Here is a 58533-nt window from a genome sequence, read left to right on the forward strand (position 1 = left end):
TCAAGATCAGACAATAAACGTTTTACATTTTCCTCCTTCAAAGTTTTATTTCTGTAGTCTTTGTCCTTTATATTCCACAATAAAGGATATTCACGGTAAAGTACAAGAAACTTAGCAATATCACTGCCATTCCACTTCATTTTCACACAAACACGTGTCACAACAACTCCGCAACTAGTTAGAGAGTGAGCGAGTGAGCGACTGGCGCTAGCTACGTGAAATCGACCACTAGCGCAATCGCCGACTCGCTGGCTTTTTACTAGCCCCGTGTAATCGAGGCTTAAGATTCAAGTCGACGGTTTGGCATTTCTCTTAATGATTAAATGTTTATATGTTGCGCATTTACGGCGAAACGCGGTAATAGATTTTTCATGAAATTTGACTGGTATGCTCCTTTTTTAATTGTGCGACGACGTATAATAATAATAATAATTTTTATTTGTTCAATACAGTACAGTCATTATGAATCTCAACTATACAATTGAACATTGTCATGTACAAAGAAAATCTCTCCAATATTTAACATAATAAAAATATATATAGCCTATATGATATTACACATAATTGTCACATAAAAATTCATTCACATTATAAAAACTTTTTTCAACAAGGAACTTATGAAGATCTTTTTTGAAAGTCATGCTCTTAAAATCTATATTACCAGGCAACTTGTTTAGAAATTTTGTCCCTATGTAGCTAGTTTTATTCTCAAAAAGAGTTAGCCTGTGAGGCTGAACGATAAAGTTGTTCCTGTTTCTTGTGAAGTGTGAATGTATCTGTGCATTGGTCGTTAAACTGCCCATATTCTTAATCACATATAATAAAGTTTTAAAAATAAAAATACAAGGTACAGTGAGTATGCACAGCCTTTTAAAATAATCTCGACAAGGATGATTGAACCCCAATCCCACTAAACACCTAATAGCCCGCTTTTGCAGAATGAATATCTTATTTATGTTCTGCAGAGACGTGTTACCCCACAGCTCAATTCCATATGCAATATGTGAATGAATGAGTGCGAAATATAACGTTTTTCCTGTCTCAGGGGGCACACACTTGACTATGTTTCGCAGAACAAATAAACTGCTACTGATTCTGTTCGCCAGTCTGTCAGTATGGGCATTCCATGAGAGATCCTTATCCACAAGGTTTTTGGAAATTTTGCATTTCATGGATAATATAAAAGGAAAAAGGAGCCTTCTTCATACGCCAATATTAGAGTAAAAATCAGACTATAGAATTATTTATCATAAATCAGCTGACAAGTGATTACACAGATGTGTGGAGAAGCCAGTCTATTGCTGTATTTCCGTAAGGTTCATAGTTTCAATCAGGTAGCCGCCATCTTGAATTGCATTTCATCGAAATTTTTTGTGTCAGATCCTTATATTGTAAGGACCTCTAGTTCCGAATTTCAAGTCATTCCGTTAATTGGGAGATGATATTTAGTGTACACAGACTCACATACACTCATACATACACACACACACATACAGACCAATACCCAAAAAAACAACTTTCTTGGACTCAGGGGACCTTGAAACGTATAGAAATTTGGCTACCTTAATTTTTTTCGGAAAGCAATACTTTCCTTTCCTATGTAATAGGGCAAGGAAAGTAAAAATTATGGCATCTGAAATACTTTGTCTAGTGATGAGCTATCGATTCTGTTCTTCGTGGAATATAATAGCAGGGCTTGTGTACTACATATTGGCTCATTTAGTTTTTGAGAAATTCAATCATGGCAAGGCTAGAAAAGTGTTTTCGTGTGTGGTGATAGGCGAGGGGGTGGGTGAAAGCTTACAATCCCCTATAACTCCGTTAGGGTTGACGTAGAAAATAGGTTGAAAATCTTGGCATAGTTGGTTTGTTTAAATTCAAATGTGGCCAGGCCAGCGACATGCAGGTGACCTTTACATATTTTTGCCAATATCTCCGTTATGAGTGATTAGATTTCAGTTTGATTTGAGGTATATAATAGTAGGAAATAAGAATAGTTTGTTGGTGGAATAGTTTATTGGCATAGCTTGTTTGGTGAAATTCAAAGATGGCCGGGCTGAGAGGTCATTGACCTTTTTATATTTTTGCTTATATCTCTGTTATCCTTGAGGTAGAAAATCGGTTATTGGAGGTATAAAATAGTAGAAAATAGGTAGTAAATCTTGGCATAGTTTGTTTGGTCACAGAGAAGAATTCCTTCTACTTTGTGGTTTGGTGAAATTCGAATGTGGCCTGGCCAGCGACATGAACATCTACTTAATTTAAAGTTAATGGTTATAAACCTATGTCAATTCCTTAAAGATGTAATGAATACTCATTGTAGTGTTGTATAAGTATGAATGAAGGAATATGATTCCAGTAGATCAAGTTATCAGATTGTCTGGTTTCAAATTTGGCCCTTGCTGAGCACGGGATAACTTTCACCTTCAATGGACATGACTTTACACTAATAGTCATGTCTTCCAAAAACATAGATTGAGAAAATATATTCCTCAGAAACATCAATTGATATCTTATAATTGAGAATGGGATGGATCATCATAGAATGTTCACACAAAACTCTGGCGAGAGTTACGCAGGAAAATGCAATTCCAAGTCATTTTTCTCAATAATTATCGACCTTTTCACCTCTAAATGAGTGGAAAATACGTTTCATCAACAGTTAATGGATGCAAAACATCGATAAATTGCCAATTATATTGATAAATTGGTGAAAAATCGACTATTTAATTATTACAAGTTTGAGCTGGGAGAGCTTACACGATTGGCTAACAGATAGCGTTGGTAACAGCTCAGTGTGAACTGCAAGCTGGTGTCATATATATATATATATATATATAGCTGTTATCCGTATATAGTAGTACAGATCAATAATAATATTATTACTCTACTATAGTGAGGTCCACGTTATAATGGCAGTGAGGAAAGGTGGCAGAACAATGTTGCCGATCCTTTGTCTTGTGAATGCCTTCTATATACGGTAGCTCATACAGGTTTATTGATGGTTTATTCTCTTTTAAAATGATCATTTATATTTTATTAAGCTAGAAATGTTATTTTTCAATAATTTCATAATGATTTTCAAAATGAAGATGGCATATTTTGTTGATACTATTCAACGCCCTTCAATCTCCCTTGCAAAATATTACAAATAACCTTAGACCAGTTATAGAATAGACACGCCTCATTGTATATTCATACTGAAAGTCGATGAAGCCAACATCTACTGCCATATCGCCCCATCGTGACGTCAGGTTTATAATATAATATATAATTAATTAATATATAAGTTCTTAATTATATAATTTCAGTTCTTTAATAATTTACTTCCATCTGAAATTGACACAATCTGCTATGGAAAACAACGTGAACAGACTACAAAAAAGTTTTCTATCCGATGCTGACGTCACGATGGGGCGATATGGCAGTAGATGTTGGCTTCATCGACTTTCAGTATGGGGCGTGTCTTTTCTATAACTGGTCTAAGCAAATAACACAATCATCATGTTGTTTACTCTATAATGATAACAGCTGATAAATTTGAAAATTGGTGAACTAGACTAGAACCCCACAAAATGGCGATTTTGCAATGCATCACGGGATCGTGTTACATGATACATGACCTGTATTTATAGACCTTGCAGTGTGGCAGGGTCTTGACACGATCCCCTGATGCATTGCAAATCGCCACTTTGTGTTATTCTAGTTCACCAATTTTCAAATTTGTTAATTAGCTTTTATCATTGACCGAAGCGAAGCTGTGGTCTTAGTTTCAACTCGATCGGCTTTTGTCTGTTTGTTTGTTTGTACCGCAGTTACAGACGCAGTTATTGTCCAATTTAGATGAAATTTGGTATACATGTTCTTTAAAACAAGGCGCAGATCGTAAGTGTGACGATTTTCAATAAGACCTCCGGATTTTTTGTAATTTGAAAAACCGCAGACCAAACTCCTCCCAGAAAGTTACTTTATCGTATCTAGCGCCGTTATTTTGCAAGATACAGCAACTTTTATTCTGTTCAAGATGGAAGATCATTTCAGTTACAATATGTTAAGAGTGAATCTTGCCCAAAATAAATATAGGTAAAAAAAATGGCTCTCATTTTTTATAATTGAACTTGTGCCGCTCTAAAATGTGCTGTATTCATTAATTGTAGAAAACGTCCCACTTTACTGCACAATTTTTTCCCTTTTCAACACGAAATTTCCCTGTTTCATAGACAAACAGTTTCTGGAAGAAAACTATTAGCTTTTGTCTTTCCTTTTAGTATGAGATCGGAAACGGAAACCGAGTTGTGAGCATTTAACAAGCCATAACATTAAAACCACTTTTCATTAAAACCATCATTAGCAACCTCCTGTCATTGACACCAACAAGCCCATCTTATTTAGAATCATTTTCTGTCTCACTATCGCGTGTGAGACCATTCATCGTCTAAAAAATTGCCCACTTCATATTCCATTTTTAAATTATTAAAAAAGTTGTAATATAGGTTAATATTGTAAATATGGAGACGATGTGAAGGTACTTCCTCGAAAGACATTATTATAAGTCCGGTGTCCCTGGAAATAATGTCACTAGCATTTTCATTAGAGAAATAATAGATGACATTGCTAAATCTTCACAATATACTGTACTTTCATAATGGTCCTTCTCATGAATTTGAAAGTTGTATTCATGAGCGAGGCCTACTGTTCGCAGAACTACCAGTTGTAGATTAAACAATATAACACGATCATTTTTTTTAATAAGATATTGCTTGTCTGGGAATTGTGTAATAAATTCTTCTGACAGAATAATGGTATTTAGATTCCAACTAGTAACTGAATTGTTGATTCATTTGACCAGGAACTTTGAACTCTTTTTGAGGTTATCCTCGCTATTTTAAAATATCCAAGATTCCAATAGGTCAAGTTTTCAGTTTGGTTATAGGCCTAGATGGGCAAAGCGCACACCGGTTAGACAAGACAAGACATGATCAGACACGTTCAGTCACAATACTTCACTTAGTTGCTTATGGAGACATGTCTAATTGCAATGACTAATCAGTGTGTGTTGCGTCATAAGCAGCAATGTGAAGTATTGTGACTAATCGTGTCTGATCATGTCTTGTCTTGACCAACTGGTGTGCGCCTTGTCTTAGGCATTATTATTGATCGAACGTAGTGAGGTCTATGTGTTAACTCGGATTTGCTTTTGTCTGCCTCTCTATAACGCGATTACGGCCAAATGCGTTGATAGAACTCTATGGCCCGGTTGCACAGCAGCCGGTTAAATTTTAACCGTGATTAATTCCACGAGAACCAATCATAGAAGGCCTTTCTGATAAGACGGCTTCTCTGATTGGTTCTCGAGGAATTAATCACGGTTAAAATATAACCGGCTGCTGTGCAACCGGCACTATGAGATTTGGCAGGAATATTCCTTTTTCAACTGCGCATCGATGTATACACAAGGTTTTTTGAAATTTTGCATTTTAAGGATAATATGGAAAGAATCATTATAATTGTTAATTTCCCAGTGTTTTATACAATGCTATTTATTTATTTATTTATTCATTCATAGACAATAGATACAATCCAGGGGTTAACAACAGGCATTTGCCCAACAAACGACTTTCAACATCCATTTATGATATTATAATAAAGGGAAGAATCGGCTTCTACATTCAATTTATGGGATAGGAAATTCACGAATGACGCATCGTCACCTCTCAAATACTCAACTGATTAATAACTACGAATAATAACTACACATTTTGCATATTTGAAATTTGAAATTTGAAATTTATTTGCCAAAAAATTCATACATTACAAAAATTTTAAATAGACAAGTCTAACAAAAACATAATATCTTAAACTAAGAAATAACATAGAATAGAACTTGACTAATCATGAAAACCTAAGATAAAAGTAGAATTTTTTAGGCGCCACCAGCAAAAGAAAAAACATGTTGCCCGCTGGTGGATTCCTGATATAGATTCCTGATTTACCGAGGATGATTATAGGCCTATTTTAAATCCTTAAAGATGCTTTAAGGCTAATCGGTACACTTTTTTATTTTAATTGGATAATTTTATTCAATATAATTGTTAAGATCATTAAAAGAGTGAGAAAAAGTGGCAACTGACATTTTTAAGTGGTCTAATGAGCGAGTTATGGGTAGTTGAAGTGCTTACTCCGTTTTCTTTCAAGATCATAAACTGTTTCGACTACATTAACAGAACTACTCTTGAAAATTAAAAAAATTTATCTTTCCAAACTTAAACATTTTATTCCCCATATCGTTCATAAATAAAAACGAAACATTTTTTGTAAATTCGATTACTTGCTTATTTTGGCATTAATCGCGAAAAAACGCATTTTAGAACAAAGCCAATGATGTACTGAATGTATTAAAAAAAACTCCAATGGAAAATTCGAAAGCGTTTTCAAACTGAAAAGACACCTGGAATCACATAGGGTGGACTGCAATGTGAGTGTTTAAAGTGCACATATGCGAAGGGGCTAGCAAGCGCATACACACACACACTCAACCTCTCCCTATCACTGCCAACCCTCTCTCGGCGACAGCTACCCAGACTAATGGGTAGTTGAGAGATAATGGAAGAAAGTTCTTATCCTTTCTCTAGCTCACCGTTGTACATACAAACTCTGTGGCCTCAGAGAAAGCATCAGGGATTTCAACCGCCGTGAAGCTGGCCCCAACATATAAATTAACTAGTAGTTCTGTGAACAGTAGACCTCACGCAGTATTCTCATCCACAAGTACCTGATGTCAACTGTTTTAAATGTTAACAAAATCAGTCCACGTTTGAATTTGTATTCCATATTTTATTAATATTTTATTAATTTAAACAATGAATAGAATATATTTGTATTTCAGAATTTATATAATATTCATCCAGTTCCGTGATAATCTTTCCATGAAAATTAACTTTTTTCAATCAAAAATATTATAATTTTTTCAGCATTATTTAGTTCATTTGATTATTTTTAATCACATATTAAATTAGTTTTTTTCGAATGTGAGAATATTGATACCGATGGATACGCATAATAATACCATGACTGCAAAACAAAATATTGAAATCAAATAGGTACCTTAAAGCTGCGATTAGACCACAGAGGAACAAATTTAGACCAAAGATTAGACCAAAGTTATTAACAAAATGTTAATAACTCAATCCTTATAGATTATATTAGATTGAACATAACTTATCATACACATGATGAACATGTGTGTTTGTCAACTTGTGTTCAATCTAATAGAATCTATAAGGCTTAAGTTATTAACATTTTGTTAATAGCTTTGTTGTAAACCCAGCTTAAATATGCATACCTCTTCATGGTCTTTGATTGAAACTATAGACCTTTTACAAATACAGTAATAGACTGGCTTCTCCACACATCTGTGTAATTACTTGTCAGCTGATTTATGATGAATAATAATTCTATAGTCTGATTTTTACTAATATTGGCGTATGGAGGAGGCTCCTTTTTCCTTTTATATTATCCTTGAAATGCAAAATTTCCAAAAACCTTGTATATACGTCGACGCGCAATTAAAAAAGGAACATACCAGTAAAATTTCATGAAAATCTATTACCGCGTTTCGCCGTAAATGCGCAACATATAAACATTAAGAGAAATGCCAAACCGTCGACTTGAATCTTAGACCTCACTTCGTTCGGTCAATAAATTACTCTAAATTTAATAAATAAATTTAACTAAACCGTTCATCAGTTCATCAACTGAGGTAAACCTCATTGTTTTTACCCAACAACTGGGGTACACTTTTTTTCTTGTTTATAGGAAAGCTGACAGTTAATTGAACGGTCGCGGCAATGAAGGAGACCGATTGATCCGAATCAGTAAAGTGATCCGAACTTCCAATCCTAAATTAATGCTCAATCAAGGTTTAGGCCCGCCGCAAAGTAGACCCACGCTAATCCACGAAATGCAACCCACGCCGTGGGATGTTTTGTAATCATTGCTAGGCTTCTCCAGACATCTGTGTAATACATGCAATGAATAATCCACTTGGCAGCTGATTGATTATGGATAATTCTATAGCAATGGTTTACAAAACATCCCACAGCGTGGGTTGCTTTTCGTGGATTAGCGTGGGTCTACTTTGTGGCAGGCCTAATCAGTGGGAGTAGGGACGTTCCGATACTTTCGATACTTACTGGTATCGATACTTTGCTTTCGATACCGGTGGTATCGGTATCGAATGATTCGATACTTTTACTGGTATCGATACGCAAGTTGGGGTATCGAAACGGTATCGAATGGCGAAATGGGTAAAAAAGAAGTTCACTTCAATTAATGACATAATCATAAATAAATTTGTATATAAATTTTAGAAGATTATAAGGATTAATATAGATGAAAATTATAGTACTGATTCAATAAGAAAAAAGTATTGAAGGATGATCGTTGTTATGAAGTGAAAATTATAGGCTACAAGGAACAAGTGAGTCACAAATTACTCCACTTCCGACACCACGCCGCTATGCTAGTAATTTCTATTTCTAGTTTTGTTTTTGTTTTGTTGGAAATTGGAAATAACATTGAGATTGAGAATGAGAAGTTCAAGTCCCTGAAGTTGAGAGTTTTGAAATAGTTTGTTGGTTATTAGAAACCTGGAAATACCGATACCTGAATTCACAATCTTTTAATTTGTGAGCAATTTTTTGGTGAGGTTAAAGTTTCCTAGCTTTGAATTTATGCTGTTTAGTTGTTCAGTGACATCATAGCTTCTTAAGTATACCAAACATATTTTGTATTTGCCCAGTGTAGCAGTTACCAGACATTATGACATCACTAATAACAAACAGTACATAACTGACTCAAGCTCAGTCAATATTGGTTCAAAAATTATCAATTTCATCTACTATTAAGACCACATTTATAATTCTTGAACAAATATTCCTACAATTGAAATCAAATTGATGATTTTTGAACCAATATTGACTGAGCTTGAGTCATTTACCCATCTTTAGGGACGTTCCAGTTCCGATACCACCATTTGATACTTGGTATCGAAAGGAGGGTATCGATATTAGTAAAGTATCGAAAGAAACGTATTGATACCCTTATTGATCAAGCTGGAGTCATTTTCCCATCTTGCCAGAGGGTCTTCTTTGTTTCGACAGACTATTGAGACTATACTTGATAGATTGCAGTTACTAGATAAGTATTTTAGTTGGTAATTCCGATACTTAATGCTCACTCGATGCTTGTGGTATCGGTATCGATACTTTTCTTTCGATATTTGTGGTATCGATACTTTTCTTTCGATGTTTCGATACTCTACTAATATCGATACCCTCCTTTCGATATCGATTCGATACCAAGTATCGAATGAATGGCGGTATCGGAACGTCCCTAAGTGGGAGTAGACAGTAGAGACATTAATGATGAAGTTATGGAATCATCATGAAAGTAATTCAATGAATTACTCCAAATCAGATGATTCTCCAAAAAATTAAAGTAATTAATCATGGTAAAACTATCAGTCAGTGTATTCTCTTCAAGTGGAGGGCGTTCCCATACAAAACTCTGGCGAGAGGCAGCACATATAAAGTCAGTTACAGAGATATATTCTGTACCAATTGCATTGAAATTCATTTTGTGAACTCTTCACGCATCAAAGAAGGATTCTTGATGGTATTTTTTTTCAAATTCATCCCCAAATTTAATGAAAAGCAGTGATCAAAGTTGCACCGACGGAAAATCGAGTAGAGAAAAGCTTAATGTAGTTGTACAATGTGACGCTAGATAGCGCTGGCAGCGAACATGATACAAACAACCGTGATACTGTATCATTCGACATGCAACAGAATGCAACACGGGAGCACCGAAAAAATCTGGTGTGGCGCACTCACACAACTTTTCTTGCCGTAATGAAAATTGATCACCTGACGCTAGTGTTCTATGGGCTTCTACATTATTTTAGGGAATAGGAAATTCACGAGTAAGGCTAGCTTCACACGCTTTCGGTTTCATTCGGTTCGGTTCGTTTTCGGTTCGGTTCGGCTCGTTACCGAAAACGAATGAGGCTTTCATACATGTCAGGTTTTAATTCGTACGGTTCTAACTAGATATTTTCTTCTCAAACACAGCTGTGTTTGGATTTTCACTGTTAATGCTGGTATATTTAAATATAACAGTTGGTGTCAAATTGTAAGATGTTATTTCTTGAACAACAAAATTTTAAAGTTAATTAAAAATTGTGAATTATTTAAATAGTTCCTTTTTGATTATGTTAATTTGGGAAGTTCAGAGAGATTATTTTTTTAATTGAAAATTTGTTCCTTGTTTTTACACATAGTATAAAAAACTTCATCTCTTCTCTCCATAGATGAAATCATGTAATATTCGTGGAAAAATAAAAATAAATAAAAAAAAAGATTCTCACTAAGTTTTAATTTATATCTTTCATATTTTTATAGCAAACTAAGAAAAAATGTTTCTGAGAACTAACAGAAATGAATTGACCATATGATTTTGACTTGGAAAATTTTGAAACAGATAATCACAATATCAGGTTGAAATAAAAACGAAAAGGCAAGCGTGTGTAAAAGACTTTGTTTTTCCTGTTTCCCCAGCAACGAATTCGAATATAATGAAACCTATTCGTGTCGAGGGGGCGTTCGGTGTTATACGGTTGCTATTGAATTCGGTACCGAATTTAAACCGAATTACCGTTTCACACTTATCGGAATTTGTCGAAAACGAAACGAACCGAATGAGTGTGAAACTAGCCTGACGCATCGTCACTTCTTAACTACTCAACTGATTAACTTCAAATTTTGCATATGGATTCCTGATTAACCGAGGACGAGGATGGTTATCACGCCTAATCCTTCAAGATGCTTTAAATCTTCAAAGTACTCTTTCATTAGATTCACTATAGTGGAACTATCCAATGGAAGTAGCCAATACTATCAACCCCTTCCGGAGTACAAGATACCTTTCAGTTCTAAGGGATATGACTTTGGAATCATAGTCATGTCTTCCAAAACATGGTGTCCTCACATGGAGAAATTTTTGATTACGAGTGAGAATGGGATGGATTACCTAATCATAAAATATTCACACAAAACTCTGGCGAGAGTAACGTAGGAGAATGCGATTTCAACTCATTTTTCTCAATAATAATCAACCTTCTCACTTTTAAATGAGTGGGAAATACGTTTCATCATCAGTCAATAAACAACATGATGTGTTATTTTGTAATATTGTTCAAGGGATATTGCTTCGCTTTGAATTGTAAAATACATTTTCCCGACAGAATAATAACATTTAGATTCCAACTAGGAACTGAATTGTTGATTTTTAGATTTAATTGATCGGGAACTGGAAACTCTTTTTGAAATTCTCCTCGCATATTTCTGTCTTGTGCCAATGCCTTTTGAACCATAATCCTTGATTTACAAGAATAAGAACAATTTAAAAAAATGAATAACTAAAGCATTTATTATTGGAATTTCTTTATTAAAAAATTAAAAACCTGAATTTACATATTATCTGACCTTGTTATGATTCATAAGGCATTGGGACAAAAGGCAAACCTCAAAAAGAGTTTTGAGTTCCCAATCTAAAAATCAACAATTCAGTTCCTAGTTGGAATCTAAATATTAGATTATTCTGTGGGAAGAATTTAATCTTCAATTCAAAGCCAAGCCAAGTTCAAGTTCCTTGAACAAAGTGATACATCATGTTGTTCAATCTATAATGATAACAGCTGATAAATTTGAAAATTGGTGAGCAGATTGGAATATTTCAAATGTACCGCCATAAAGACCACACATAATGTCGATTTTTCAATGCATCACGGGACTGTGTCATGACCTGTATTACTTATAGACCTTGGTGTGCACTACAAGCTGGTGTCCATATACATATATACGTATATATAGCTGTTGTCCGTATAGATATAGTAGTACAGATCAATAATAACACTAAAGTGGGAGAGAAATTACTTTTAACACGGCTCTTTCTCGAAGACGGAGAGGCCCGATGCTCTATCCTCCACTAATCACTCCCACTACCTAGCAGCATTCTCCTTCTTTTGTGTCTGTGTGAGAGAGCTTTGCAACGCGACGCACCAACACTCCCCTCCAGCTATTGCTAGCAATGTTCCAAGATGTTTCCATCACAAGAACATGAAGCAAAATGACACGGCGCATCCAATTGTGTGCAGGATGTCTGTCTGTGTCTATGCTACAAACTGTGGAGGGAGAAATGAGTTTCTCCTCTTTATGTTAAAAGTAATAATATATCACAGACTTTAGTAGTTCTATGAACAGTAGACCTCACGCAGTTTTCTTATCCACAAGTAGCTGATGTAACCTGTTCTAGTTGATTCAGTTGAATTACAATTCACAGTTGAATCATAATTTACTGTTAAACTGTTATTTGTTTTCTCCAAGATCAAAAACTCACTCATGTTAATAAACTCGGTTCACGTTTGAATTTGTATCCCATATGATTTATCCAGTTTCGTGATAATCTTTCCATCTGATAAAAATATTTCTCAACTATTTCAAAATTAATTTTTTTCAAAAATTTGTTTCCTGATGATCATGTCTATTGCACTGTGTGCTTAATGACAATAAAGAATTCTATTCTATTCAATCAAGAATATTATAATTTCTTCAGCATTATTCAGTTCTTTTATTCATTTTTTATTTTATCTTCAATCACCTATCAAATTTGTTTATCAAATGTCAGAATATTGATACTGAAGGGCAAGCATCATAGAAAATATTGAAACCCTATCATATAGAAATAGACACGGCCAGACATCTGTGTAATGCATGCAATGAATAATCCACTTGTCAGCTGATTGATTATGAATAATTCTATAGTCGTCTGATTGATACTATCTTCAAAGTAGATGATATATATAGTGATATCAGAGTATGGAGGAATTCCTTTTCTTTTCATATTATCCTTAAAATGTAAAATTTCAAAAAGCCTTGTGTATACATCGACGCGCAGTTGAAAAAGGAATATTCCTGCCAAATCTCATCGAATTCTATCAACGCATTTGGCCGTAATCGCATTACATACAATAGCAAATCGAGTTGAAACATAGACCTCGCTACGTTTGGTCAATTATTTACTCTACTGTAGTGAGGTCCATGTTATAATGGCAGTGGAGAAGGATAGGAGAAAAACGTTGCCGATCCTTTGTCTTGTAAATGCCTTCTATATACGGTAGCTGATACAGGTTTATTCATGTAATATTAACTGTTCATTCTCGTTTAAAATAATTATTTACATTTTATTAAGAAATAAATTATATTTTTCAATAATTTCTCAATAGTTTACATAATTAAGATGGAATATTGTTTTGATTAATTATCAATATTCTACATTGTTGAAGGACGATCTGGCAGCATAGAAACGCGAGAAAGAGATAGCGCTATCCTATCCGCTTTGTTAAATGATAGTCAAGGATAGCTACCATTGCTAATCAAATACTGCCATTATAACGTGGACCTCACTATAGTATATAATAAAACCAACACTCCAATAAATTTTTTTCCAAATTTTATTTTCTGAAATTTCTAGTCTTGCAGCATTGCCAATTCTCCTTGCCTTCGTCGTTCGTTGGAAACCAGCTTTGCAAGAATAAATGTGATGAAAATAATCACTAAAACGGATATAAAAGGAAGGGGAAGCATAAAACAGATAGGAAAAAGACACAAAAGTAGCACAAACATGATTTAAATTGTCTCGTTAAATTCTTTCATTTTCAAAAAAAAATTAAGATTTTTTCATCAATGCTTAAAACCGTTTCCGTAGGTCGAATTAGAAACTAAGTTTTGATTATATTTTGTTAATCTGTTTTTGTTCATCCTTAATTTTCAACTTCTTTTGGTAGAAACTGAGTTTTTGTATGATTTGTTTATATATTTTGTGTAAAACCTAAATTTTCAAAGATTTTCACAAAATTTTCATCAGAATAAATTAGAAACTGATATTTGATGCATAGCTCGTCGATTCACACTGTGGTTATTCTCAAACTTATAATGCAATTCAAATTCATCTGAGAATTGATATTAAAAATGTAAAGTTCTCAAGAGTAAACTCACCTTTTTTTGCAAATTTTCATAAAGTTTCTTCATAGTGGATCAAAAATTAATGTAGATTTTTGAAGCAAATTCACTTGATTCCAAAAAAATTGACACAGTTCCTTAATATGTTTTAAAGTTTGATACAGTTCCTTAATATGTTTCAATTTCTTGATATGTTTTGAATTTGATAGATTTTACACTTTTGACACAGTTTCACATTTTTATACAGTTCCTCTAAAATTATGGGTCCTGTTACTTGTTTATTTAGAATATCATCAAAAAGTTTCCACTACTATGATTTTTGTTTGATATTTTGTTTAATATCAGGCCTATGATATTCCGTGTAATATCATGATATTTCACAGTATGGAATCATTTTCGAAACGTTGATATTTCTCAACTCAATTTTTGAAAAATGACAAAACTTGCAGTTTTTGTTTTGGAAATGAAATTAATAACTGTCTGTAAATTTTACTTAGTTCATCTAGAGGGGTTATAACATTTTTTCACCAAAATTTGGAACGATTTATTTACAATACTTCCCTTTAAGCTCCTTCAATTTTCCCTTAATGAACTTGGAGCTTCTGATTCAGACTCAGAGCATCTCTATTTTACAAGAGTTTAACACTTTCAAATGTACAACAAATTTTGATCATTATATGGATAAACAACGAATTTCACTGTCAACACATCTTACACAAAACTTGAAAAAATTCACAAATACAAAACTAACCCATGTTGTATGTTTATATTATTGAATTTAGATGATAACTGCGTAAATTTGATTTTGACTTTCAGTAGAATTATTAAACTGCACCTGTTGTAATGATCATATGTTTGAAATGATCGATCTAAAATTCATGAAAATCACTGAGTTGTTTTTTACTTTCCTTGCCCTATTACTATAGGTAAGGAAAGTATTGCTTTCCGAAAAAAATTAAGGTACCCCAATTTGTAAATTTCTATACGTTTCAAGGTCCCCTGAATCCAAAAAAGTGGTTTTTGGGTATTGGTCTGTGTGTGTGTGTGTATGTGTGTTTGTGTGTGTGTGCGTGTGTGTGTGTGTGAATGAGTGTATGTGCGTCTGTGTACACGATATCACATCTCCCAATGAACGGAATGACTTGAAATTTGGAACGTGAGGTCCTTACACTATAAGGATTCGACACGAACAATTTCGATCAAATGCAATTAAAGATGGCGGCTGAAATGGCGAAAATGTTGTCAAAAACAGGGTTTTTCGCGATTTTCTCGAAAACGGCTCCAACGATTTTGATCAAATTCATACCAAAATTAGTCATTGATAAGCTCTATCAACTGCCGTAAGTCCAATATCTGTAAAAATTTCAGGAGCTCCGCCCCATCTATGCAAAGTTTGATTTTAGATTCCCAATTATCAGGCTTCAGATACAATTTGAACACAAAATTTTGAGTGAAAAAGATTGAGCATGAGAATCTCTACAATTAATACTCAGTAACATTTTTACCTAAAATTGAAAATAAGCTGGAAATTCGAGAAAATTTGATTATTTCAATTGCAAACTGTTGGCAACTGTTGATTCTATTAAATCATTCACTATGAAGAGATAGCAGACTCCGTGTGTCTGGAGCGCTATTGTCCTGTCACCAGCTGTCTCAGATCTTAGAATAGTAGATTTGAGATGCGCGGGAACACTAGCGTCAGGTGATCAATTCTCATAACGGCAAGGAAAGTTGTGTGAGTGCGCCACACCAGATTTTTAAAAGTAGGTACCTAGTTTAAGCTGGATCCCCACACAAAATTTAACAGTGTAAATATGATCCCATGAGCTCTAATGAGATTATTTTCATTTAAATACAAATATCGGGGCACCGAGCTTTGCTCGTTATTTATTTATTGACTTTTGATAGACCGAACACAATTCTTTAAAATGATTGGGGAAGGACAAACAGGCACAGCCCAAAACTGTTTCTCTCCCAAATTTTGATTTATACACTATGAATAATCCAGAAAGTAGCTTATGTTCCATACACTTGAATTCAGGCTCAATTCTCTGTTCAAACATTTGAAAACAAAAAAATATATAGTTTAGATTATATACAAACCAAATTAAATATTAAAATAACACTCACTAATCACTTGAAATTGTCAAATAATTATAAACTTTGATAATTATGATATACACTCTAGTTTAGGATAATTATCATTTCATGTCAACAAATCAGATTATAATTATTATATAACGAAAATCCTAAATAAATGCTGCAAATCACCCCGAAGACCTCTGTTAATGCAGGCATTGACAAACAGGGTTAACAGCTAGATGGAAATTCGATGAGAACTACTATCCAAAAATTAGTTGCCAGCCCGGGAATCGAACCCGGTAGCTCCCAATTGCTAGTCAGGTATGCTTGCCCTTACACCAAACTGACAATCTCTGGATAGCAGCGCTCATTTTATACAAAGCCACAGCAGTTACAGATGGAATTAAATAGAGAATGCATTTATTCAAATGCTAATTAATATATAATTATTATTTAACGAAAATCCTAAATAAATGCTGCAAATATATAGCATACCTGACTAGCAATTGGGAGGTACCGGGTTAGATTCCCGGGCTGGCAACTAATTTTTGGATAGTAGTTCTCATCGAATTTCCATCTAGCTGTTAACCCTGTTGTCAATGTCTGCAGTAGCAGAGGTCTTCGGGGTGATTTGCAGCATTTATTTAGGATTTTCGTTAAATAATAATTATATATATTATATATTCCTCTTTCCTTTAAGCTTATTATTTTTTGAGAAATGATTCCATGTCTAGAATCAAAAGGTTTTAAACTATTTAATCTTTACATCCTTTTCAATTTCAAAATAGTTTTGTACCAACTAAACCTTTTTCAAAAGTGGTTCAGAGTGATATTTTTCCAACCCTTTTATAACCCTCCTTTCAATAATAATTTTTCGAACCCTTTTAATAACCCTTCGAAGGCTAATCGTTTGAAATCTATTTTTTACTTCGATTCTTCGCTACCCCTTCTTAAAGCTCATTCAGAGGTAATCTGTGGCCATTCGTGGTATTGAATAAGGGCTGGAATAAATTAAAGGAATCTAGTAGGTGACAAATTAATCTAAAGGAGGGTTGGGAATGTGTCTTCTACTTTTTCCACTTCTTCTTCTTCTTTTTCTTCTTCTTCTTCTTCTTCTTCTTCTTCTTCTTCTTCTTCTTCTTCTTCTTCTTCTTTTTCTTCTTCTTCTTCGTCTTCTTCATCACCTCTCTCTTGAAGAAGATTGGAAATGTAAGCTCACGGAATAGAGTTGGAACCTAAAAAGTAAATCGGTTAGTCTATTTTGTAGCCTTTTGTGATAGAGGAGAACTACCTAGGTATAGTACTCTGACTCCCTCACTATCACTCTCTCTCTATCCTCATAACTTTCTCTTTATCTCTTCCTATCTATCTATCTAATATTTCGAATACTTTCATGATAAGTTCCATTCCACATGGATGCAAATAACAACTTTTCTTTCCTCCAGTATAGCTAATGTGATCTAGTATAATGTTGATGGCTTAATATACTATATTATTTTCTTTGATATTTGTAATTGATCAATACTAGTGCAGAACTGTTAAATAATTATTATTTATCTCTTAAGTTTGATTTAATTTTATTGTCAATCTTTGTAAATGTTACCATAGGCAACAGCCTAGTAACAATTATCAATAAATATATCTATCTATCTATCAATCAATCAATATTTCTCCATCAGTCTCTCTCTCTCTTTTCAGGATTGAGAGGCAGAGAGGACCTGGATTCCTAACTCCGCCCTAATAAAGGCAAATAATTAATCAATCAATCTCCTTCTCATACCGTTCCATATTGAAACATTACAAATAGAGAGATAGAGAGATTGATTGATTGATTGATTGATTGAGTACTTTATTTATGTAGATTACAATATATACTGGCTTATACACTTATATACAATAGCTTACAATACAGCAAAGTTATAGATGAATTTACATAATATAGACTAAGAAAATAACTATTGAACTGTATATGACATGAAAAAGCAATTTGTAATATAATAACTATAGATAATAATCATATTGTTATGCATCTACATAAATTGGCGGAGCTTTGGACATATCAATGTCCATTCTTTGGGAAGAATATTAAAAATATCCTCCCCACTAACTCTCTACCAAAACGTTAATTTCGTTATTTAAACTAAGGATTTATTTGTTAATGGAAATATTGTAAAAGTTTTAATCAATATGAATATTGAAGAGAAAAAAACAGAAAATTGATAAAGTAAAATAATTATATAGGTAGATAAGATCAAATAATTGATTAATAAAATGAAGTAGGCTGAAAGTAGATCAGGGTTATCAAATTTCAGTAATATACAGCAGTATGCAGTGGATAATTGAAATAACATGAGTTCATATAATATATATATACACAATTCGTTCTATAACATGGTTTAAAGGTTTATATTGGTGGAATGGGTGAGGTTGTCATGTGATCGTTCTAGGGCCGGACAGTTTCAGTCATTTGTTCCAAAATATGTTTTTTTAAAGTCAGGTTGAAGCTCGCTCGGCTCTCGATAGACCTGATAGAAACAGGAAGTGTATTCCATGCACGACAGGCACTGACTAAGAAGGATTTTGTGAAAATAGTAGTTCGATGATTGGGTATCCTTAAAGTACTTTCTCCGGTTCTAGTATGTGAAGCATCTATCCTCCTACCTTCAGAGACAAATTTGAAATCATCTTTAAAATAGTTCGGATTACCGTATTTCAAGATATCTCTAACAAGCTTGACTATTCGAAAAAGCCTCTGATCGGGAAGCTTCAATGTTGAACTAGCAATGTGGGCTGGGGTGATATGATCATGGCGTTGGAGAGAGTAGACGAAACGTAGACAATAATTTTGGCAACGCTGTAGTTTATCATTCAGAGTGACTTGCATATCATTAAGAACAGAATTACAATACATTAAATGTGGGAAGATGAGAGATTGAACCAATAATAATTTAATGTTTCTAGGGAGGATATCGTGCATTTTCTTCAATGCATGCATGGCTGAGAATACCTTTTTACAAGTTTTGTTCACTTGTTCTGACCAGTCAAGAGTATTATTCATAATAATGCCTAAATTTTTAACTGAGCTACAGTAAGGAATGTCATTACCGTCTACACTAATTTTGTGAATCGATTCAAGGTCAATATTGTTTATAAGACGAGAATATCCAATTATAATGGGTTGTGTTTTGATGGGATTAAGCTTAAGGCCATTTTTCTTTGTCCATTCCACTATCGAATTGATATCCTGATTCATTATTCCAACTGTTTCATTAATTTTTGTTATGGGACAGCTTAAATAGATTTGAAGGTCGTCTGCATAAGTATGGAAACTGGAGAATTTGATAATGGAAGAAAGGTCATTAGCATACAAAGTGAAGAGGAGAGGGCCTAAAATTGAACCTTGTGGTACTCCATGCATAACGTTTTTCCAAGTTGACTTTTTGTCACCGACAGATACACATTGTTTCCTACCTAATAGATAGGATTTAAACCAAACTAACGAGTTGTGACTGAAACCAAGAATAGCCAACTTATTCAGAAGGACTGTATGATCAACAGTATCGAATGCTTTAGAAAAATCAAATAGGGTGAGGATGGTGCATTTTCTTTGGTCCATAGCTAACCTTATATCATCAGTGACACGAAGCAGAGCTGTCTCAGTTGAATGGAATTTTCTAAAGCCTGATTGAAAGTTATGAAGCTTACTATTGTTGTCTAGAAATTTTACAACTTGAGCATGAATGAGTCTTTCTAGCACTTTGGACAATGCAGGTAAAATACTGATTGGTCTAAAATCCTCAACTTTATTGGGTGATGGAACTTTATTCAGAGGGCGAACCAGAGCAAACTTCCAGTTTTCAGGGAAAATGCCTTCTTCAAGTGACTTGTTGAAAATGTATGTAATGGTTGGTAAAACAGCAAATAACATCTTCTTGATAAATTTAATAGGAATTTTGTCTACACCCGTAGCATTACTATGAATGCGTTGAATTGCTCTGAAAGTGTCTTCTTCAGAGATTGGATGGAAATTAAATTGATCAGTGATTGGTAAATCTAAGTTTGTAACCTGCTCTTCAAGATCATCTATATGATTAGCAATGACAACTTCGTCGCGTTGGTTAGAGTGTGAAACGAAATGGTCATTTATATTATTCAATGGTAAGTCAATTTGTGGATTCGATTTCTGTTTGCCAAGCCCGAATTCTTTTATTCCCTGCCAAAGTGATTTAGAGTCTTGTCTATTGTTTGTCATAAACGAATTCAAGTACCTAATCTTTGAGTTCCGTAATTCCTGTTTAACCCTATTTCTAAGGCTCCTATACTCTATCAAACACCATGTAATCTATTAAAGTACTTGTTCAATCAATCTCTCTCTCTCTCCTTCTCACTCCTTCTCGCTTACTCTTAATATATCTCTCTCTCTCTTTCACTCACTCGCTCTGACGCTATCACACTCACTCACTCTCACTCGCTCGCTCAGTACCTCTCACTCACTTGCTCCACTCGCTCGCTCACTACCTCTCACTCACTTGATCTCACGCTCTCTCACTGTCTCTATCGATCCATCCCTCTCCCATTCTATCTCACTCTCTCTTTATCTATCCCTCACTCATTCTCTTTCACTCTCTCTCACACACACACACACTCTCTATCTATCTACCCTACTCCCTTTCGCTCTCACTCACTCTCTCTATCTATCTATCCCACTCCCATTCGCTCTCACACTCTCACTCTCTCTCACTCGCTATCACACTCTCTCACTCTAAGTCAGTCTCTGACTATCAACTGGCCACAAAGTAATAAAATTATTCAATTGGGAATAACAACCCTGACTGATAAGATATGATAACCTCTGTTCTAATCTTTTGAATTCTTTTCAGTTTGATGATTCGTCAAATCATGATGATACTTTGAGGTTAGGAATCATTTCTTTATGTTGTGAATGTCAATTTTTATTGTGGTTTTAATTTAGTTTGAACTAACTAGTGAAGAAAAAGGATCCTCTACAACGGTAGGGAGTGTTATTTTTCAAGAAGTGACTGTAAATCTGATTTTTTTTCAATATATTGTTTGAAAAAATGTCCAAGTTGGTGAGTATTATCATAGAGTAACAATAGCATAAGTAGATATCCCATGGTATAGGGCGTTTATGTCGCAACTTTTACTGTTATCTCAAGCTGACAGTCCACGTAATTCTTTCCTGTGAAGCTTTATGACGCTGGTAGTCTCTCATATTGTGCCGTTCATACACTCTTACCCTGTCAAAACAGTAAAAATCGACAATAATCGACAGTAATCAGCTTGAGATAACAATAGAAGTTGCGACATAAACGCCCTATACCATGGGATATCTACTTACGCTATTATTTCTCTATGGTGTTATAGAATAACCTTCCGGTAGTCGCGCCTTACTCAATCACACGAGCAGTCACGTGTTGTATTTTGTACAACATCCAATTTTATCTATTTATTTATTCAATCATTCAGAATTACACAACTTACAGAAAAGTACGACAGGCTTATAAGCTCAAAACGGTTCCAATTCTAATTTATACAACAGTCCAAATGTAGTTAGGTTATATATCACTTCAAAATTCTTCAATTTACAATATTCAAAACACATCATTCATTTTCCAAGTGTTATGTACTCTGTTTACTGTCAAACATATTAATTGATTGTATAATTACTTTTCACTTCTTTTTGGATTATTTTTCGCCTATGAACATTTGGATGATTACCTTTTCATAGCCCAATAAGGTACCTTACCGTACATCAATTCTGTGTTATTGGTTCGTTTACAGTCTTTTCCTATCTTATGCACTGTCGCGACTAAATGGCACCTAAAGACTGAACCATTGCTCGGTTGATACTGCAACTCAGTGGAGTGATGAGGGAAAAGTTTTGAAATGTATAGGTAACTCATTCACTGACACCACCCCATTCAATAGTTTTGTGAAGCAAAAAACTGACTCTGTTGTACTTTTTGCAACAGCGCGACTGCCGGAAGGTTAATCGATAAACTACTTAGATTACTAATTATTCATAAATTACTCGGATGTCGGACAATTAATCGTATTAACTTTAATTTGTTAATATCAATAATTGATATTAACAAATTATTACAAATTACTTCAAACCTCTATCGTAGACTAGACATATCTTCGATAGTAGGTGACTCGATAGATAGAGAACTTTGTCTTTTTTCTTTAGGGCTACTTTTAATATAAATAAAAAATATAAATTCCAGTACCCTTTTAAATTATTTTGTCAGAACATGTTTCAAATCAAAATGGTTTGACTTGAAAATGGCATGAATGTCGAAAACATGTTGTGATAAAATAACTTAAAAGGGTACTGGAATTTATATTTTTTTTACTTTCCTTACCCCATTACCATAGGTAAGGGAAGTATTGCTTTCCGAAAAAAATCAAGGTACCCAAATTTCTATACGTTTCAAGGTCCCCTGAGTCCAAAAAAGTGGTTTTTGGTTATTGGTCTGTAAGTGTGTGTGTATGAGTGCATGTGTGTCTGTGTACACGATATCTCATCTCTCAATATTAACGGAATTACTTAATTTGGAACTAAAGGTCCTTACACTATAAGGATCCAACACTAACAATTTCGATCAAATGCGATTCAAGATGGCGGATAAAATGGCGAAAATGTTGTCAAAAACAGGGTTTTTCGCGATTTTCTCGAAAACGGCTTCAATGATTTCGACCAAATTTAAACCTAAAATGGTCGTTGATAAGCTCTATCAAGTCCCATAATATCTGTGAAAATTTCAGGAGCTCCGTCCCATCTATGCAAAGTTTGATTTTAGACTCCCAATTATCAGGCTTCAGATACAATTTAATGAGAAATTCGAGTGGAGAATATTAAGCATGAAAATCTCTACAATTAATGTTCAGTAACATTTTCACCTAAAATTGGAAATAAGCTTGAAATTCGAGAGAATGTGACTATTCAATATTACAAAATGATTGCAACTGTTGATTCTATTAAATCATTCACTTTGAAGAGATAGCAGACCTAATATGTCTCCAGCGTTATTGTCCTGTAACCAGCTGGCTCAGATCTTTGAATAGTAGACTTGAGATGCGCGTGACTAGTGATCACGTCAGGTGATCAATTTTCATAATGGCAAGGAAAGTTGTGTGAGTGCGCCACACCAGATTTTTATTTATAGAGAACTTTGATAATTATTATGTTCTCCAATTACTGACTCCTCAATCACCATACCGTTCCAGATATGTTCAGAAAGAATCAACATTCTTTTAGCAAGTTGAGACGCTAGAGACGCATTCAATTCAAGCATAGCGTGAAATAATTTTTTTATAATATTACAAATTCAAGAGAGAGAGAATAAAAATCTGGTGTGGCGCTCACACAACTTTCCTTGCCGTTATTGAAATTGATCACATGACGCTAGTGCTCACGCGCATGTGTACTATCTCAAGTCTACTATTCAAAGATCTGAGCCAGGTCAATAACGAGATATCGTGTACACAGACGCACATACACTCATACACACACACACACACACACACACACACACACACACACACACACACACACACCACACACACACACACACACACACACACACACCACACACACACACCACACACACACACACACACACACACACACACACACACACACACACACACACACACACCACACACACACACACACATACAGACCAATACCCAAAAACCACTTTTTTGGACTCAGGGGACCTTGAAACGTATAGAAATTTAGAAATTGGGGTACCATATTTTTTTTCGGAAAGCAATACTTTCCTTACCTTTGGTAATAGGGCAAGGAAAGTAAAATATTATGAATGTCTTTTTCTAGGCTACAATGTCGACTCTCTAGTTGCAATATCGGCATTACGGTACTGAATTTTTCTGACTGAACATTATATGTCCTCGAAAAAATATTAAAAATCCATAGGTTAATTTTACTGTCAAATAGTATTTTTCGAATATTGAATTCAAGACTATAACTTTTGGAAGACTAAGAAGTTGTTTTTTTTTCAGGTTACGATGTTGACTCTATAATTTATAATCTGGATTATAAATTGATTGAAATTTTATAAATTATAAAGCAATTGCTGAATTTTGCTGACTTCGCATATGATGATAAAAAATTTGATTCAAATCCTTTGGTCAAGCTTATTATTATAATTATGATCTAGAATTTTTACAATATTTGAATTCAAGTGGTGAAGACTAAAAACGTTATACATTTTTATATTTTTTTCTAGGTTAAAATGTTGCCTCTATTAGCTACACTTCTGGCGTTACTGAATTTTGCTGACTGCGCTTATAACGGTCGACCAATCATAGCAGTTCTTGCCCAAGAGATCAATGCTACCACCCTTGACAAAACATATATCCCTGCCTCCTATGTTAAAGCGTTAGAAGCAGCAGGAGCTAGGGTGGTACCCCTGTTTATCAGACAAGATGAGAAATATTACAGGTGAGCAATATTTTTCATTCAATTACTATTAATTATTTTACTATCCTATTATATAAAGCGAGCAATTTCTGTATATATTTATATATTTGGTCATCCATATGGTTATTTATATACTAATATATTAAGTGAGCAATTTCTTTATATATTGGATACTAGCCGTCAGGCTCGCTTCGCTCGCCATATCCGTCTAGCCAGGGGGCTCCGCCGGACTGGATCGTCCAAAAATGAGCGGGCTCGCTTTGCTCGCCTGCATGTAGACCTCAGCGGAACCTCTGTGCCGAATTTGAACGTATTATGTCAATTTTATCTCGAAATACACCTGTTACTATATCGGCGTATCTTTGGCGAACAAAATTCTTCCACCTAAGCTAAACCTGTGTACTAAATTTTTTTAAATATATTTCCATCAATATTATTGAAAAAGGTGAGGAAACGCAGAAAAGCTGAGAAAACGCTAGTCTTGGCTAACTGGATGAATTGGTATTTGGGAGGTCCTGGATAAATGCATTTCAATCTTCAACTTGGTGCCAACCTAACTCTCTCTAGATTATAGTTCTATATTAACATATGGTATGGACATTTCAATTATAATTTTAAGATATTGGAATAAGAATATACATGCTAAAATAACTTTAAACCCTTAAAAACCACCCTTAGAGTTAAATTATCGCTAAAAGATTTCTTAGTGTGCCTCTAAAGGGCCAACTGAACATACCTACCAAATTTTAACGTTTTTGGTCCGGTAGATTTTTAGTTTTGCGAGTGAGTGAGTCAGTCAGTGAGTGAGTGCCATTTCGCTTTTTATATATATATATATATATATATATATATATATATATATATATATATATATATATAATATATATATATATATATAATATATATATATATATATATGTGTATATATATAGTGTGATATGTGTAATAAATAAACATAAATAAATCCATATGTATATATTGGATATGGATTTATTCATGTTTATTTATTAGTTTATTCATGTCCAACGGATCTCGAAAACAGCTCTAACGATCTTGAAGAAATTTGCAATATAGTAGGTTTATGATATAAAATTCGATTGCACTAGGTGAACGACATTACAAGAAAAATTCTGGAAAACTCACTGAACAACATTAAAAGGATAATTCATCCTTTGAAAAGCTGAGACTTTCGTCGTCTGTGGATAATGGGAGTGAGTGAGCGAGTGCGTCTGTGGAAAATCAAAATATCTCATCCCCGAAATTCATAAACTGACGTATATCCAGCTGTAAAATATAAACACGACCTAAAAGATAAAGAAACCTGGAAGCTGGGTCTAAATCAAAGTTATTAACAGAATGTCAATAACTTAATCCTTATAGATTCTATCAGATTGAACGGAACTTGACAAACACATATGTTCATAATGTGTATGATAAGTTATGTTCAATCTAATAGAATCTATAAATATTAAGTTATTAACATTTTGTTATTAACTTTGAAGTAAACGCAGCTTAAGGGTTTGAAAGGTGAAATTATCCATAATTGATCAAAAATAATAACTATATTTCAATTAAAAACATAAAAAAAACAAAAACAAATAGCAAAAATCTGGTGTGGCGCACTCACACAACTTTCCTTGCCGTTATGAAAATTGATCACCTGACGTTAGTGTTCCCGCACATCTCAAGTCTACTATTCAAAGATTTGAGCCAGCTTGTGACAGGGCAATAACGCTGGAGACACACATGAGTTCTGCTATCTCTTCATAGTGAATGATTTGATAGAATCAACAATAATTTACAATTGAATAATCACATTTTCTCGAATTAGAAGCTTGTTTTCAATTTTAGGTGGAAATGTTACTGAACATTAATTGTAGAGATTTTCATGCTCAATCTACTCCACTTGATTTTTCTTGTTTCAATTGTATCTGAAGCCTGATAATTGGGAATCTATCTGCATTGATGGGGCGAAGCTCCTGAAATTTTTACAGATATGGGACTTATGGCAGTTGATAGAGCTTATCGATGACTATTTTAGGTTTAAATTTGATCGAAATCATTGAAGCCGTTTTCGAGAAAATCACGAAAAACCCTGTTTTTGACAACATTTTCGCCATTTCAGCCGCCATCTTGAATTGCATTTGATCGAAATTGTTGGTGTCGGATCCTTATAGTGAAAGGACCTTAAGTTCCAAATTTCAAGTCATTCCGTTAATTGGGAGATGAGATATCGTGTACACAGACGCATATACTCTCATACACAGTCACACACACATACAGACCAATACCCAAAAACTACTTTTTTGGACTCAGGGGACCTTGAAACGTATAGAAATTTGGGTACCTCAATTTTTTTCGGTAAGCAATACTTTCCTTACCTATGATAATAGGGCAAGGAAAGTAATGAAACGTATAGAAAACATGAAATTAGGGAACCTTAAATTTTTTTGGAAAGCAATACTTTCCTTACCTATGGTAATAGGGCAAGGAAAGTAAAATCGGGGAAGAAACAGTTTTGAGCTGTGCCTGTTAGTCCTTCCCCAATCATTTTGAAGAATTGTGTTCTGTTTATAAATAAATAAATAAATAACAAGCGAGGCTCGCGGCATCGTGCTATGGTGCCCGATATTAACCATATACATAAACAAATATAAAAATATATACAGACATTGCTAGCTCAATATAATAGGATGTGTTTGGAACACAACTAATCTTTTGAGATTGAAAATGAACCTTTTTTTTGTAATTTCAGAGATAATATGGCATTTATCAATGGAGTTGTATTTCCTGGAGGAGCTGCCAATTTGACAATGAAAGGGGGATTTGCAGAAGCTGCTAACATCATATACAAAATAGCAAAGGAGGTAAGTTATAGAAAAAATTGAAAAATCATTAGAATTATTGGAAAATTATTTGTGAAATTATTCTGAAACTAGCAGGCCCGGCGAACTTCGTACCGTCAAATAGTTACCGTATTGCATCTCATGACAAACTATAGCTGGAAGGTGCGATGCAATATTTTGCATCCAGATGCCTCCTGCTTATTGGTTTGAATAGAAGAACTCACACACACTGAATCGGGCATGGCGTGGAACGGTGTGATAAGGCAATCTCCATAAAATCAACACTTTGTATCACTAAGCCACGCCTCCTTAGGTGTGCTTAGCCTTAGCTTAATCTGATGCACTATATTTTTATGAAAATTATCCAACGATCAGTATTTACATTTATATCTCAATATGGACTTCCTATGTGCTTAGTTAGGTGTGCAGCAGCTTGTATTTTTAGTTATAGTTGAATGCACCTTGCTTGGAATTGAATGGTAAATCTCCTCGCTGCTGATTTTCCCGTGCATATTATTGACCGAGGTCTAAGATTCAAGTCGACGGTTTGGCATTTCTCTTAATGTTTAAATGTTTAAATGTTTATATGTTGCGCATTTACGGCGAAACGCGGTAATAGATTTTCATGAAATTTGACAGGTATGTTCCTTTTTTAATTGCGCGTCGACGTATATACAAGGTTTTTGGAAATTTTGCATTTCAAGGATAATATAAAAGGAAAAAGGAGCCTCCTTCATAATAGAGTAAAAATCAGAGTATAGAATTATTCATCATAAATCAGCTGACAAGTGATTACACAGATGTGTGGAGAAGCCAGTCCATTGCTGTATTTCCATAAGGTCTATAGTTTCAATCAGATACTCGTGGATGAGGATACTGCGTGTGGTCTACTGTTCACAGAACTACTAGTTAGGTGTGCAGCAGTTTGTATTTTTAGTTATAGTAGAATGCAGCTTTCTGGGAATTGAGGCTAGGGCTACACGAGCGCACAAAGTGCGTCCGTTGCAACTTACTTTTTGACGTCCATTGTAGAAATACAAGAAGTGAATTGGTGACAATACACGAGATACGTGCATACCAAATAACGGAAGTCGTAACGGACGGTGATTTTTGAACTGCGCAGAAATGCTACAACGCACGTCGAGACATGCAAAAGTTATTGCTTCTTCTGGTTCCATTGCATAAAGCCAACTGACGTTGACGCACCACACTCAACGCTCGTGTGGTGTTACTAGCGACGGCCGTCAAAAAGTAAGTTGCAACGGACGCATTTTGTGCGCTCATGTAGCCCTAGCCTCAATTCCCAGCAAGCTGCATTCTACTATAACTAAAAATACAAACTGCTGCACACCTAACTAGTAGTTCTGTGAACAGTAGACCACACGCAGTATCCTCATCCACGAGTATCTGATTGAAACTATAGACCTTATGGAAATACAGCAATGGACTGGCTTCTCCACACATCTGTGTAATCACTTGTCAGCTGATTTATGATGAATGATTCTATAGTATGATTTTTACTCTAATATTGGCGTATGAAGGAGGCTCCTTTTTCCTTTTATATTATCCTTGAATTGCAAAATCTCCAAAAACCTTGTATATACGTCGACGCGCAATCAAAAAAGGAACATACCTGTCAAATTTCATGAAAATCTATTACCGCGTTTCGCCGTAAATGCGCAACTTATGAACATTCAAATATTAAGAGAAATGCCTGAATGGTAAATTTCCTTGCTGCTGATTTTCCCGTGCATATTATTTTCAATTTACAGCATTTCGAGCTCTACGACCCAAGTTTGAACGTCGTTCGTACCGCGGCATTATTAAGAATAAGAATTGAAATTTTGTGAATCAGTAAAAAGAAATTTGAAAAAGTGTGTGTGTGTGTGTGTGTGTGTGTGTGTGTGTGTGTGGTGTGTGTGTGTGTGTGTGTGTGTGTGTGTGTTTGAGTGTATGTGTGTCTGTGTACACGATATCTCATCTCCCAATTAACGGAATGACTTGAAGTTTTGATCTTGAGGTCCTTACACTATAAGGATCCGACACGAACAATTTCGTTCAAATGCAATTCAAGATGACGGCTAAAATGTCACAAATGTTGTCAAAAACAGGAGTTTTCGCGATTTTATCGAAAACGGCTTCAACGATTTTCTCTATCAAATGCCACAAGTCCTGAAAAGTATCTGCCAAGTAGGCCTATCTGTGAAAATTTCAAGAGCTCCGCCCCATCTATGCAAAGTTGGAATTTAGATTCCTAATTATCCAGGCTTCAGATACAATTTAAATAAAAAATTCCAAGTAGAGAAGATTGGGCATGAAAATCTCTACAATTAAAGTCCAGTAACATTTTCACCTAAAATTGAAAATAAGCTTGAAATTCGAGAAAGGTGTGATTATTCAATTGCGACTGTTGATTCTATTGAATCATTCACTATGAACAGATAGCACACCTCACGTGTCTCCAGCGTTATTGTCCTGTCACCAGCTGGCTCAGATCTTTGAATAGTAGACTTGAGATGCGTGTGAACACTAGTGTCAGGTGATCAATTTTCATAACGGCAAGGAAAATTGTGTGAGTGCGCCACACCAGACTTTTTAGGGCCGGTTTCCGAGCTCGGGAATTAGCCAACTCCTAGACTTTAAACAGCTGGAGTCAGAAAATTGGCTTTCCAAAACGGGGCGTAGTCGCAGCTTTTATAACAGTAGTCGTAGTTTTTATTTTCTCATTTTTATAATTTGAAACGTTTTTCCTTGTCGAAATTAGACATTCCTAAATCATTCAAAATAGCTGAAACTTTACACTATTTTCTCTTCATTTTATTTTCTGTTCAATTTTCTAGTTTTTCGAAATTTAATTGAAACGTGACTACGACAATGACTGCGACTACGCCCCGTTTTGGAAAGCCAATTTTCTGACTCCAGCTGACTCCAGTCTAGGACTTAGCTAAATCCCGAGCTCGGAAACCGGCTCTAAGATTTATCTTTTACAAACTCGAATTCTTACTATCACATAATTCAATTTGACTTTTCCAGATCAATGAAAACAGCAAGAACACCCAAGTATTCCCGATCCTGGGAGTCTGTCAAGGTCTGGAGGTTATTTCAGTGATAGCTGCCAACATGACAAACCCTCTGGTAGACTGCAAGGCGGAAAACATCAATTTGCCGCTCAAATTCAAACAAAACCACCAGTTTAGCCGACTCTACAGGAATCTGTCTCCCGAAATCGACTATCTACTGGGTCGAGTGCCTGTTACCGTTAACCATCATCAGTGAGTATTATTGAACGAGCGTAGCGAGTTCCTTCTTTCGACTATTAACCCTAAAGAGACACACTGGGGTGTTTCACACCCCAGGGATTTTTTTTCTGTTCTGCAGTTGACAATATCAAACAGATGGGAATTTATGCCCAGTCAGAATTAGGTTTGTAGTATTGTCAACTACTCTCCACCACTTCCAGTCAGTAATAGCATTCTACAAGTTCACCAGCTCATCTTGTTCTTCGTTTGGGGTGTCTAACACCCCACAGTGTCTTTTACGTGGGACTTTTATCAAACACTTTAATTACAAAGATTTACTTGTATTGTCACTAAGCATGTGGTATGGGATGATGGATCAGATTGGAATAAATGTTATGATTCCCTACAACTTGAGATTCAAAACAATAAAATGAAGAGACGTGAGTTTTTGATGAAGTTGTCATTGGCAATTATCAAACCATCCGTTCAAACCGGATTAGGAGCTCCAACACTTTGCCGGAACATACGTACTTCTAAAATTAGTATAAATATTGATAAGCAGTGCTTTACTTTTGATTTCTGTATGCACTTGGAACAAAAATCTGGTGTGGTGCACTCACACTACTTTCCTTGCCGTTATGAAAATTTATCAACTCACGCTAGTGTTCCCGCGCATCTCAAGTCTACTTTTCTAAGATCTGAGCCAGCTGGTGACAGTACAATAACGCTAGATATACACGAGATCTGCTATCTCTTCATAGTGAATGATTTAATAAAATCAACAGTTGCCAACAGTTTGCAATTGACTAATCTTCTTTTCTCGAATTTCGAGCTTATTTCCAATTTTAGGTGAAAATGTTACTGAACATTAATTGTAGAGATTTTCATGCTCGATCTTTTCCACTCGAGTTTTTTTGTTTAAATTGTATCTGAAGCCTGATAATTGGGAATCTAAAACCAAACTTTGCATAGATGGTGCAGTGCTCCTGAAATTTTTACAGATATGAGACTTGTGACAGTTGATAGAGCTTATCAATGACTTTTCTAGGTATGAATGTGATCAAAATCGTTGGAGTCATTTTCGGAAAAATCGCGAAAAACCCTGTTCTTGACAACATTTTCGCCATTTTAGCCGCCATCTTAAATTGCATTTGATCGAAGGACCTTAACTTCCAAATTTCAAGTCATTCCGTTAATTGGGAGATGAGATATCGCGTACACAGTCGCACAAACACTCATACACACACACACACACACACACACACACACACACACACACACACACACACACACACACACACACACACACACACACACACACACACACACACACACACACACACACACACACACACACACACACACAACACACACACACACCACACACACACACACACACACACACACACACACACACACACACACACACCACACACACACACACACACACACACACACACACACACACACACACAATGTAGAAGTGATAATTAATTAACAGAATATTTCATCTTAATTATGAAAATTCATTATGAAATTATTGAAAAATATAATCTCTTGCTCAATAAAATGTAATTGATTATTTTAAAACGAGAATGTACCGTTATTATTACATCAATAAACCTGTATCAGCTACCGTCTATAGAAGGCGTTGACAAGACAGAGGATCGGCATCGTTTTTCTCCTATCTTTCTCCACCGCAATAATAAAGTGGACCTCAATATAGTGGATAGAGTGCTTGCGTAGTAGCCTAGAGATCTCAGGTTCAAACCCCGCTCATAGCCAAAATTTTTTAAACAGGCCACTCCCGAGTAATCGGATGGGCTCGTTAAATTGTCGGTCCCGGCTGTAGTATGAAGGCCCATTGACGGCTTCAATGATATATTCAGGAAAGGTGGAACTTACATCAAGAACTCAACATCAATAAAAGCCATACGAATATCATTAATATTGATTTATTTTTCTTTTCGTCTTGAATTCTTCAGTATTAGTTACATACGTCTTTCTTTTTCTTTTATATGCTACTAGCCGTCAGGCTCGCTTCGCTCGCCATATCTGTCTAGCCAGGGGGCTCCGCCCCCTGGACCCTCGACTGGATCGTCCAAGAATGAGATCGGCAGACTCGCTTCGCTCGCCTGCATTTTTCGTTTGAGCATTTTTATCATATGTTAGGACGATCCAGTCGGGGGTCCACACTAAACGGATATGGCGAGCGAAGCGAGCCTGACGGCTAGTAATATAATATTCCCAGGAATAGCTCTGATTGAAGTAGCAGTGCACAATCAATTTTTCCGCGATAAATGCATTTCAATCTTCAACTTGGTGCCAACCTAACAAAGTCAACTCAACAAACCTGACAGCCTGACAAAATTATTAATTTAGTTAGCAGTTTAACAACTGATTCGAAGAGGTACTCTCTCTAGGTTATAGTTCTATATTGACATGTGGTATGGACATTTTTCAATTATAATTAAGAGAATGAGAAGAATATACATGCTAAAAGACGAACTTTAAAGCCTTAAAAACCACCCTTAGAGTTAAAATATTGCCAAAAGATTTCTTAGTGCGCCTCTAAAGGGACAACTGAACATACCCACCAAATTTGAACGTTTTTGGTCCGGTAGATTTTTAGTTCTGCGAGTGAGTGAGTGAGTCAGTCAGTCAGTCTGTGAGTGAGTGCCATTTCGTTTATATATATATATATATATTATATATATATATATATATATATATATATATATATATATATATAGACTATAAGTTTCATATTTACAAGGTTCTCTACTAACTCTGTTTTCAGTTTTTTCCTAAAACTCAATAGTATATTAGTTGAGTTATTTTATTCTCATTTTAATATATTATTTTTTCAAATTGTATACTCAATGCGCGTTATGAGGGCAATAATGGGATTTAGCTCCTGGTTTCCTGAAATATAACAATTTTTTAAATAAATAATAGAATAAAATAAAATTTATTTGATTAATAATTTAATTATTAGTATGATCATAGAGAAATGATAGCACAAGAAGACCTCCCATGGTTAGTAAAATTCATTCAAAGTTTGGAAGTTTTTGTATCCAATTGAGGTGTTGTGTATAAAGTTGAGATGATACTGTATCATATTCTGTTGATACTGTATCATTTATGGTGATACCATAGAAAAAATATAGCGTAAGAAGACATCCCATGGTTTGTAGAATTCATTCAAAGTTTGAAGTTTTTGTATCCAATTGAGGTGTTGTGTATCAAGTTGAGATGATACTGTATCTTATTGTGTTGATACTGTATCATTTGTGATAATACTGTAGCATTTTTGGTGATATCATAGAGAAAATATAGCATGAGTAGATATTTATTTATTTATTTACAACTGCATAAAATCAAAACAATGATTGGATTGGGAGAGAAACAAAAGAATAATCCAATACTATTTCTCCCCGAATTTAGATAGTTGATAAGCAGTTCTGAATAAGGTTATGGTACCTCAATATCTCATGGTTTGTGGAAATTTTGTATCAAATCAAGGCGTTGTGTATCAAGTTGAGATGATACTGTATCATATTGTGTTGATACTGTATCATTTATGGTGATAGCATAGTGAAAAGATAGTATAAGAAGATATCCTATGGTTTGTAGAATTCATTCAACTCGACCTATTCATTCATCAGCTCTTCCCAATTTTTTAAATGATTTTCTTTTAAATTAAATAAAAATACTAAGAGATTATCAAAAACTACAGATTTATTGATAGTTGAAAAGACCGGTTTCGGTTGTTACACCATTGTCAAGCTCTGATGAACTGAGATCAGAGTTTACTGAGTTTATCAGAGATTGACAATGGTGTAACAACCGAAACCGGTCTTTCTAAGTATCAATAAAATCTGTGGTTTTTGACAATTTCTTAGTATTTTTATGCAGTGGCGTAACGTTTCCAAACCGAGCTCCCCCGCAAAAAAAATCCGGACCCCTCTTCTAAAATCGTACCACCTTTCTCCAGCCCCCTTCTCTCTTAATCCCAAGCATTAAACTCCAATGTGAACGTACATCTTCCATGAGTGAATTACATAGCTTAGTTGAAAAAATAAAACTTGTTCTCGATTGAATTCTACAATTCAAGTCAAGAATTATGTTTTAAGCAACAAATATAGAATCTAACCTTTAGAGCTAAATCTAGAGTTAGTAAGTAGTATCTAGTCTTAAGATTCATGAATTGTTAAAATAATAAAGATAATAATCTATAAAAACCTTTGATTTGATGTCTCCTACAAGGCGCCAAGTTCTGCAATCTTTGCTTTCTATAACCAGACATTGTTCTATTGCATATTTCTTCTTACACAATGAATGAAACCTGTCATTTTCCACAATAAAACATCTCCTTTTTTATCAAAAGTTACTTCCATGATTATTTTTTTTTCAAGTATGCAATATATAATTATCATTTCGAGCCCTAACCCGGGCCCCCTAGACCGGGTAATTCTATTTTATCAGATAACCTATACTAGTAGTTCTGTGAACAGTAGACCTCGCGCTTAGCAAGTTACATTGACCTGTTGTTATGTTTTCTCAAAAATTAATGAATAATTTATCAATTTAAAATGTATAGAAAAAATCCTAAATAAATATAGAGCTTTCTGTCCTATCGTACCGTGACGTGTCGTCCCGGAATGTGAGTGTGAGCGCTGTCATCAGGTCTGGCTGCAACTGTCTACAACGTTGATGGAAAGATAATATATTTTCAATATGTTCGATGTTTTTGAACGGGTAGTAGGCTATTATAGTCAACTGTCTACTAACGTTGATGGAAAGATACATTTTCAAGATATTCGATGTTTTTGAACGGGTAGTAGGCTATTATAGTCAACTGTCTACTAACGTTGATGGAAAGATACATTTCCCAGATATTCGATGTTTTTAAACGGGTAGTATTATAATCCACTAGACAGCTGATTTATGATGAATAATTCTATAGTCTGATTTTTACTCCAATATTGGCGTATGAAGGAGGCTCCTTTTTCCTTTTATATTATCCTTGAAATGCAAAATTTCCAAAAACCTTGCATATACGTCGACGTGCAATTTAAAAAGGAACATACCTGTCAAATTTCATGAAAATCTATTACCGCGTTTCGCCGTAAATGCGCAACATATAAACATTTAAACAAATGCCAAACCGTCGACTTGAATCTTAGATCTCACTTCGCTCGGTCAATTAGCCTACATATTATCCGGGCCCAAGCCCTAGACCCCCGCTGCCACCGTTACGCCACTGTGAATATGAATAAATACCTCAATATCAACTTCTCAACTACACAAAAAATTTTCATTCACAATTTTTATACCACAACTCATATCATGTCAAAAGCACGGTATTTAGATGAAAAGTGGTCATGAAATGTGTGCGCAGTGGCCTGCCAGCTAGATTGCGTCATCGCCACCAACCGAGGTTTTTAACACCTATTGGCAATAATTTATAAAACTTATTTATAAAAACAGATGATAAAATGACGTCAGCTACACCGGAAATTTAGCACAAACATGCGCGTGACACCTACCGTCTTCATCTATATACCGTGGTCAAAAGTATCACATTTTTTAGATATCTATTCTACTTTCTTAATCTACAATTTTTTTTTATTTTTTGCAGTTTCTGCCTGACCGAGCCCAACCTATCCTCGTATGGCCTGGACCTAGACTGGCGGGTACTCTCCACCAACCTCGATCAAGAAGGCCTTGAGTTCGTCTCAAGCATGGAACACAAGGCACTGCCCTTCGTAGGGGTGCAATTCCACCCCGAAAAACCAGCCTACGAATGGCACCCCATCCAGCACAACCCGCACAATTTCAAGGCAATATTGGCAAATCGTTATTTCTATGACTGGTTAGTGAATACGGCCAAGCAGAACGATCACAGATACCCGGATAAAAATTCTGAGAAGGATGCTTTGATCTATAACTATAGGGCTACCTATACACCTGATTCCTATGATTTGCAGTATTATTACTTCGAATCAACGTAGAATTGAGGAATTCGTTAAGATGAAAAGCGAAACTGCAATCGAAATAATTTAATTTTGAGTAAATTTGGATTTGTAATAAATATTTGGGATAGGATATCGTTTTTAATCATTATTAATTATTCTCAATCACTAACAAGTCTTTACCTATTTTCTTCTCCCTCAACTTCCTCCTCCTCCTCCTCCTCCTCCTCCACCGGAACGAGGAACCAGATCACACCAATATAAGCTGCAAATTCCATTGCATCGAACAGCAATTTTCAATCATTGTTTTGTGGTTACGGCCACAAGAAAATGAAATGAGTTGCCTGAAAATCTTGTACTATCCGGCTCATCGTCTACTTTCAAAAAAAGGCTCTACCAACTTCTCAGTAGCTACCAAGCTTAGAATGAAGGGTTCAGCATTTTTATATTTTGTATCTTTGTTCTTCATCTCCATTTTTTGCAATTTTTCATGAAGAGTTTATGGATGGATTTGCAGCATTGTGGGCGGGTTTGTGTGGTTATTATAATTCCATTTTAATTTATTGGATCAATAATAGTTTGCTTATAGGAACTTTTCTATCTTATACAATTTTCTTTATAATTCCAGTACTCTTCTTCATCATCTGTTTCTTACTTCATCATAACTTTTTTTCACTTCTTTATTATTATTCTTTAATTTGTTTCAACACACATTAGCATTTAGAAGAATGAAGCCGAACTCCCAACCAAGCATTTCACCCTTTGAAACATGGACTGACATTACTTTTCATGATAAAACATTTAAATAAATGCAATAATCATGATATTTATTATCAATCTATTATATAAACATAATGTATCATTATAGGCTACCCAGCAATCCCCTGGTCAGGATATTTTATTTGGTTTTGTTACCCAATCAGCTGGATTGAACGTTTCACATTATTGTGAGGTTAGGTTGTAGCGAAGTCAACAAAATGACAATAGCGCGATCATCCTTCGAACATAATAATTATTTCGAACCTCTAGGCTCTAGGGAATAGGGATGGCAGCAATATATCGATATTTTTGATTTGATATATCGATATTCTGTGCCCGATATATCAATATATCGCCATCGACAAATTCATCCCGATAGTATTGGAGATGTCGATATTTTTTGGTCCGATATATCGGATTCAAATACATATACTTTGAATGTATTTTTTTTTCAATTATACACTAATTTTAAAGCGGTTTTATTTTTTATTCAACTAATCTCTCTTCTCTTTTCGTCTACAAACGTTTCACTTCGCCAGTACAGGTGTACAGTTGTACAGGAGTCAGGTCAAAATCAGAGTCAGCTGTCAGAGTCGGTCAGTCGGCGTTCAAGATACAGTTTTGTGTCTGTAGTTTGCTATTGTTTCAGCCACGTTCGAGTTTTTTTTAATTTCTGGAAAGATATATGACCACTCTTTCAAGTACTGTGGCCATTGTTAGTAGACTAGAATCATTTGTTAGTACACTTTTTTTATTTCAGTTCATTCTGATATATACACTAGTAGTTCTGTGAACAGTAGACCTCACGCAGTATTCTCATCCACAAGTACCTGATTGAGACTATAGACCTTATGGAAATACAGCAATAGACTGGCTTCTCCACACATCTATGTAATCACTTGTCAGCTGATTTATGATGAATAATTTATTCTGTAGTCTGATTTTTACCCTAATATTGGCATATGAAGAAGGCTCATTTTTCCTTTCATATAATCCTTGAAATGCAAAATTTCCAAAAACCTTGTATATACGTCCACGTGCAATTAAAAAAGGAACATACCTGTCAGATTTCATGAAAATCTATTACCGCATTTCGCCGTAAATGCGCAACATATAAACATATAAACATTCAAACATTAAAACATTAAGAGAAATGCCAAACCGTCGACTTGAATCTTAGACCTCACTTCGCTCGGTCAACAATAATGATTTTTGAGTTCAGTTCTTACTTTGAATCAACAGTTTAACACACGATGCCTGTCAACACTACTAAATTGAAACACAACAGAAAACTACAATAAAAAAACATAAGACTCCAGCTTATTGTAACACATAAAACCAATAACACAAATTCTACGAATACCCATGTTTGAACTATATTAAAGATAACTTTTTTCGTGATTTTGTTTACTCAACTAACACCTAATATTCCCTGTGTTTACACATTTGAACTTACAATAAGCAGTTTTCTTGTCAAAAAGGGAAGTAAAATTTTCGATATATCGTTATAATAATAATAATATTAATAATATCGAGTGACCTGGCTGGCTCAGGTCTAGTGTAAGAGTTTTCAGGTCGCAACTGATCAATTTCAGGGCCTCTGACATGACCTAATGACTGCTTTTCGGGCAGCCGGGACCGACGGCTTAACGTGTCCATCCGAAACACGGGAGTGGCCCGAGATAAATATCTTGCCAGGGCCGGGATTTGAACCCGGGCCTCTGAATCATAAAGCCAGCATCTGATCCACTCGACTACGGCCACTCCTATATATATATATATATATATATATATATATATATATATATATATATATATATATATATATTATATATAGGATATATATATATATATATAAATTAAAACAGGAGACACGATATAAATAGATTGAAAACACTTAAAAACTTACATTAGAAATGCGGGAAATTTTCGGAGACTGTGTCTCCTTTCTCAACCGAGAAGTCTTCATATATATATAAGATATATATAAATATGGATTATAGATATATATTTATATATATTATGGATATATTGTCAACATGGGAAAAATACAATTTGAGCACAAGTTAAGAAATTTATATTCAACAGAAAGCAAGTGTATAAGACAGGCGTATATCTCTGTACACACATTAGAACTCGCTAACGCTCGTTCAATGTTAGTCAGGTCAGGAGTCAGGAGTGAGGAGAAAAAGAGAGAAATAATTATATTGATTGAGGTATGGAATTTTCAGAAAATTAATTAAAAAAACACCATTTTTCAATGTTTCAGGTGTTTTAGATATGGACGGTTTCTTCTGAAAATAATGAATCCTAGTAAGAAATATTTCATATAAAAGTGAATAAATGTCTGAAGAATCCAAGAAGTCTTCTCGGTTGAGAAAGGAGACACAGTCTCCGAAAATTTCCCCCATTTCTAATGTAAGTTTATATATGAAATATTTCTTACTAGGATTCATTATATATATATATCGTTAACCAGATATATTGGATTTATCAATATTTTGGGGGTCAATATATCGTAGACATCGATATATTGCGTCCGATATATCGGAAAACAAATCCAAAAATATTGCCATCCCTAGTATTGAGGTCCATGTTATTATAATGATGATTCAGTGATTATATTTTCAGAAAATAATTGGAATGATACTTTCATTGTTGCAGAGCAAGATATGAAAATTGTGAAGAACTGGATGGACTCTAATGCTTTGAGTTTAAATGTAGAAAAAACCAATTACATAGCTTTTTTCAGCAAATAGAGAGGGTAAACCTAACAATCAATATAAGTTAAAAATCCATTCAAACTGTTCTTCAATAAATCAACCAAACATTAATAGATGTTCCTGCCCTGTTATTAATAGGAAATCAAACCTCAAATATCTTGGTATATGGATCGATGAGTGTCTCAAATGGGACATCCATGTTAACTTCCTATGTAAGAGACTAAAATACCTATTTTATAAATTGAAAAATGTGCTATCTTTCTCAGAATGCAAACAGGTATATACGGCACTAGTAGAATCCCTAATGCGATATGGTTTAATAGTTTGGGGTGGGACTTTCGATACCCATATTAAAAACCTTTTTCTAATACAAAAAATCATCATAAAGACAATTTTAAAGAAACCTAGAACTTATGATAGTAAGATTTTGTTCAGTGAATTTGATGTTAAAACTATACGACAGTTATATCTTAGTTGCATAACAAATTACAGTTTTAAATACGAGCATAATTTCCCTCTAGCCGATGACATAAATTATAATCTTAGACCTAATACAATAAGAAAATATGAAATATATAACACCAACTCAGCTCTTCTTAGAAGGCAGCTTTACTACATTAGCAGTAAATTCATAAATATACTAGAAAGTGAATTTCCACTTAATAATTTCCGAAATAATAAACACAGAAAAAGAGCCATAGAGGCATGGCTAAACTTGAATTATTTCCAATCGTTGACTTTTATACAATAATCAACTTCATATTATGAATTATATTTTCGAACACTTCATACGCTAGATTCAAGTCTACATATTACATCCCTGATTAAGCTGATTTACGACTCACACTGGCGCACAAGGAATCTTCCTTTTGCCGGTGTTTTTGCCTCACCTACTGTACTTATGCATGTGTGAATGGCAGTAGTTAAAGATAGGAGAACACCGTTACCGTTTGTCTGCCTTGATTAATAATTATATTTCCATATTGTTGAAAATTGATTTGACAACATTGTGGAGCTAGAAAACGATAGTGGTCTCTGTTTTGTCGAATGATAGACAAGGATAGCAACACAAAAGTTAATATCAGAAGTTAATCTCGTGTAACCAACGTTCATGATCGGAGCGAGTGCGGAGCGTGCTCGAGGCGCGTATATCTCTGTACACACATTAGATTAGAACTCGCTCACGCTCGTTCAATGTTAGTCAGGAGTCAGGAGTGAAGAGAAGAGTAGAGTAGAGAAATATACTGAATAAGGTATGGAATCATCGTGAAAGTAACCAGCAAGTTACCCTAAATCACAATGATCCTCCAAAAACAGGTATTTTTTAATGCTTAAAATATTACAAGCATAATGTATTAACGGTTTAGTGAGTTTCTATCATTTGCACAAAACTCTGGCGAGAGGCAGCACCTTTGAAGTCAGTCACAGTGATATATTCTCTACCAATTGCATTGAAGTTCATTTTGTAAGCTCTCCACGCATCAAAGAAGGTTTATTGATAGTAAAGTTTTCAAAACTCATCTTCAAATTTGATGAAAAGCAGTGATCAAAGTTGCACCGACGGAAAATCGAGTAGAGAAAAGCTTAATGTAGTTGCAAAATGTGACGCTAGATAGCGCTGGCAGCAAACATGATACAAACCACAGTGATACTGTATCATTCGACATGCAACAGAATGCAACACGGGACAGCCAAGGAAACAAAACGTCCAGTCAAATGGTCGTTTTTCAGGATACAGCCGCAAAATAATTTTTCTCGACGGTTCTATATATGTATTTTGGGGCGAGAAACACACTTATAATTTGTATATGAACAAAAAGATAATAATAAACTGAGGCAAACTTATGTATTATTTATATAAAATATTAAATGTTTGATTTAATTTGTTATTTTGTGGTAACAGTGCTTGGTCGGGCTACAACTTACTAATTTGTGTTGTCAATATTATTAAGGATCAGTCCTTTCACAGCCTACTATAGATAGAGTAAGCCATGGTCCTTTACTTGAATTATACATTATTGGAATCAACAGTAGATTTCGGAGTCTAAGAAATTTTTTTTAAACAAACTTATATCTACCAGGATTCGAGTTAATTTGTTGAAGAAGACTTCAACATCATTCGTTTCTAATAACCAGACTTTTAATTTAACCTTGAAGCTTACCAAATCATTCAGCTGTTTCAATTCTAAGGGTAACATGTTATACACTCATGGTGAGATATATAGGTAGTGTCTTCGATAGATTCCTTTATCGGGTCTGGGTGGAGTCCAGTTCCCTGTCGATCTCAAGCTATAAGTGCTACTAGCTGGATTAAGTTTACCACTTCTAATGAAAAAGATCATCAAAACTTTTTAGAAATATAAATATCTTAGTGGGAGAAAACCCCATTCTTCGAATAAGGGATATGAACTTGTCATACGGTGCTTCTTAGCTAAGGTCCTCATGACATATTTTTGTCCTACAATAAGTTGTTTGATAGTGGAATAGAGTATGCACCACCCCATACTGCGATTCCATATTGTAATCTGCTTTCTATCAGTGAGTAATATAGAGAGTGCAAAATATATTCAGGAAAGAGATAGCGGATGTGATATAATTCACATATTGAATTAATGTGATTTTTCAATTTATTAATATGCTGACACCAAGTGAGGCTTGAGTCCATCATTATATTCCAAGGTATTTGGTTTGTTTTACTTCAGTTATGGAATCGCATTCACAATTTATGTAGGGATATTTGCAAGCAGGAGTATGCAATGGAATACACAAATTAGGTCTAGCAGCATCTTTAACATTATATCACAGCTCATGAACTTTTATATTGGACTTTTCTGCATTAAGCTCTAAGGAATTCAATTGGAACCATGAGCTTAAAGATTGTAGATCTTCCGTGAGCATTTGAACTAATTGGTCTTTTCCATTAGCACAGTAGCTCAGCGCGGTATCATCGGCAAATGCAGTTATTGCTCCATGCCACCATGGAAGTCACTGTTGCACAAGTCATTAATATAAACAAGTAATAACTCAGGGGAAAGTCCTGATCCCTGAGGTACACCGCGATTAATATACATTTTCTCACTAAGGGCTTTGTCAATTTTAACTTGTTGAGTTCTATTCCCCAGAAAACTTTTGAACCAGGCGTTGCACACACCCCTCACTCGTGCATTGAACAATTTAGTGATTAATATATCATGTTTAACCGTATGGAACGATTTTCGTATGTCAAGGAAGAGGCTAGCACACTTCTTGTTCTCATTTATGCCATTGTAAATTTCGGAAGTTAGTTTCAGCATAGCATCTTCAGTATTGCGTCCTTTTTGGAAACCAAACTAGTTCTTACTATAAAAACATTGTTTTGTTAAAAAATTTACCAACCTGATACGAACTAGTTTTTCCAGAATTTAAGCAAACACAGATAATAGTGCTATCGGTCTGTGATTGTTTGGGTTTTCTCTATTCCAATTTTTGAAAATTGGAAAAATTATGGCATTTTTTAGTTGATTAAGATATTTTCCTGAGGTCTTACTAAGACTAAATAGATAACCTAGGATGAAGGATATTTTTTCAACCACATCTTTTATGAAATCAATTCTCAAATTGTTAAAGCCTGGAGCCTTTCTTGACTTCATAGATTTTACAATATTTTCAACCTCGATACAGGCATGAAAGACATAGATGAGAATGAGCGACTGCTAGGGACCTCTTTTCTAGAGTGATCTGAGTTTATATGATTTGTGAGAGAAGTATTGAGATTTTTATGTGAATTACTTGAAATTTTAACAAAGTGTTTATTCAACTCATTTGCAATTTCTATGTTTTCACATTGTTAGATCTCATAGCGGTTGCTGTTAGGAGATCAGCTGTGAGCCATGGGCAAATTCCTTTCCCAGGTCTTTCAGCACATGACTTAATTTACCTAGTTTATAACATTAGGAGACCAAACCTAAACCGAAAGTAATCACTTACCGGGATTATAACAATATCAACTTTTCTAATCTGTTCAATGATACACTTAATCTTGACTGGCATACTATTTTCAATACCTAATAATGATGTAAACCCTATGTTAGATTTACTCAATAGCAATTTACTCTTCCTCTTCAATGAACATGTTCCTCTCGAAAACAGAAGAGTCACCAGAGATCCTGCTCCATGGCTCACAGACGATGTGGGATCGAGATTATTGGTGTAAAAGGGCAAGGCAGTCCAAGATTCCTCATGATTATAATAATCAATATAAGCATTTATGAAACTCTTGCAAACAAATTATCAGAAATGCTAAAGCTGGTTTCTACCGCAACTTGATTTCATCTAAGAAGTCATCATCCTCATCATTATGGCGTGCTTTGAGGGGGATTGGAGCTGGTAAGGAGAAGCAGGTGCCAACTGTAGCCCATTCGCTTGACGACCTCAATGACTTTTTCACCGATATACCTGTGAGTATGGATCAAGCCCATGCCCACTTCAATTCCCTTCCTGACATCCATCCAAATGCTACTCCTCTGCAGTTTCTCAGCAAGAGGTATTTCTTGCAATCAGTAAAATAAAAAGTAATGCTATTGGTGCAGATGGCATCCCAATAAAGTTCCTGAGAATCCTGTTACCTTTGATCTTTCCTTTCCTCACCCATTTGATCAACACTTCCCTCATGACATCTGTTTTTCCTGATGAGTGGAAAAATGAGCTCTCAATTGTGATTCCCTTGAACAAGGTCCCTAACCCCATCTCTCCTTCTGATTACAGGCCCATTAGTTTATTGTCTGTCTTGTCTAAGGTTCTTGAGATCATTGTTCACTCTCAGATGAGCGGATATATTCATAGATCAGGTTTGATTAGTGATTTTCAATCAGGTTTCCGAAGCGGTCACAGCACCACATCTGCCCTTCTGAGAGTTACTGTTGATATCCCCAGGGCTATGGATAAAAGGCAGCTGACCGTTTTAGTTCTAATAGATTTGAGCAAGACTTTTGATAGCTTTTTCTACACTACTCTATTGTATAAGCTAAGGAGCTTAGGCTTTTCCAACTCCACTGTGGCATGGGTAAGGTGTTATTTGCATGGTCGATGTCAGTGTGTGAGGGTCGGGGATGCGTGTTTGGGTGGCGTGAGGTAAATAGAGGCATTCCTCAAGGTTCGGTCTTGGGTCCTCTGCTGTTCAGCATCTACATAAATGACGTGACTACTACTTTACTTACTTCTAAGTACTACCTTTATGCAGACGACCAACAAATCTACAAACACTTCAACAAAACTGAATTCAGCATTGTGGTTGAGGAGGTCAATGCTGACTTGGCCAGGGTTATTGAATGGTCTACAAGTAATGGACTCGAAGTTAATGGGACAAAGTCAAAGGAAACTATGGTTGGCTACTCAAGACTCTTGAACGCACGAGACTTTTCAAATGGACCATACATTACAATCAACAACGTTCAATTGCAGTACAGTTCAGATGTTGAAAATTTAGGACTTACCATGACAAAGACTTTGGACTGGACAAATCATGTGACCTTGACTTGCAATAGAGTCATTGCAGGCATTATGACTTTGAAGAAGATTGCTGACTGTATCCCTTTCTCCACAAGGATTATGTTAGTCAAGACTTTGATTTTTCCAATTTTCAACTACTGTGACATTGTGACTCTTGATATGACAGTTCAACTTTTACAGAGGATGCAGCGTGCCCACAATTACTGTGTACGCTTCATCTTCAACCTCAGACGTGATGACCATGTGACTGAATACTTTGACAGACTCAATCTCATGGGGGTGCATGATTGTAGGGCACTCCATGCTGTTATTTTTGTGCATAAGACATTCACAGCTGGAACCCCTAAGTATATTGCAGAGAATTTTCAATATTTGAGTGATATCGGTCGGGGTGGTACATGGCATGGTTCCCATCTGCTGGCTGTCCCAACTCACAGGACAGTCATGTTCAACAAGTCCTTTATTGTGACAGGCTTGTCATTCACATCCTTGCTTGTGGATTGTGGAATTCATTGCCGGCTGAATTGAAGCGCATTGAGGGTCATCGTCGGTTCGGCGCGCGGCTGTCTTCCGGTGGATCAGGGGTGGTGGGGACGGCTTGGCTTAGCCGGGGGTGCATCATTGGGAGTGTGTGTGTGTGTGTGTGTGTGTGTGTGTGTGTGTGTGTGTGTGTGTTGGTGTGCATGTGTGTGTGAGCTTTCTTTTCATGCTTTCATACTTTTCATAGCTTTGATACATTAATTTATTCAGTCTCAAAATTAATTCCTTTTAGGAGTAATTATAGGAGAATCAAATCAAGTTCAACTTTAAAAGTGAACTCCAAAGACAGATATAAGAAATACACTTCCTATCTCTAAAAATTAATCATATCATGCTAGAAGTATTTATTAATTTCCTTATTTTCTCATCTTGCTTATAAGGTTTGTAGCCATATTGCTCTTTTTGCTCCTTTGATCCTATGATTCCATCATAAAAGTTGTATTTATTTCCCAACAGATCTTTGTTATTTTACATTTTTAGAATAGAAGAATTTCAAATATTCTACTTATTTTTATTATTATAATCTTTTCTTTTCACTTTTTTCATCTGAAATATCGTTTTGTTTTATTTTATTCTACTGAGTATTGCTTGTTAAATTATAATTTAGTTTTGTATTGGAGAGTTAAGTGTAAGAGTATAGAATAAAGGCAGTAATTCTTTTCTATTCTATTTCATTCATTCTATTCTATTCTATTCTATTCTATTCTATTCTATTCTATTCTATTCTATCTATTCTATTCTATTCTATTCTATTCTATTCTATTCTATTCTATTCTATTCTATTCTATTCTATTCTATTCTATTCTATTCTATTCTATTCTATTCTATCTATTCTATTCTATTCTATTCTATTCTATTCTATTCTATCTATTCTATTCTATTCTATTCTATTCTATTCTATTCTATTCTATTCTATTCTATTATTCTATTCTATTCTATCTATTCTATTCTATTCTATTCTATTCTATTCTATTCTATTCTATTCTATTCTTTCTATTCTATTCTATTCTATCTATTCTATTCTATTCTATTCTATTCTATTCTATTCTATTCTATTCTATCTATTCTATTCTATTCTATTCTATTCTATTCTATTCTATTCTATTCTATTCTATTCTATTCTATTCTATTCTATTCTATTCTATCTATTCTATTCTATTCTATTCTATTCTATTCTATTCTATTCTATTCTATTCTATTCTATTCTATTCTATTCTATTCTATTCTATTCTATTCTATTCTATTCTATTCTATTCTATTCTATTCTATTCTATTCTATTCTATTCTATTCTATTCTATTCTATTCTATTCTATTCTATTCTATTCTATTCTATCTATTCTATTCTATTCTATTCTATTCTATTCTATCTATTCTATTCTATTCTATTCTATTCTATTCTATTCTATTCTATTCTATTCTATTCTATTCACTCAGCAACGCGCCGGTCATTAATTTTATTCGATTTACTACTTCCTTTGTGTTCGTTTCGCCGATCAGATTATTAAAGATTCTTCAGTCTTCTTTCACATTACCTCTTATATTGGTTGAAGTCTTTTGAAAATAAATACATTTGGAGTTTTGAATTTGAATTTTGATTCTATTGCAAAGTTTCCTGTATTTCTTGATAAGGCTTTCATTATAAGGTTGTTCTAATGTCTTTTTATAAAGATTATTTTTTGTTCCCATACTACTCACTAGCTGAGGAGTTAACCAGGGTTTATTTAGGGGTGAAGAATTTCTCTTTTTTCGAACATTTACTTCACTAGAGTCCTTGATACAGCTATTGAAAAGTAACCAGATATAAAAACAACCAGTTATATAAATACAGAAGTTGCTCGCTTAATATAATAGGATATAATGATGTAGGATATATTCTATACAGTATTTCGATACATTGGATCAACAACTATCAATTAGAATCGATATATCGAACTAATCGATATACACTGAATGTAGACTCAGTAACGATATATCGAACAAGTCGACTATCGATTATAACAAAAAAATTAGTTATTCATTAGTATTCAGGAAGAGTATATGATATCTGATTCAACAAGCGTGTTATTTGTAAAACAACTCGTTTCTAAAAGTGTCGAATTTTATTATTTCGAATCTTGTTTTATTACTGGTTTTCTTTGGGTTTCGGAGCAAATAAAAGAAAGACAGACAAGTGAAAAATGTAGGAGGAGGAGAAGAGGAAGAAGTTGGATGAGTATGAGGAGGAGGAGGAGGTGGAGGAGAAGGGGAGGTGGAGGAGGAGGAGAAAGAGAAGAAAAAAGTAGACGAAGAAGAAGAAAAAGAGGAGGAGGAGTAGGAGGAGGAGGAAGAGGAGGAGGAGGAGGGTGAGAAGAGGGAGAAGAAGAGGAAAAAGAAAGATGAGGTGGAGAAGAAGAAGGAGCAGGATGAGAAGGAGTTGAATAGGGGGAGACAGAAGAAAGAAGAAGTGAAAGGAGATATGTCCAGGAAAAGATGCATGGAAGAAGAAGAGAAGAAGAAGAAGAAGAAGAAGAAGAAGAAGAAGAAGAAGAAGAAGAAGAAGAAGAAGAAGAAGAAGAAGGAGAAGAGGAGAGTGAATGAGCATAATACACTGTAGAAGATAAATAGGCTCTTTTCAAGACTGCTAATTACAAAATCCCAACCACAACTTGAAACAAAAACTTTCAAAAGCACCCTAAGATTAATGACGATTATCAATACAAACACTAAGGGGTGTCTGAAGCATCCCCATGCCCCATCTACACCTGTCTCTGTTTAATAATGTAATAAGCACCCTTACACATAACATAAATAACACCTGCTTAGAAGTAGTGTTACAATTGGGAACTACATTAATCGCATGGAGACCTGTATTGTGAGGTCCACGTTATAATGGCAATGGTATTGCTATCCTTGTCTATCAACCTTTAATCATCCTTCTATTATCTATCTATCATCTTCGTATCATATTTGTATCAGCTACGTATCATCTTTGTTTCATCGTTGTATCTTTTTCGTATCATATTGAATGAAAAAGACTAAGAAATTGTCAAAAAACCACTGATTTATTGATAATTAGAAAGACCGGTTTCGGTTATTACACCATTGTCAATCTCTGATAAACTAAAAATCTTTTTCGTATCATCCAATAATAATAATAATACTAATAATAATAATAATAGTAATAATAATAACTTTTTTCTCGCAAAGGAATCACAAACAATAATCACAGAAAATGCAAAAAAGAGAATGAAATAATATGTTGGCAATAGAAGTAAAAGTAGAAATAAAAATGAAATGTCTATATCATACAGTACCTATTTCAAAATAAAAACAGACTCTATTAAAATAAACATCAAAATTAACAGAATAGCAAAAGTGAAAGAAAATTAGTATAATAGATGAACAAAAATGAAAGAACAAAGCGGCTGTCCATTCAATAATAAAAAAAAAACCACTATATCCAATAATAAGAAAGAAAAACTGTATACTGTACATAACAGAACATTCCATTGCACCAATAAATCTTAGCGAAAATAATTCTGTATGCAAATAATTTCACGTGAAATTATGTCCGCATACAGGATACGAAAATGATACAATAATAGTGATATCTGATATGATACAGAAATGATACAAGGAAGATTTGAAGATGGTACGAATATGATACAAAAATGATACGTAGATGATGTGATGATGTAACAAAGATGATACAAAGAAGATTTGAAGATGGTACAAAGATACCATCTAGATGGTACCATCTTCAAATCTTCCTTGTATCATTTCTGTATCATATCAGATATCACTATTATTGTATCACATTTATTTCTATTAGCGAGGTCCATGTTGTAGTTAGAGTTTGATTTTAGATTCCCAATTATCAGGTCTCAGATATGATTTAAACGAACAATTTCTAAAACTGAAACTTTCAAGTGGAAAAGATTCAGCATGAAAATCTCTTCAATTAATGTTCAGTAACATTTTCACCTAAAATTGAAAATAAGCTTGACATTTGAGAAAATGTGATTATTCAATTTCAAACTGTTGATTCTATTAAATCATTCACTATGAAGAGATGGCAGATCTCGTGTGTATCCAGCGTTATTGTCCTGTCACCAGCTGGCTCAGATCTTTGAATAGTAAACTAATATGCGCGGTAACACTGGCGTCAGGTGATCAATTTTCATAACGGCAAGGAAAGTTGCGTGAGTGCGCCACACCAGGTTTTGTTTCAAAGTTTCTCCTTCGAAAGAGAAAATACCTTACGGAAACTTTTGAAGTCTTTCCACGACAATTAGGTACACAACAGTATTCCATGATTTAAAACCCCAAATTCATTATTACTTTTCACAAACGAGTATTGGAATGATAAACAAACCATATTCATTGAAATGGAAGACCGTGAAAATTGCATTTGTAATAAATTCCATTTTTGTTGATTACCATATCAGATGTGATAACAAGCATCAGCGCTCTTATTTCGCTTGCTTACCGCCAGTAGATCATGGATCTACATGTGATGACGTCATAGTCTATTGGAGATCAGTTGTGGGGCCTGAAGTAATAGTAGGTATTGGCATCACCCTCAGCAAAAAAAAAAGAAAAGAAATCTAGAAAATCATACAAAAATTTTCAGAATCATACAATATGAGACAAAGTGATTCAAATTAGTAAATCCAACAAGTTTATTTACATTACCTTGAAACTACCCAGCATGAGTAGAAGATAGGACCCATCTTATATCCTCAGAATTATAATACCGAACATCTCAAAAAGCACTTTGGAATCTTTAAAACAATCAAAACTTAGCCTTGGGCGTTTCTAACCCAACACCTAAAAAAGTGACCTAACTTTTAATGGCGTTTGTTTTTTGATCATGTTGACGCGATGAACCGATCAACTGCATTTTTATTGGACCACACTCTTCTCTCACTCATTCGCTCTCTCTCTCACCCTCAAACAAACTCTCTCACCCTTCTCACCAAACTCACACTCTCTTTCAATCCCCCCTCACACTATCACACTCCCTCACTCCCGCACACCCTTCTCTCAATCACTCATTCTCTCTCTCACACTCTCTCTCACTCTATCTCTGTCTATCAGTTTTCTCCATATTTTTCCTATCCCTCTTATCGGTTTATTTGAACAAGCGTTATTTCTTACACCTGTCCTGTCAATAGAGAAACACTCTAAAATCGCTTGAGGCATCAAAAAACCGAAAAAAGCCATCATTATTCTGGATCATTTTCTGTGGTGGCTCCACTCTGAACTGGTAGCAGCATCAGTCTATAGAACAACATGGTTGCTACACATTCAATCTTTGCTGACTGTTTACAGTGAATTTCACTGAAGACCTCTTCTTCTACACAATCAGTCTGGTCTTGATTATCATGTAGCCTACTCATCAGGAGAAGGAGTCACTAGGACTCACTCAATCTGCCAGGTTTTTTCTAATAATTTTGTCTTCTTTGTCTTTCATTTCTACTTCTTCTTCCACTTCTTCTTCTTCTTCTTCTTCTTCTTCTCCTCCTCCTTCTTCTTCTTCTTCTTCTTCTCTTCTTCTTCTTCTTCTTCTTTCTTCTTCTTCTTCTTCTTCTTCTTCTTCTTCTTCTTCTTCTTCTTCTTCTTCTTCTTCTTCTTCATCATCTTCTTCTTCTTCTTCTTCTTCTTCTTCTTCTTCTTCTTCTTCTTCTTCTTCTTCTTCTACTTGAATTTAGAAAGATATCTAGTATTCTTCTAAGAGAAATACTTTATATTGTTTTTATCCAATAACTAAATCAATCGTCATAATTCTTCATTGAAAAGTGTTTTTTTTCCATTACCAATAAACCTTGTCATTTCTGTTCCATTGAATTTTTTATTCTTCATTCTGCCAAAATCATTATTGTTGACCGAGCGAAGTGAGATCTAAGATTCAAGTCGACGATTTGGCATTTCTCTTCATGTTTAAATGTTTATGTGTTGCGCATTTAGCAACATATAAACATTCAAACATTTAAACATGAAGAGAAATGCCAAACCGTCGACTTGAATCTTAGACCTCACTTCGCTCGGTCAACTATCATTCTAAAAATCATCATTTTCTTAACCATCACCTTAAATTCAATTATTCAATATTAGCCTTCCTGCTCAATTATTTATCACCGCTATCTATAATTTTTACTCCTCCTTCTCCACCATCTCCTCAACTATTTCTTCTTCACCTTTCTTTTTGATTTTGCCGCTATCTACAGGTTTCAACAAGTTCTGTTCACACTCGTTCGATTAAATCAGTCGGGTGCTAATCATCTTCTTCTCTTCTTCTTCTTCTTCTTCTTCTTCTTCTTCTTCTCCTTCTCGTTCTTCTTCTTCTTCTTCTACTTGAATTCAGGAAGAAATCTAGTATTCTTCTAAGAGAAATACTTTATATTATTATTTCCAACCAATAACTACATCAATTGTCATAATAATTCTTTATTGAAAAGTGTTTTATTCCATTACCAAAAAACTTGTCATTTCTGTTCCATTGTATTTTTTATTCTTTATTCTGCCAACATCAAAAGATGCTTAATCATTGCCTTCTTCATCTTCTTTTTTCTTCTTAGGGAGAGAAAAAATAAGGTAACCTTGTGCTATTCCTCTCCCAAATTTAGATAAGTTCACACATAGTCCGAAATAGGTTAATTCTTGTAGTTGTTTACTTCACAAAATTTTCAGTCCTTAATTATTTTCACAAAGTAGATTTTTAAATTTAGATGCTTCAAAACCAAACATAGAAGAAATATTTCACATTTCTCATCTAGTTGTTTTCCTCTCCTACTTCTTTTCCAACACCTACTCCTTTATCCAGATTCTTCTAATTCCTCTCCATTAGGGTTAAGTGTAAGAGAGGGCCGACTTCGCCCTAACTTCGCCCTCCCAGGTATAATATAAAGGCAGTCATTCTATTCTATTCTATTCTACTTTTCCTGTTACTTCTTATTCCCGAAAAACGTGTTCTCACTTCTTCGAAATAGTATCTCACGTCACATGGGCGGTAAGGGGCCTTTTACAGGCGAGAGTGATGTTTCTAGTCGAGGCGTTAGCCGAGACTAGAATTTCATTCGAGGACTGCAAAAGATATTCACGTCCAAGTAATGTACACTATTTTTTTTGTCATAATAATCTAAAGAGGAATAATTGGAAAATAGAAAACATTACCTACTTGTGCTGAAGTTACTAAATGCATTCTATAAACATAACCTAGTTCACAAATTCCGAATCAGAAATTTTGACAAAACTTACAAATCAAATCAAATTGGTTTTAATTATATATGATTTCAGGGTACAAATATTCATATCATACAACAACGCTACATCTTCTGCAACCAAACAATCATAGATAAAACTTACTTTTTGTGTAGTTGAGAAGTTGATATTGTGGTAATTATTCATATTGAATGAAAAAGACTAAGAAATTGTCAAAAAACCAGAGATTGACAATGGTGCAATAACCGAAAACCGGTCTTTCTAATTATCAATAAATCAGTGGTTTTTTGACAATTTCTTAGTCTTTTTCATTCAAAATAAAACTTACAATTGAACTTAAAAAAATTAATCATTATAACTACTGAATTCAATTGCTATTATATCGTAGCTACAGAAAATACAACATTATATTTTAAAGAAATTCATGAAAACTCTCCACAAAGGCAAAGTCTGTGTGTGGAAGAGGGTCTTGGCGATGATTGGCTAACGTCGGACTGTCCCCATACGTGCATCTATCACATTCTCGGGTAAACCAGGTATCAATATCAGAAAACATTTGAAGTTTCAAGGATTTTTAGTATAGAAGAAGTAAACATTTAGAGTTACATTTGGACAATCATTACACGACATTTGCTTTATTTATACAATGAATGAATTATCACTCCTATATTTGTCCTCACAATCTCCTTTAACCAGTAATTAACATTTTTTTTATGAATATATTTGGATTTACTTTCGGTTTCACGTAGATTTTCAGGCAGAAAACCTGGAGCGCTGAAAGAAGGTGTTTTTTCTTGTAGCAGTTTTGCTGTACCTATTTTGGAACCAGGGAACATACTCGACTGTAAAGAAAACATATGGTTTCATTACAGTAGAGTATACTGTAATGAGAATCATATGTTTATTTGTTCTGCAAACAGCTGTTTACCGGCTTGATTACATGCATGGAAAGCAGCTGAGATCGGATGAATATGACGAAATAGCTATTCATGTATTAAGAGCGTAATGCGCGACTTTATCGCTCGCGCAAGACAGTTATCACGCGACGCGAAGCGGAGCGTGATAAAAATAATAAATAAATAAATAAATTCAATTTTATTGTCAGCCAGCCAAAACAGCACAAGACAAAGTCACACAAATAGAACATGAAATAGACAGTCACACTGTCTATAATTTTGCAAGAGCGATAAAGAAGCATTACGCGCGAATTACATACAAATTTTTTTCTACAACTGCCCAAACCTGTTAAATTACTTATATCGGCAGAGTTACAATTACCGACTTTTTAGTTAAGGATCTGACCTTTTGGCGAGCTGCTTACAATCAGCTGATTGGCGAGCGTGAAGAAACTCTTCTGCGCATGCGCGAATGATTTGCGAGTGTAAAGAAAATTTACTGGGCATGCGCGGATGGTTAGGGAGCGAAAAAGTAGATTCTCCTCAGAAATAAGCTGTTTTACGAGGAGAATTGAGTATGTAAATTCTTTCTTTACGCGCAGTTTTAGAAAAACTACAGTTTTTAGAGAAACATGTTTCTCAATGAGTTTTGCTCCGTTCTCAGTATCTTTTTTTTTCGTTTTCGCTTCCGACATAAATTTTCTAAATAGTTTTTTTGCAGATATATTTTTCGGATGATTCTACTTCTCATTCATTCTACAACCACAACTCCTTCAAATCCCAATTCATGAAAGTTTTCAAACCAGATACTCCTTTTCTAACTAGTAGTTCTGTGAACAGTAGACCTCACGCAGTATTCTCATCCACAAGTACCTGATTGAAACTATAGACCTTATAGAAATACAGCAATAGACTGGCTTCTCCACACATCTGTGTAATCACTTGTCAGCTGATTTATGATGAATAATTGTATAGTCTGATTTTTACTCCAATATTGGCGTATGAAGGAGGCTTCTTTTTCCTTTTATATTATCCTTGAAATGCAAAATTTCCAAAAACCCTTGTATAGACGTCGACGCGCAATTGAAAAAAGGAACATACTTGTCGAATTTCATGAAAATCTATCACCGCGTTTCGCCGTAAATGCGCAACATATAAACATTCAAATATTTAAACATGAAGAGAAGTGCCAAACCGTCGACTTGATCCTTAGACCTCACTTCGCTCGGTCAACTATCATTCTAAAAATCATCATTTTCTTAACCTCCACCTTTCTCTCCACATACTTTTTTATCTCCTCCTCTTACTTGACCTCTTCCTTCTTTTCATCCTCCTCCACCACCATATCGTCCTCTTAATCCTCCTCCCCCTTATCCTCCTCCTTCAACTGCTCCTCCATGTCGTTCTCCTTCTGCTCCTCTTCTCCTTCTCCTCTTTTACGTTCTTCTCCAACTTCTTTCCTACCTCCTACTTCTCCTCTCTCTCATCTCTTTGGTAGAGAGTTAGTGGGGAGGATATTCTTAATATTCTTTCCGAAGAATGGACATTGATATGTCCAAAGCTCCGCCAATTTATGTAGATGCATAAAACATATATTATTATCTATAGTTATTATATTACAAATTGCTTTTTCATATCATATACAGTTCAATAATTATATTCTTAGTCTATATTATGTAATTCATCTATAATTTTGCTGCATTGTAATATTGTATATAAGTGTATAAGCCAGTATATATTGTAATCTACATAAATAAAGTACTCAATCAATCAATCATCCATCTATCTATCTCTCTACCTCTATCTATATGATAATATGTTATCTCTCTCCCTCTTTCTTCACGCTCTCTCTTCCTATCTAGGTATAAGCAGTAAATATTGTAGCATACATAAATAAATAACTCTAATCTAAATTATTTCTTCTAATCGCTCTCTCTCTCTCCTCTCTCCTCTCTCTCTCACTCACTCTCTCTCTCCTCTCTCTCTCTCTCTCTCTCTCTCTCTCTTCTCTCTCTCCTCTCTCTCTCTCGCTCTCTCTCTCTATCTATCTATCTATCTATCTATCTATCTATCTATCTATCTATCTATCTATCTATCTATCTATCTATCTAACCATAGAGTAAATAAGGCTATTTTTATTATATTATTCTTATTTCTTTCATCTCTGATCCAGCTAAATCCACCTCCTCCTACTCCTTCTACTCTTCTACCTCTCCTCCTCCTCCTCCTCCTCCTCCTCCTCCTCCTCTTCTTCTTCTTCTTCTTCTTCTCCATCTGCACCTTCACCTCCTCCTCCTCTACCTGCTCCCATAATCCTTTCCTCCTCATCAGATCACCACATCATAATAATCATCTCTGCATAATATTCATCAGAAATGAAACATGTTTGGCTGCTTGTACAAACAACACTCATCCCATATAATTTCGGCTCAATTATTTATCACCGCTATCTATAATTTTTACTCCTCCTCCTTCTCCTCCTTCTCCTCCTTCTCCTCCTTCTCCACCATCTACTCATCTATTTCTTCTTCACCTTTCTTTTTGATTTTGCCGCTATCTACAGGTTTCAACAAGTTATGTTCACACTCGTTCGATTAAATCAGACCGGTGCTAATCATCTTCTTCTCTTCTTCTTCTTCTTCTCCTTCTCGTTCTTCTCAAGTAATCTTCTTCTGTATTTTCTTCTTCTTCCTCTTCTTCTTCTTCTTCTTCTTCTTCTTCTTCTTCTTCTTCTTCTTCTTCTTCTTCTTCCTCTTCTTGTACATCCTCTTTTACTTCTCTTGTTAACTCCATTCTTCATTTTTTTCTTATTATTTTTCCTTTTCCCCATTACCTTATCATGTTCATCTTCTCTCTTCCTTCTCCCTCTTCTTCCTCCTCTCCTTACTTTCTTCTTCCACTTCCTCCTTCTTCTCCTTTTCTATCGTTTTTGCTCTTTTTTGCGCACGTATTCCACATTAAAATTTTCCTACAGTTACCATTGAATATGAAAAGTGGGTAATTATGGGTAAAATTCCCTGAAATCCATAAAATGTTTTTCTGTATAATTTTATTATTAATAAAACCTTAATTTATTTAAAACTGAATAATAATAATTAAATTATAATGATTAGTAATCCAATTGAAAATTTATCTGACTGCTTGAAGGGGGTTTATCTCATGTAAGCATTGAAATGACTATAGGGAGGTCCACGTTATAATGACAGTATTTGATAAAGTTTGATGTTGATATCCTTGTCTATCGTTTGACAAAGTAGGTAGTACTATCCTTTTCTAGCTCCACAACGAAGCCAAATCTGTTTTTGACAATGTAGAAAAATAATTAATCAAGGAACATAATAAATAGGCAATGCTGTTCTCCACTGCCATTATAACGTGGACCTCTCTATACCACAGTCAGGGTTACCAACTTAATTTTGATTTTCCTGCACTGGTGCTCCATATAAACTACTAACTATTTTGTGTTGTCATACTGCAAATCTGGAGTACGCAAAGTAATACCATAGAGAAACAATAGCGTAAGTAGATATCCCATGGTATAGGGCGTTTATGTCGCGACTTTTACTGTTATCTCAAGCCAATAGTCCACGTAGTTCTTTCCCGTGAAGCTTTATGACGCTTGTAGTCTCTCATATTGTGCCATTCATACACTCTTACCCGGTCAAAACAGTAAAAATCGACAATAATCGACAGTAATCGGCTTGAGATAACACTAAAAGTTGCGACATAAACGCCCTATACCATGGGATATCTACTTATGCTATTGTTTCTCTATGGTAATACTTTGCGTACTAGAGCGGAAAAGTGATTCTTTGCAGCCTGCAATCAGTGCAGAAATGGTCACTTTTCAAGGTATCTGTAGGAAAAATTATTTAAAGTTCTTAATTATAAAGGGTACTACAAGTTTTCATATTGTGATTATTAATTTGTACAATCGTAGCCCATGATTTTAGAATCAAATGTGTGTGTGTGGGAATGAATTGAATCGAAGGGAATAAACAGAAAAAAGAGTTGGAAATATGACTCACAATCCGAATTAAGAGGGTTGACCTACGGAAAAGAGTTGGGTGTCCTCCAGGGCCCTAATCTCGCACCTGTGCTGAATTTGATATATTTTTCCCATCAAATGCTTTCAATAGATCAAGAAAACCCTTCCATTTCTGCAACCCTATACTATCCAGATCTTTGGTATGTTGTTATAAAAAGACAAGGAAGTCCAAATACCAATAAAGAG

At 34.8% G+C, this 58533-nt stretch overlaps 1 protein-coding gene across 3 annotated transcripts; it reads left to right on the plus strand.

Annotated features, from left to right (window-relative positions):
* Window positions 1-20857: 20857 nt before the first annotated feature.
* LOC111058597 (gamma-glutamyl hydrolase A-like) lies at window positions 20858-36823 on the plus strand. 3 transcript variants are annotated; one of them, XM_039440813.1, is made up of 5 exons: window positions 20858-21075; window positions 24434-24648; window positions 27383-27494; window positions 30507-30745; window positions 36357-36823. In XM_039440813.1, exons 2-5 carry the CDS (start codon window positions 24440-24442, stop codon window positions 36727-36729), a joined length of 933 nt encoding a protein of 310 aa, XP_039296747.1. In that variant the 5' UTR covers window positions 20858-21075; window positions 24434-24439; the 3' UTR covers window positions 36730-36823. The 3 variants fall into 3 exon arrangements, with proteins under 3 accessions (XP_039296747.1, XP_039296745.1, XP_039296746.1); XM_039440811.1 differs by having other exon boundaries at window positions 20935-21250; XM_039440812.1 differs by having other exon boundaries at window positions 20977-21171.
* Window positions 36824-58533: the final 21710 nt, after the last annotated feature.

This window comes from Nilaparvata lugens, chromosome 14, assembly GCF_014356525.2.
Source record: "Nilaparvata lugens isolate BPH chromosome 14, ASM1435652v1, whole genome shotgun sequence".
In the NCBI taxonomy this organism is placed as follows: domain Eukaryota; kingdom Metazoa; phylum Arthropoda; class Insecta; order Hemiptera; family Delphacidae; genus Nilaparvata; species Nilaparvata lugens.

What these genes read in the sequence shown, in the direction of transcription:
- LOC111058597 (XM_039440811.1), top strand. An exon ending in CAAGATGAGAAATATTACAG is followed by an intron (nt 24,649 to 27,382) that starts GTGAGCAATATT and finishes TTGTAATTTCAG; the next exon opens with AGATAATATGGCATTTATCA. An exon ending in GTTACCGTTAACCATCATCA is followed by an intron (nt 30,746 to 36,356) that starts GTGAGTATTATT and finishes TATTTTTTGCAG; the next exon opens with TTTCTGCCTGACCGAGCCCA.